The sequence below is a fragment of the Dermacentor andersoni genome, chromosome 4 (assembly GCF_023375885.2).
Source record: "Dermacentor andersoni chromosome 4, qqDerAnde1_hic_scaffold, whole genome shotgun sequence".
Lineage (NCBI taxonomy): Eukaryota > Metazoa > Arthropoda > Arachnida > Ixodida > Ixodidae > Dermacentor > Dermacentor andersoni.
The window spans coordinates 99,080,861-99,152,949 of NC_092817.1; the positions used below are offsets into that span (position 1 = coordinate 99,080,861).

The window sequence follows — 72,089 nt, forward strand, 5'->3', positions numbered from 1 at the left end:
CGAATTTTCTTCACAACTTCTCACGACAAACTATGTAGACACCTTATCGCGTTCTACCCCTGAGCGAGAACCAGGTGAATATCGAGTCAAAAACTCATGCACTGCTTCTTCACAAAATACACAAAGAGTGCGCTAGCGTTCCCGTAAACAAATCTGCAAAAAGTGCGTGCTTTTATTTTGGGTTGCTGACGGCGCCAGTCGATAGCCGCATAATCGATGGCTTCTCACCGTCTGGCATCTGTGTCATCTTCGCTGCCGCGGCCATTCTCTTGCGACGGAAGGCTGTGCAGGGCAACTTGCTGTTGCCCCGGAAACGGCGTCAAACACAGACTGGCCCTTCCTCTTCTCCTCGCCACTTGGATCGCCATCCTCTCGCTTTTATTTTCTCGACCAACAGACACACAGAAACGGATCGACGACGCCACTGACACAACGCGCTCTCTCGTGCTATGAGGGACACGGCGCTTCGGTAAGCATAGCACTTTCCAAACCTGTTGCCGGGACCGCAGTTTGTGCGCCCCCCGACATACTAATTAGTCGCTCCGCTGTATTACTTGAAATAAACAATGGCCTTAGGCAATATATAACTTTGTGTCGACTTAAAATATAGAACGCAATATGTTCACAATTTTCGTCCCAGCTAAAAAAATGTTTCCAGATACGTTCATATTTCTTTCTAGAACACCTGAACTGTGCGACGCGGAGCAAGACATACTATAATGTGATGGCATTTATGGGATCGAACATACCAAGTTTAGCTTGTGTAGACCTGTGTAGAAAAATGGGCAATTAAGGAAGTTGCCAGGCGGTTAACTTAAGCAGACCATCAGGCATTTAATTATTGCCCCGTCGTTTTCTTGCTTGTTTCCACGTCTTTTCCACCGCAAGGAGTAATTTAGGCAGATTTCTATAGTAAATGAAGCTAAACAAGTCGCTAGGCATTCATTGTCGCATGAATAACAGAAACATGCGTGGGCGCTGGTGCCTGTTTCTCTTGTTTATCTCGTACGTTCTTTATCTCGCCATCGTTTACAAACTAAAATTATAGAGCACGCAAGCGTACCTAGCATTCCCCTGCAAGGACGCTGTCTCTGGTACTACAGCGGCACAAAAATCGGCTCATTGTATCGACCACATAATCTGCGTGTCCGAAATAGACGTCTATATCCCAAATTCCAATCTTAAGGCGTACCTTTAGGCGAATGACAGCGTGGTTCCACAACAGAAGACGCAGCATTCGATGTCGGCTAAATGATATCTCGTACGTATTTCGTAAATACTCCATAAAAATGATTCCACTGAGGCCAGCGGGATTGCAGGTAAGACCGCAGAAGAGTGGTACACGGTCTGCTGCCTGAAACAAACCAAAGCGCACGGAGATTGTTAACCTAACTCGCCAGGCTTAATGTATGACAACCGTTGCGTACTATTCGGGACGTTGATCTCCTTCACCATGGACACTTGAGCAGCCCAACGGATCGTGCAGCTGCTTCAAGCGCCTGGACGACTGCGTCACCCTGAAGTCCTGGTGCCTGCGCAAGGTGGTCCTGCTCATCATGACAGCACGGAAGCCGCCGGACGACCGCGCATGCCCGCCGGAGGTGAATCCCTTTCGCAGCTTTCCCAGCGACCTGGTCGAGGACCTCATCGAGACGGTCATCCGGATGTCACCGAAGGCTCGAGACAAGATGACACCGGACGTGCGCGCAGACGACCTCAGCGTGAGCTAGAAATCATTCAGTGCCCCCAGTGGTAAACCGTACGTGACTTGCGCAATCGGTGGTCATTTGTTTGTTATTGAGCGCAGAAACGCATTTTATAATGATTAGTTGCCGATGGTTAACCTCTGCGTTTAATCGAGTAACGCAGAGCTCATTGAAAATGAGAAATGCATTACACAACACTGGCGGGATTTGTGCCAACAAAGCATTTTCAGATCTCATAATGAGCCCCGTGGTACTTACAGTTCAAAATTCCACTGAATCTATTAGCATGTGAAAAACATAGTTCTTAAGAAACAATAAATAAATGCATGTTGGTACACTTGTGTACGTGCAACATGTGCAATCATGTGTAAAGGATGTTATCGTACTTAGAGATCCAAAATTTTCGTAGTCGCGCTATCCGTGCATTGACGCTAGAACGAGTTTAACGCATTGTTGTATTCTACGGGGCCCAATATAATTATTTTGTTTCCACTTTTAAAAGCCCTTTAAGAAGGCGCCCTCGGTGGAGCCTTGCCATCAGACTGTGGGGAGGTTGTGTGCTCGCTACTGGTACTTGAGCTTTTAACCACAAGTCGCCATTCACGCATCTCCCTGAGTATGGTTCCTTATAACGTAAAGCCATGCAGAAAAAAAAAACAAGTGTCCAAACAATCGGGAAAGGTTTTCTTAGTGTAGTTTTAGTTAGTTAACTGTTGCGAGGAGCACTCCTTGCCAAAGCATACAAAAGCTGCGTATTCACACGCGCGGGACCTCCGATACAAAAAAAAAAAATGAATCAAGGGACTCTGTATAACGCGTACTTATTATCGTAGTCGCCTTCATTCTATAACCTCGTTCGTTTATCCGTTCAGTAAAGAGAGAAAATGATAGAAGAAAAGCAGGAGGGAAGCTAACAGGTGCCGTTGCACAGTAGGGTCCAGTGATTGTGGACGATGGTGAGTAAAATCAGGTGTGTGCCACTGCATAAAATCATGTGCTAGAGTGCTTAGGAGCTGGGCTGCGCCACTTCTGGATGAAGGTAAAGAAAGAAAATATGTTACTTCACGCGCTTCTCGTTCAATGATCTATAGGCAGCCTGCACGGAAAAGTTGTTAACAAGTCTTTTATTTCCAGCAGTGCAATTACTTGCAGAGTGGCAGCTTGCATAAGGGCCACAAGCAACAGTAGACAATAATTGCGTGGTCGTAAATGAATGGGCTGGCTGTAGACGGTATAAATAGTCACAAAGTTTGCGTAGAGGGCCTGAAGATCTTTTCGGTGAATGTCTGACCGTCGCCTGTGCAGCTGCTCGTTCGGAGCGGCCGGTTGCGCTGCTTTTCGCTGTGGGACGTCGAGATGCACAGCCGCGACTTCTCGGCGGCCCTCCGGCAGCTGAGCGACCCGGGTGCGGCGGCGCTGCTGCAGGAGGTGGAGATCGACGGAGTCTACGTGCGGGGCCGCCGACCGGAGTCCATCCTCCGCAGCCTCGAGAACGTCGGCCGGCTTCTGCGCTCGGTTCCCAAGCTGCGGGCGCTCAGGTACGCTCGTTACATATCTAGGAGCACTACGGAAGATGAAAGACGAACGAAAAGAGAATGGGCAAGGACGTTGAACAGAAGAGTAAATTCAGTTTTCTGTCCTATGCTTTGGGGATGGGAGCTAGAAAGACAAAGAAAATAGAGAGAAATTAGAGAAGGAGTCAGAACACATGCGCATGTTCGAAGCATAGGATCACAGTTGACACCCATTAAAGCTGAGGCGGTTTCTGATACTTATCGCAGTTTTTTGTCACCCATGCGCAATGTTAGATAACCACAGTAGTTTTCCTTTTTATGTGTGGCAGTCATGAGTGACACAGCACGCCTTAGGCGTAAGTTCTTGAACAAATGTTGTAAATGAGCAAATAAAGACCTACTGCTTTACCGAATTCGAGTGCGAGTTTCATCTTATGGCCAATTTCTTTCAAAAGGTAATTGATAAACCTTAGCTTTTAGGCATATGTAACCGACTGCTACTTGCGCCCACAAGGTCAGACCTCCATAAATCCGACATTCAGCTGTGTTTTATTACAGTTAAGGCCTTATTTACCAGTTGTGTCTCTTATAGATGCGCGTTGGTATTTGGTAACGTGGTTTTAATAAACAGAGGTGCAAAAATGTCCTTTCTGCACTGTGTAACCTTGCTTTCCGGCAAAGTTTTGTTCTCACTGACAAAAAGGGAAGGTCAGCATTGTGTGACGTTTGACGCCACTTTAATTTAGCGTCGCGACCAACGCTTTCAATAAGCTTTATTATGCACGTAGTCTGTCATTAACCATACATGTAGCACTTGGCTCTTTAATAGTTTGCTTTCCTGATTAATTTTGCTGTTTGCTGTGTACATATTGTTAAATCGTCTGCTCGATTTGTGTTCAGGTTGGGTCTTAGCGGCCGTTCCCTCCTGGACTTGTCAGCGCTTGAGAATCTGGAAGAGCTGAGCCTCACGTATGACTGCCACCGCGAATTGGACGAGATCGTCGCCCAGGCTGAAAAAAGTGGCGACCCCCTCTGGCCTCGTCTCAGGTGAGATTGAAGGTTGTTGTTCCTATGTGTTATGATCAAAAAGACAGAAAGCGATCGACTTCAGGAGGAAGAAAAGATTAGAAAAAGAACAGAGCATATGAAAATGGTACAGAAATTCAGAGAATTGGCTACTTTTGCGTAAGTACTCTTTCGCTCGGCTGTTACTTCGCTTTTGCTTATTTATGCTGCTAACTTATGCGTGCCTACCCATCGCTTTTTCCAATGTAACGGAATGCTTACGCATTATTATACAATTCTCAGAATTTCTCTAGCATTCTTTATTTCTTTTCTTGCTTACGATGTCTATCCTCCTTACACAATATCATAACGTTCCAACCATAATTCCATTCCATAAAATCACGGGTATAGTAACCTATTTTGCTGTGTTTTGTACAATGTATTATTTTGAATCAGGGAATTGCATTTCTTCTCTGGAGGCTGGGAACCTGCTTATCCTTCTATTTTAATCTCTCGTTGTTCCTGCGTCGCCATAGCTGCTTTACCTACTTCACCGTCATCTTGTTTCTTTTTCCTCTGCGCTGGTTCAAGCTTATTGGGTCATTACATAATTTTTTTATGGCATCGAATGACCAAGCTACACAGACCTGGTAGCGAAGCTTACATAAAAGCGCATACGTTCAAAACATGACGGTTCATCGGTAGTTCATGGGGCTTAGCGCCATATGTATGAGGAGGGAACACTTCCGGCGGAAGAAAAAAACAATGTGACGCCATATATGATAAAAACAGAATGACGTCATTTTGTTCTCTAAGGCACGAAATTTGTTTTGGTGGCCTGCCATTAGAGCTGTATATTCAAGTGCCTCGCCGTTCAGCTTGATGGGCGTTTCGAGGTTTGAGCGCGGAAAGCGATGCAAGAAAAGGTCAGCCGTACGGGTGTCGAAATCGCATTCCTAACAGAACGTACTTTCTTTGGAGGCCGACGAAAGCTTCAGGTGTAGAGTGCTTGTTCTATCGTCGAACGCCAGGCCCGTTGGCCCACGCAATCGCACGAAAACAACTAAAGTAAGCATTTATCTGGCGATCGCAACTCACTGCTATTGACTGAACAGGTTGAGAAACGATGTAGCTACCCGCGTCGGTCGGTCGGTCGGTCGGTCGGTCGGTCGGTCGGTCGGTCGGTCGGTCGGTCGGTGTCTCTAACCATTTTCCAGTCAACTTGGCTCATTGTGTTGTCTATGGTCTAATGGTTAGAGCATCGGGCTGCTATGATGAGGGAACTGGGTTCGAAACCAGTCGTTGGGCCAACTTGAGTCACGGGTATATGATATTGCATATGTACCACTCTTGAGTCAAAACAGTTTCACCTCCACTTGTGTTACTGGGTATGTACCACTTTTTGTGTGCTATTCTTCAGTGAGAGAGAAACATTTATTGTCTTCAACTATTTACGCGCAATGGTCGGAGCCACTGTAGTCCAATGCCCCGCTGGCCTGGGCCGCCCGCTTTACCTGTCCTATGAAGGACTGTTGTCGGGCCAGGTCTGAGCTGGAAACGGGTGTGATTCACAATCCCATGTAATGTGTTCATGTGTTGGTATGCCACCGCACCACGGGCAGTTGGGCCTGTAGCGAGGGGGGAACATGACATTTTGTAGTTTAGGGGGGGGGGGGGAATACCCTAGGCTGAATTTTGCGCCAGCTGGCGGCTTCCTCTCCACTGAGTTGTGGGTGAGAGGGTGGGTATTTTTTTCTGGCTGCACGCTAATGAGCGAGAATCTCCCGGGCATTCGTTGCATTGGGGTTATTACAGTGGCTGCCTGGGACCGTCCCAGTCGAGTCGGCCCGGTTAAAAATCCCTCGGGCTAGCGAATCGGCCAGTTCGTTCCCCTCAAGGCCTGTGTGACCTGGACACCGTACGATCCGGTGATGGGCGAATTTCGTCGGTATTGTTGAGTGACATGTTTTGCTCACGTGGCCCCTGAGAAACAGATGACATGCTTCTTGTGAGTCTGTTAATATGGCGACGCTCTTTTGCGTGCGTTCCGCGTGAGCGAGGGCCATTGCCACGGCGAAAGTTTCGGCAGCCGCCAGAGTACCTGCCGTGACGGATGCCGCAAATTATTGCTGTGCTTTCGTCGACGATTTCCACTGCGTACCTCCGGACGTTCTTTTGGGCATCACTGGCGTTCGAGTGCACGTTCGAATACGTGAGTGCGTCCGTGTATATTGTGTTGTACATGGGATTATTTTCATACATTGTTCTAATATGTTGTGGGTGTGCTTTTCGCCTTGCTTTATTGTATTCCGGATGCATGTTTTTCGGTATGGGGGCCACTGTGATTCGAGGCCCTGTTGATGTCGCTAGTGGTAATACGTGTTCGCTGATAAATTGCGGGTGTGGTGAAATACATTCCCTTGTCAGTAGGGCCCGTCCTGCGTGAGTGTAGCTCAATCGTTCCCTCTGAGAGATTAGTGCAGCTTGTTTTAGCTCTTCGAATGTGTTGTGTACTCCTAAGGCCCAGCAGGCGCTCTGTGGACGTCCCCTTGGGTAGCCCGAGGGCCGCTTTGTATGCAGATCTTATTACGATGTTGACCTGCCTCTCCTCCTCCCGACTAAGGAAGTGGTAAGGCCGTACGTTACTCGGCTTATCACTAGTGCTTGGACGAGCCTCAGCGTGTCGTGTTCTTGCATGCCCGCTTTACGATAAGTTACGCGACGGATCATTTGTGCAATGTTATTTGCAGTGATTTTCAGTGTTTTGATGGTTTGGGATGCGTTCCCGCTACTTTGGAGCCAGAAACCCATGATCGGCATCGCCTTAACTTCTTGGACCGTGTCTCCTTCCACAACAATGTTGACAAGTCCGTTGGATATGTAGCCCCTTGAGTGTACCGCAATGACCTGCGATTTTCCGGAGGCACATATGAGGCCACTGCTCCTCGAGACTTTGTCTGCTGCCGCGCCTGCTTGTTGTAGTACTTGTTCTTTGTGTCTCAGAGGGCCCCTTGCTACCCACAGCGTTATGTCGTCTGCGTACAGTGGGTAACACAAATCGAGGATTTGGTCCAGCTGTCGCGCCAGGTGACACATCGCTATATTGAACAGCAAAGGTGAGATTATTGCCCCTTGGGGTGTTCCTCTACTGGGCATGTGGAATTTTTGGGAAGCGATTTGACCAATTCCTATTGTGGCGGTGCGGTTGGCGAGGAAGGCCGACACGTAGTTGTACTTTCGTTCTCCGCATCCCGTCAATTCGAGTTCCTCCAATATTGTTTTGTGCGAAACGTTATCAAACGCTTCCTTGAGGTCTAGTGCGAGCACTAGTCTTTCCTCTCCGCGGGCGATGTTAGCTATAACTTCTTCTCTAATCAGTAAGAATGCGTCTTGACAGGATAGCCCCGTACGGTACCCTATCATGGTGTTTGGAAACCATCTTATTCCTTCAAGGTACCGCTGCAGTCTTATTTGCACTACTCGTTCGTACAGTTTACGCACGCAAGACGTTAGAGAAATGGGCCTCAGAGCGCCTATTGAGGGGGTCTTTTCAGGTTTGGGGATCATGATAAATTTAGCGTGTTTCCATTCCGGGGGCAATTGGCCTTTGAGCCAGCTCTCTCCATTGAACAGTTCTGTGATTTTAGACAGGACTCTAGCGTCCAGGTTCCCAAGCATCGCGTTCGTGATGGCATCAGGGCCAGGAGCCGAGTTTTTAGCGGCTGCTTAAGCTGCCTCAAAGACTTCTGCATATGTTAAAGGTTGATCTAATTTGGAATCGGCCTTTCCAAGGGATCGTCGCGTCTCGTTTGGGGCGTCTGTATTTAGTGGTGGTCCTATGTATCGTTCTTTCAGTTTCTCTAGTAGTTCCGCGTCTGTGTCTGGGAAACTGTCCGATGTGATTTGGAACTCTTCAATGAACTTCTTTGAACCTTAGTTGAATCACCGAGTAGGGGAAACCAACGATGTGCCAGACTTCAATGAGCCTCTTTGATGTCAGTTTAGGTAACTGAATATGTGCAACAAGGTATGTCACGTAATCCAACAAACCTGCTTCACACCAACTTTGGTCACTTGCTGTGTGCAACTTGGTATACGCCGCTTTTCAACGAACATCTCTTTAGCCAGCTTGGGTCACTAGCTAACAGTAAGTGAGTATGTGCCGCTCCTCAATGAACTTCTATAACGCCAACTTCCCTCACTGGGTACGTACCGCTGTGTACCACTCTTCAAAGACAAAAAAAAAATATTTCTACGGCGTTCGGCGGAGTGGAACGCTCGTCATATATATTCGGACAATCTTGTCTGAATATTTATATTTCCAAACGCGCCGTGGGGGGACTTTGCTGCGCGCGGCGCTAGATAGCGCGAAGTGTCCAGAAGGACGCGTTAGAATGCAGCCACACTGGCGCGGTTTGTGAATATGGTGAATACGGCGTGAATACGGTGCGTCGATACATTGCCTCCACGTTAATCGCATTAACATCGACATTCATCGTGAGATGGGGTCTGTCGGACTTTATACATCTGAAAAAAGTTGCCATTTTCGACTGCTGTTTTGCGATGTCACGCAAGACTTAATTCATTGAGCCCGTCACTTGACCCGCTATTCCACGTGCAGGTGCTTTTCGTACGGCGACTACTTCTCGAGCGCATCGCGACGCACCGTGTCTTACCTCCTGTGCCACTGCACGCAACTCGTCGAGCTCCGGGCAGACGTGTCTGGAGCACTACTGGACCTGCACGAGCAACCGTTCCTCCAAGAAGGGGGCCTCACCTGCAGGTATCGCCTGCAGAAGACCGCGCTCGGCTCCTTCGTCTACGGCTCGGACCAACAGAAGCGCCTGCCGCAGAGGGACTTCGACTTATGCGGCCCGTCTGCGCTTTGCGTGCAGATTACCACAGTCGCGTGCCCGAATCTCGTCGACTTGGACATGTACGTCGACTGCCACGAATCCGTGCTGGCGCTGGCGGAGTTTTCTCACCTGCGGTACCTGAAGCTGATGTGGGTGAGCGCTAAGCTGGCCGGATGCTTCGAGACCAGTACACTGAGTCTCCTGCACGAGGTTGGCTGCCAGCTCGTGGAACTGTGCCTGCACTCTTTCGTCAAGGTGGACCTAAATGCCGTGGCCTTCCTATGCCCGTCGCTGGAGGCATTCGGCCTCATCCAATGCCGCACCGTGGCCAACCACGTTCCTGTCTCGCAGCCTTTCGCAGGTTTGGCAAAGGTAACAGGAAATATAATTGTTCGAAGTGAAACATGGCGCATATTTTGTTATTTTTTTTAACCTACCATTCTTTTCTTTTTGTAATGTTCACTACTCCTATAGTACATATACGTAAAAAAGAAAGCGTGGTCCTACCCGCTATTCGATCGTTCTTCCAAACACTGTCTGAATCTATTTCGTAGAATTTAAACTGAAATTGTCTTCGAAGTTCCTTAGCCACTCATTCCGACCGGGCTCGGTAGACTAATTAATTCGTTATTCATTATGCAGTTGTCAGCACAGACCAGCTGTTGAATGAAGCTCACCATCTTCTATGCTGAGTTGCCCTTCGTGATCAGCGTGATTTTTTACGCACCTGTGTTGAATTCGCCCCTATGGTGTACTCTCTCTTCCTTTACCATTCATCCTCCCGGTTTACCATTTCCCCACTCCAGGGTAGCAAACCGGATATTCTCCTCTAGTTAACCTGCCTGCCTTTCCTTTTATTTCCCTCGATCTCTTTATCTATCCAGTGCACAAATATAGCGGGGTGAATAATTGCCCACGTTCACACTCAAATCGTCGTTTATCGAAGGTTCGGTTCATCCCACCGCCGGACTACCCAGCCATACAAGCGGAGGACGACCTATGCTGTGTGTTCGGTTCTTCCTCTGCGCTCAAGTCCTTCGTCGTAGACCTCGTGGCCGAAGACTTCGAGCTCCTAGTCGACCGGCTGTTGCAAGCGACCAACAGTGGGTTTCGCTCCGTCGAGTTGGCAGGCCTGTACTTCCAACAGCCCACCACGACGCCCGCTGTGCGGGACGGTGTGCTCAGGCTCCTCCTGGCCTGTGAAGCGCTCAGGTATGCAGACCTTGGCACGGTAATGAAAGACGCCGCACTATAATGGGGCTACCTACAGAGTGAACCGAAAATGAAAGGAGGCAGGAATCTGAGGAGTCGTCGTGAATGGTCCCCTCAGGTGACGGATAAACCATTTGGAGTACATTGACTTTTCTTTTCTTGGAAACTTGAAAACCAAATGGACGTAACAAGCGAGGGTGAATTTAGCCCTCTACCGCGAAAAAAAGGAGAAAGTTGTAAAAAATTCTTTTTCACGCAATTTGTGGAGCTTTATTTTGTGAATACCACGGCGCCATTATTTCAATTAAATGGAGCTCCTTTATTTCACAAATTGCGTAAAAAGATGGGTTTAAGAAGGCTTCACTGTATGGCCCTGGTGTCTTGCAAAAACGCGTTTTGCAGGGCTAGATTCACGATTAAAAAAGAGAATACGAAGAAGAAATAACCTAACCGTTGCAAAAAAAAGGCACATGAATAGCGGCTTCTTTTACGCAGCTCCTAAAGCAGTTAGTAGGCCGCGTTTGAATGGTAGACTTACGGGCAGCCGCAAGGTCCTCCGCGCCATTCAAAGAATAGTCGTCATCAGATTCATCAGATGGGAACACGTCACTTTCCACTTCCGTGCAAAATTCTAAAGCTGCGGTGTAAGGAGGAGTTCTCAAAATAATTTATTTTACATGCGCTTTCATTGCCTCAGTTCGAGGAGGCAGTCATGCTTTATGCGGGGGTGTAAGAGGCGGCGATATGATGAAAGCCTAACATGGACAAGTGTGCCCATATAGTGTCAGGGATAGCAACTAGATGCAATAGGGTGAGTGTAGTCGTCATAGGCTCACTGTGTGAATATTTTTTGTTCGTGAAGACTATAGTCGTCATTGGTTATATTGGTGCAAAATTTGATGACGACTATACTCGTCAACGGGAGGTAAAGGGTTTCAAAACCTCATTCGCGTTCTTTCTCGTCGCCATGCAACTTTACTAACCCAGCCAAGTTGCATCACTTGTCAGATTAAGGGCTATCCGTGTCTCGGCCGACATTTATCAATACCCTACCTACGCATTTGCACATGCTTTTGAGGAAAGGAGAGCGATAGTTTAATGATATTGGAGCGGTTAGCTTAGTGACAGGATTACCAACCTAACCTATAGCACACCCGCGCAAACTGCACTGACAGGACATTTATTTACACTGTTTCATTGAGTAATATATCCCGTAATAATACTACAAACATAGCCTTCATTGTGTCCCATCTGTTCTGCTGACGAGGACATAGACCACTTTATACGTATTTGCAGACGCTTTATAACTTCAAGGGCTGTCTTAAGGAAAACTTCAAACACACGACACACTACCCTACTTCAGCCGCGTCACGTTCTTGGGCAGTCTCAATGTCCGAGATATGAGCTGCAAAACTTTTTTGGCGATGCTGGCAGCCATATAGTAAATTTAACTCTTCATGTTATTGTATAGCAAATTACAGCTTAGCAAAATGCGCCTATAATTCTGAAATCACTTGGCATTTTAAGGTCATCATCATCAGCAGCAGCATCATCATCATCAGCCTGGTTACGCCCACTGCAGGGCAAAGGCCTCTCCCATACTTCTCCAACTACCCCGGTCATGTACTAATTGTGGCCATGTTGTCCCTGCAAACTTCTTAATCTCATCCGCCCACCTAACTTTCTGGCACCCCCTGCTACGCTTCCCTTCCCTTGGAATCCAGTCCGTAACCCTTAATGACCATCGGTTATCTTCCCTGTTTATTACATGTCCTACCCATGCCCATTTCTTTTTCTTGATTTCAACTAAGATGTCATTAACTCGCGTTTGTTCCCTCACCCAATCTGCTCCTTTCTTATCCCTTAACGTTACACCCATCGTTCTTCTTTCCATAGCTCGTTGCGTCGTCCTCAATTTAAGTAGAACCCTTCTCGTAAGCCTCCAGGTTTCTGCCCCTACATGAGTACTGGTAGGACACAGCTGTTATACACTTTTCTCTTGGGGGATAATGGCAACCTGCTGTTAATGATCTGAGAACACCTGCCAAACGCACCCCAGCCCATTCTGATTCTTGTGATTATTTCAGTCTCATGATCCGGATCCGCGGTCACTACCTACCCTAAGTAGATGTATTCCCTTACCACTTCCAGTGCCTCGCTACTTATCGTAAACTGCTGTTCTCTTCCTAGGCTGTTAAACATTACTTTAGTTTTCTGCAGATTAATATTTAGACCCACCCTTCTGCTTTGCCTCTCCAGGTAAGTGAGCATGCATTGCAATTGGTTCCCTGAGTTACTAAGCAAGGCAATATCATGAGCGAATCGCAAGTTACTAAGGTATTCTCCTTTAACTCTTATCCCCAATTCTTCTCAATCCAAGTCTCTGAATACCTCCTGCAAACACGCTGTGAATAGCATTGAAGAGATCGTACCTCCCTGCTTGATGCCTTTCTTTATTGGGATTTTGTTGCTTTCTTCATGGAGGACTACGGCGGCTGTGGAGCCACTATGGATATCTTTCAGTATTTTTACATGCGGCTCGTCTACACCCTGATTCCGTAATGCCTCCATGACTGCTGAGATTTCGACTGAATCAAACTCTTTCTCGTAATCAATGAAAGCTACATATAAGGGTTGGTTAGATTCCGCACATTTCTGTATCACCTGATTGATAGAAAAATGATTTTATGGCAGGGTGGATTAAACTACGTCTTGGGGTACACATGCTTAAGGAAAGGTGCATTTAATAGTCAAAGTACCCTGGTACCATATCTTAAGACGGCTTTTTTTGTCTCCTATTCTATTAAATTCTCCTGCCATGTCGAGTGGCTGATCGCGGAGATAGCTGGGACATGGTTTCGTAAGATTTAATGACGAAGTGGCAAACAAACTGGCGCCAAACTCTCAAAGCCTTTTTGTTTGAAAGTGGTGTTTGCCATTGGCTGGCCGACTTTGCTAATATGTCGAGCATCGGGATTTGCTCAAATATACTCTGATGAACAATTCTAGCGCAAAATGTTTTTGTAAATATGGACCATGAAAATAAATAGCGCCTGCATAAAATACAGCACCTGAGGATGCTATTTAACCCTATTGTCAAACGGAACTAAAAGAAGAAACTTTGGCTTCTGTTGAAACCGCCCAACCGAAGCGAGAACCGGCGTGACGTTTACCTTGAAATCATCCAGCAATGACCAATCGTAGCGCAGAGCATGGTCCGAATTCATAGATTTTTCGTTCGTAAATTTTCTTTGCCATAGACCGGAGATTTATCTTTAGCCTCAGGATTGGCTGGAATTTGCTCTCACTAACGGGCCAAAGCATAAGAGCTTTTCTTGAATGGGGACCCAGAATAACAGTCGGTGAATGAACAATCCCGGAACACGAACTAGCCCAAACTTGTGCGTTGCTGACGCGAAGTTCGTATGAACATCGTAGTCATCGGCGAAAGCTTATGGACCGTGCGATCTCAGAAAGTCTTGAATTTACGAGCAGTTTGGTTCCGTAGCCAGTAAAACAGCGGAACACTGTGCTGTTTACATATAGCATACGTTACAGTTGGGAATTGAAAATACCCTGCTGCGCTCCGAGGCTGCGGATATATTGAGTTCTTCGGAAATACTGCGGTTCGTAAATTTTGTTGTTGACTGTGCATATATTCTTAGAATTAACAGTTTATGCCCGAACGTAAGGGTAACAGTGGTAACAATGGATGACATCGACAGTAGGCAAACAAAGCGCTGACTGCATACGCTTACGCAATTGTTAGTATAGACTAACAACTGTGCCATATAGTGCCAGTTGTTCTTTAGTTCCGTGTGCCCCAACATATGCAATTCAATACCCCTTCCTAGAACGTACTAAATATCGATACTTCATCCACACTGCGCTTCGTGAATTTGGCCAGGAATGTTAGAATTTAGCCGGCCGAATGCCGTGACAATGCCAGCGGCTAAAAAATAAAAAAGAGACCAGGAAATAAAAACAAGAACACTAGAAATAAAACATGCGACACTTTTCAAAATCAGAGTAGCACCTCGCTGTACGCACATAAGTGGCGGGTCAGCATTTGGCGCGCTGTAGATAGCACCAAGAGGCAAACAGCCTAAACGGACTACTTCTTATTAGGTCGCTTGAAGGTTAATGATCATATGGCAGCAACTTTCACTCCATTTTGCATTATTCAGATGCAAAAAGAAAATAACACATTTTTCCTTTCTACCGCAACCACAAATATAAATTACCATTCGGTTTCTTGACCCATCTGGTTCTGCACGAAAACCATACTACCGGCTTCAATGTTGGGCAGGGCGAGGCCTTCTCGATGACCGTAATCTATCTTCTTTAATGAGAATGTCGGCTGCCTATTTAGTTGAACCGTGTCATAGGTCGAGTGGATTTACTTTCCCTTTTGATTACCGATAATGCCAACCCTCCACTTCTTCGTCTAGGTTATAGAGCCCATACATTTTTTAGCGTTCAAAGGTATAGCCCTATTTATGCAACTATGCATTGCGAGGGATAGATCCAATTTCGTCATATTTCAAACTAGACTTCGGAGGGTGTAACCTGTATTCTCTTCATCATAAAAGAAAACTGCCATTATGAATTGTATGTGAGCAAAATGTTTCTCTGATAAACTCAGAAAAGTAAAGACATTAAAATACTGCGCGCGTGGTGGTGGTGATAAACTTTATTGAAAGGGGGAAGGGTAAAGAGGGACGTGGCTGAGGGTTAGGGCTCAAGTAAGGCCCTGGGCCTGTTTGGCCTTTTTCGCCCACTCCACCAGTTCTGCGCGCGTAAAAAACAGGTCTTTAGCTTCTGGTAGCGGGTTGTGCGCCATACTTCCATTCATTACTGCTGTTACTACATCGAACAGGCCGATAATGGCATCCATGAACGTTGAAATCGTAGTACCAAATGCTCGAATGGTACTCAGGAAGGCTACTTATTGTTATCCTCATCATCATCAGCAGCAGCAGCCTGTTTAATGGCCACTGCAGGACGAAGGCCTCTCCCTGCGATCTCCAATTACCCTTGTCGTGCGCCAACCGATTCTAACTAGCGCCCGCGAATTTCCTAATTTTATCGCTCCACCTAGTCTTCTGTCGTCCTCGATTGCGTTTCCCATCTCTTGGTACACATTCTGTAACCCTAATGCTCCAACGGTTATCTAATCGGCGCATTACATATATTTGCCCAGCTCCAGTTTTTTTTCTTGTTGTCAATTAGAATATCGTCTATACGCATTTGCTCTCTGATCCAAACCGCTCTCTTTTTGTCTCTTAACGTTATGCCTAGCAATCTCGTTGCATCGCCGTTTCCGCGGTCCTTAACTTGTTCTAAGCTTCTTTGTCAGTCTCCAAGTCTCTGCCCCATATGTCAGAACTGTTAAAATGCACTGATTGGATACTTTTCTTTTCAATGATAATGGTAAGCTTCCAGTCAGGAGCTGGCAAGTGGACAACACGGGCTGTCCACTTCTCTTCTTTTGTGTCCTGTCGGCACGCCTCATCTTTTTGCATTATGAATCCTTACCAACTAGCTCAGCTTTCTGTCGTTCTAAAGTCTGCGGTAGGCGATCCAAACCATTTTTATTCTGTGAATTTCCTTCTTATGAGCAGGGTTCGCTGTGATTAACTGACCTAGGTAAATGTGCTCCTTCACAGACTCTAGAGGCCGACTGGCGATACTGAACTCTTGTTCCTTTGCCCGGCTATTTATCATTATCTTTGTCTTCTGCATATTAATCTTCAACCCCACTCTTACACTTTCTCTGTTAACGTCCTCAATCGTTTGTTGTAACTCGTCTGCATTGTTGGTGAACAGAACAACGTCATCGGAAAACCGAAAGTTGCTGAGATATTCGCCGTCGATCTTCTTCTTCCAAACACGCAGTGAATAGTATTGGAGAGATTGTGTCTCTCTGTCTGACCCCTTTCTTTGTAGGTATCTTCCTGCTTTTCTTGTGCAGAATTGAGCTAGCTGTAGAACCTCTGTAGATATTTTCCAAGGTATTTACATAAGCGTTCTGTACTCCTTGGTTATGTAATGCCGCTATGACTGGCGGTATCTCTACTGAATCAAATGGCTTTTCGTAATCTATGAAAGCCATAGAGAGGCTTATTATACTCTGCAGATTTCTCGATAACCTGATTAATGATATGGATGTGATCCATTGTAGATTATCCCTTCCTGAAAGCAGCCTGTTCCCTTGCTTGACTAAAGTCCAGTGTTGCCCTTATTCTATTGGAGATTATTTTGGTAAATATTTTATATAATACTGGGAGTGAGCTAATGGACCTATAATTTTTCATTCTTTATGTCTCCCTTTTTTTGGATTAGTATAGTGTTTGCATTCTTCGTTTTCTAGGACTCTTGCAGTCGATGGACACTTCGTATAAAGAGCCGCCAGTTTTCCAAGCATTATGTCTCCTCCATCTTTGATTAAACGGACTGTTATTCCATCTTCTCTTGCCGCTCTTCCTCGTTTCATGTCTTGCAGGGCCCTTCTGACCTCATCGCTAGTTATAGGAGGAGTTTATGTATCCTGTTCGTTACTGTTTGTAATTGAGGTATCGTGACTCCTCTAGGTACTGTACAGGTCAGTATAGAATTCTTCCGCTGCTTTTACTATATCTCCGAGATTGCTGATATTGCCCTGCTTATCTTTCCGTACATCTTGGTCTCTCCTATGCGAAGTTTCTTTCTCACTGATTTGAGGCTGCGACTAATTTTTACGGCTTCTTCAGCCTTTCTCACGTTATAGTTTCGAATGTCACTTATTTTCCCCTTGTTGATCAGTTTTGACAGTTCCGCGAATTCTATCTTATCTCCTGAGTTTGACACTCTCATTTTTTGTCGTTTATTTATTAGGTCCGTTGTTACTTGGGAAAGCTTGCCTACTGGTTGCCTTGGTGCCTTGCCTCCCACTTGAAGTGCTGCCTCTGAAACCAACCTAATTATGGTTTCATTCATGAACTCTATGTCGTCATCATCTGTTTGTTCTAAGGCTGCATATTTGTTTGCAAGTACCAGCCTGAATTTGTCTGCTTTTACCCTTGCTGCTTCTAGGTTGATGTGTTTATTCTTGACCTATTTTGATCTTTCTCTCTTCAAATTGAGGTGAATCCTAGCCCTCACTAACCTATGATCAATGCACTTTACCCTACCTATCACTTCTACATCCTGCACTATGCTGGGATCAGCAGAAAGTATGAAGTCAGTATCATTTGTTGTTACACCATTCGGGCTTTTCCAGATCCACTTTCTGTTGCTACGCTTCCTGAAAATGGTGTTTATTATTCGAAGCTTATTCATTTCTGCGAATTCTACCAGAATCTCTCCTCTAGCGTTCCTAGAATCGACGCAGTAGTTGCCAATTGCTTGTTCACCAGCCTGCTTTTTCCCCACTTTTGCATTGAAGTCGCCCATTGCTACACTATACTGAGTTTGCGTTTTTCTCATCGCTAATTCCACATCTTCATAAAACTGATCTACTTCCCCCTCATCGTGATTGGATGTTGGAGCGTAGGCTTGTATTACCTTTAATCTGTACCTCTTATCAAGTTTGATTACAACTACAGCTACCCTCTAATTATTGCTGTAGAATTCGCCAATGTTGCCCGCTATGTCCTTATGGATTAGGAATCCTACCCCGTATTGCTTCTTATCTAGGAGACCTCTATAGCAGAGGACATGTCCGTTATTCAGGAATGCATAAGCCTCACCAGTTCTTCTAATCTCACTGAGGCCGATGATATCCCAAACAATGTCTGATAGTTCCTCAAAGAGTCCTGCTAAGCTTGCCTCACTCGAGAAGATTCGGATGTTAAACGTTGCAATGGTCAGTTTCCATTGGCGGCCTGTCCGGACCCAGAGATTCTTAGCACCCTCTGCTGCATTACAGGTCTGACCGCCGCCTTGGTCAGGTGCTCCGAAGCTGCTGGGCAGTGAGGGCCATTTAGTAATTGAATGAGCCATTTGAGAGCGGGTGGCCGAATACTGCACCAGGGAGGCCAATTCTTGTTCTGGTGAGGGAGTGCCTTGTTGAAGCTTAGTGGGCCTTCCTAATTTGGTTGTACCTGGATTAGTATAGCCCCACTCGCCCTCGGAATCTTTTGCCGGTGACAGGCGTCATTCCAAGCCTGCAGATGTTGTCCACTGGAGGATGTGAATTTCAAGCTCACCATCGTAAAAAAAAAGAACACTCTTATAGCGGGATTCGAACTTCCGGCTATGGCAACCGAGCATTCGACATAGCTCAGTCAGATAATCCCACAGGCGGCGAGGCTACCTTATCGCCCACAAGTACAGCCCCGAGGGCCCTACATGCCTAAAAACTTCTTTGGTTTACCCGCGATAGAAAAGTACGATTTCTAAACGGTTCTGGGCCTTGTAGTTCCGGAACCTCAAGTGTGCAGGCGGCCGTGAACTAGGCTAGGTAAACCTTACAGGCGTACCGACGACCACACATACGCAGGTGTTCGTGAATTCGGCTAGGCAAAAACTATACAGCCGACTACGAATCCCGTTAAAAATAATAATATCGTGCACGATGCGCTCACTTCGAGTCAGTCAAAGTCAATTTCGTATATCTCAAATGCTTGAAAACATATTTGAAATTTTCCGCGCTATAGGGGCTTTGCTGATCGCAGCAGGTGACACGGCATAGTATTCCTCAATGGTTCTAATATCGTGGTTTCGGAATCATCCGTACGCATGCGGCCATGAACGTGGCTAGATATACGATACATTTTCTGCGAATTTGAACAATACTTAATTGTAGTGTGGGAAGAAACAGAAAATGTGAAAAATAAGAACATTCAGCGCTTACCGGGAATTTAGTAGTCGCGTGTTATTGGCGGTACGCCAAACAACTCAGGGTCTCGCCTGCCTGTCTCACGCATTGGAGAAGTCATTCCTAACGAGGTGGAACTGATATGCTCCTTTCCACCTGTCATTTGAATGCATTTGAGATGAGAAAATATCGGCAAAAGCTGCAGAGTTGGCGCTTATTGCCAATTAACTCGTATTGACGGCTTGTCTATTTATAAACGATTTCCCATAGCGCCAACCGGGCATTATTGCAGCGGGCACGTAACATATAGTGGAATATATTGGAAGCCTAAAGCAAAGGAAAGCAAACAAAGACAGAAATAATAAATAAGAAACATTGGAGTGCGGCAAAGTTGCACTTGGAAAGCAACGCACGTAGGCATGGTGCGCTATAGCGTAAAACTATTCCAAACCTTCCTATTTCAATTCTGCAATCAACCGAACGTGATTGGTTAAAAGCTTTTTTGGACCACCCCCACTTCGCTTGGCTGTCATGGGACGTCACGAAAACCGCGATAGCCCCCCATCTGATATGACGTGTGCCCAATGATTATGCATGATTTGGCCGAACAAAAGCAAAATAGTTATTTCTGATTGGACGCCTTTTCGCCATTAGCCCTCGGGTATTGGTCAAAGGCTTTTGGGCTGGAGCCACTTCACCTGCCTGTCACACGACGTCACAAATCCGCAAAAAACTCACCGCGTCAAAGACACGTGAACGCGTTAAAGGTGCAGTAATATGTCGAACAAAACTGAGTTTTCTTCTGAATAGCTGCAGGCCGCCCGGTTCCGAAAGGAATAAAATATGGCTGCCGCCGATCGCTCAGGCACTGGCTACTCGCATCTGCCGGATAGCACAGGTCTATTTGCGTATAACAAAGCGTATTGCTTGGCCGCGTAACCTTTTCGAGCACTTTCGGCACGTTTACGACCTCTTTCTGCCAACTCTTCGTTGCTGAGGATCCATTTTGGCGTCATTCTTAAGCTTCCGTTGCATGCCGCCGCAATTTTCGACCAGCCACCACGAGTTAAATAAGGGAAAGTGGACCAATCGCAGACGCCAGCACCACCCTCTTCGTCCGGTTATCGATTTTCAATGCAGTGGCTCGGCCCCATCAAATCCCTCTGCACTTGAGCGGGCTCCTCGCCTCTTGTGAGCCAATTAGATAAGTCAAGCCGCTCAGGGTAGGCAGTGTTATTCGTTTTTCAAGCAAAAAAAGTGACCTCGTATGAACGAGGAAAGCGTTTGATTGGTCTATTCAGACAACCCTGCGGGTGACCGCCCGATGCTTGCGTCGGCGGTTACGCAAATTTGCAGTCAGGAGATTGGAATAAAAACATTTTGGAATAGTTTTACGTTATAGAGCCCATGGTCTCGGAATCTCAAGCAGTAACCTTTTTAGGCAGATCGTTCCATCTAGCAATTCATGAGGGGGGGGGGGGGGGGGAACGACTATTTAAACACATTGGTCTGCTACTGTATTTTACGGACTTTCAAGGCATGTTTACAAAGAGACAAAATGCGGAGGAAGAAGGTAGTTCTTTGCCTTTCTGCGTCGTAATCTTTTCAGAGTACGTTTCGTACAAAAAGAATAATTTTGCCACGAGTCGCTGTTCACGCAATAGAAGCCAGCCTGAAAACCCGCCGTGGTTGCTCAGTGGCTATGGTGTTAGGCTGCTGAGCACGAGGTCGCGGGATCGAATCCCGGCCACGGCGGCCGCATTTCGATGGGGGCGAAATGCGAAAACACCCGTGTACTTAGATTTAGGTGCACGTTAAAGAACCCCAGGTGGTCGAAATTTCCGGAGTCCTCCACTACGGCGTGCCTCATAATCAGAAAGTGGTTTTGGCACGTAAAACCCCATAATTAAATTAGAAGCCAGCCTGAAGTAACTTTTAATCTTCTCTTTTCTAGGGTTCAAAGAAGCCTACTCATATTTAGTTCATTAAATGCACTCGCAAGCGCTGCAAACAAAAATTCCTAAATGCTATTCGGAACAGCTTGTTCACTGAAAATCTTTCTATGTTGTCCAGGTATCTGGTGGTTGCGGACACTGAGCTGGGCGACCTCGCCAAGCGAGTCAACCCACGGCTGAAAGTTCGTTTTGAGTACCTTTACGTCGGACTCTGAAGAAACAGTGTGCTCCGTACAAGCCAGGGAACGCCGTTAAGTGTGGTCTAGCCACAGCTTAACATCCCTTAAATTTATCTGTGTACAGTTATAAATCTTGGTAGCTATTTGTCGCCAGCTACAATCTCTTAATTGTTCAATGATTAAGTGAGAACATGTGAAAGGAGCGCATTAAAGCAATAAAGAAATTTTGCAAACGAACGTGCAAAGTCACTCGACTGAACAGACACGCACATGAACACGAAAACTACGCCTTATTTCACTTCGGAGATCAGACGCGTCGCTAAAAGCATTACCAATAAAAGCTGGAAAGTCAATAAGGTTAATTCACTGCAAGTCACTTAGCTGTCATAAACACCATTATACCGCTTTAAGGAAAGCATTAAAGCAACCTTTTGCACGTGCTTCGGTCTATTAGACGTATTTTCAACGCGACAGCAGCATGGCTCGAGACGATCTGATCCCGACATACCCTGCCGCTGAAACGCTGATATGGCACATATTCGTCACATATCACGGATGCAGTAGAACTATACTGCATGTCTGCCAGAACGACGACGGCAGGCATCATTCTCGACATTTATCACTTGGAGATGCACCCTGCCATTAGGTTTCACAGCCTTAGCAGGCTCATCATCAGCGTCATGGTGCTCACGGAATGAAATGTGCCATTACGTGTGTTACGAAAGAAGGTTGGCCTGCCTACTTTTGAATAGAAGCAAGCAACTCTCGATTGCTTGCACGTTTCCAGTTTTTGCCAAGTCCGCATATGCGCTGATGGTTATTACACTTAGACCCCGTTCACCAGTGCATTATAGTTATCACATCATGATTAACGAACTTGAAATAAAGAATTGATCCCGTCACGACATGGACGGCTGCGGAAGCTATTGTTCTACGAAGAAACGCTGATCACATTACTCAACAACCGGCTAATTGCCGGCCAACGTTCTCATTGTGAGCTATTTGCCGCGGCGTCTGTGAACTAGTCGTGTAACAGATACAAAATGACGGACCACCACATGATGGTGAAAGGATACAACATTTTGTTTCAGTGGCTGCTGGATCATTGAGGTATCTCTAGCAACGATGCCGCTGACGAAGGTGCTGGAAAAACACATGTAAAGGAACAAACTTTGTTTCCACAACTCCATCATTAAGTGACGCATCCCAGCACCTACGCAAATGAGCATATGATACGACATTGCATAAGTGGCACTCACCTGCTTTCACTCACCACCGTTTGCACTTAGTCGGCCCTTCTATGCGACTGCACCTGTTAATTGGTTCTTCCCGAAGCGAAGAGGCACTGCTCTGTCACTTGCGCCGGGGCATTGCTTTTGCCGAAGCATACATATTCTTTATATTGATCATTACCACCGACTGTAATCCTCGTGGTTGCGAGGAATCTGCGGAACACGTTCTGCGCTACCAGTCATCCTTTGCAGGGGAAAGACTTGCCCTTCGCAGAATTCTAAACCATTTTGGCAGAAGTCCTTCCTCGTTGAACAAGATTGTGTGACCGTGGTCTCGCATGTATCAGCCGCAAAAGGCCAAAAGAGAACTGCTGCTATTTCTGAAGGCAGTCGGATTCAGAGACAGTTTGTGACACAACGCGGAGAATTACATTACCTCGGCGACTACAGTGTGCATACACGCTTGACTTTCTCACCTTCCCTCAATATTTTCCTCCCGTTCGCCCGTTGCAGGCTAGCCAACCGGCCTCAGCCCTGGTTAAACTCTCAGCCTCTCATATATAGCTTTTTTTCTCTCTCTCTCTCTCTGGCTAAATGCTGAGACCGTTATAAGGTCTGGGCGTTATGCATCCAGCCAAAAAAAAACCGAGATGCATTTACTGAAGAGTGTGCAAAACGCAACGCAGGAGACGACTGGGTACTTAAACGTGTGCGATTTCAAACGTGGAGCATGTATTCCAAAGTTTCTTCCTCCATTTAGCGCACTGGGCAGAACACCGGCACCAAGCGCTTTGTTTCGGGAATCACGGCCACATTTGAAGCGTCCGAACCGCACCTTCATTTCTGTTGAAGGCATTCTGGCTCATCCGAATAGTCAGCGGTGACAAATCTCACAGCTGAGTGTAAAATGAAACTACGCATCCGCTGTCATGCAGCATTCGCAACGCTTCCCTTTTTTTGTGTGTTCTTCAGTTTCTAGCGGAATGCAGAATTAGCAAAAGAAGCGATTTCGTTCAGGCAGCTCAAAGAACTCTCTCTCTCTCTCTCTCTCTATATATATATATATATATATATATATATATATATATATATATATGTATAGATAGATAGGGATTGGACAGAAAAGGACTGGCGGGGACGAGGAGGGCCGCTAGAGAACTGGGGAACGCTGGGCTGAGACGTAGAACACACGGAGTTCAGCTCCATGTCTTCAAATTCTTGTCTGACGACGGCCTGAATCATTGCAATGGTGGTGGCTGGCGGATCGGGAGGCGTCGCGAAGAAAGCTGGCGAACAGGCGGCCTCGAGTTCGCGGCGAACAATACGGGTGACGTCGTCACAGGTGGTGGTCTGACGCGGTCGACCCTCACATGTAGATGTAGCAGCAGTGTTGGGTAGCCGCGTGATGTGGTGTGTGATACGGCGGATCTTAGGTTGTGCAAGGCGACGGCATTCTTTTATGATGGCGTTGATAGTTGAGACGTTGCCGAAAACAAGGAAAATGAAAGCGTCGTCGGCGATGCCTTTTAGCACATGTGCCACTTTATATGCTTCGGACATATGATCGTCAGCTTGGCGGCATAGAACCAAGACGTCGAGGATGCATGAAACGTACGGCTCTGTAGATGACTGAACACGAGACGCAAGAGCCTTTCTCGCAGCAAGCCTTTCTTGCGCCCAAAGGGGTCGCCGAACAATTGCCTAGCTTTTCTTTGCAACTGTCCCAACTGGTGATCTCGTCTTCATGCGTTTGGTGCCACACGTGTGGGGTGCCGCCGAGATAAAAGATGACATTGGCGAGCATAATCGTTGGCTCCCACCTGTTATTCGCACTGGCGTGTTCATACAGCTTGATCCATTCGTCAACGTCCTGTCCCTCCAGGCCAGAGAACACATCAGGGTGGCGATGTGGGGCAACACTGATGATTGGACCAGTCAGACAAGCCGAAACCGTTGCAGAGGCAGGCTCGTCACCGAGAAGCATGGTGACAAGCTCGATTTGCCGATCCCCGTCCGTCGCGAGGACGGGGATCGCTAACCTCCACCAGAATGTTACGTGTGAAAAGAAACAGACGAAAGAGGCTATTTACAGGCTATTTACACTAGAGCCAGACAGCCCGGCCGACCCTCGCTCGCGCTAAGGGCAGCGACCAACTTCATCGTCGTTCTCGCGGCCGATCGTCTCATGAGCATCGCTCGATGATATCGTAATAATACCAATTCTGGGCGTTAACAGACGTCTCCCTTTTGCATTCTCACAAGCGCACGTTCAAACATTGGTAGCGGTCTCCGTGCGACTCACAGGCGGCGTCCGCATTGGCCGTTATCAAAAACGCATAAATGGGAAGGGTGTGCTTACTGAATGCGACAGCCAACTGAAGCGGAGTTTCCGTGACCTTCTCTTCATTTGGCGCTGAGCTTCCTTCCACGTTGGCACCATTTTCCAGAAGCATCTGGAGCGTGGAAAATTTAGGATTCAAAGCGCAGGACATTAGCTGCGGGAGAAATCAAAATACGTAATGGACTAACAAAAAATCAGTAATTACGTTCTTCATCAATTCCTTTGCGGCACATATTGCAATTTATGAATTGTAGCCAGTGGGTTCGTAAGGTGTGTACACTGGGAAGGAATTTATAGATATTAGTTCCCAAAGTGTGCGACAATATTCATGGGCATTCTGGTTACATTTGCGCTTCAATGAGTAAAACGGGGGTTAGATGAATTAGATGAAACCCTTCTTTTTGTTCACTTCTTCTCCTCCCCGCCACTCTTTTTATTCGTTTTTCGAAGACTTACTTGACTTAACGCAAGCAAGCGGCAGGTTCCGTTATTTCTTTATTTACCCAAGCATAACGATAGCAAAGCTTCCCTGACCGGAAAGAAAGAAGACGACGAGGTTAGCGCGAGTAATGGGCCGAGAGTTCTTTTGAGGCAATAACAACAGCAAGAACAGCTGGACGCCATGGCCTGGCTCTCCGGCAAGAAAGGTGACAAGTCGGTTCGTGTCCCGCAACCTGCGCAGCAGGTGGACCGTCGCCGCACCGAGGACATCTGGCTGGAGCTGCGGAGAGCCTTCGACGAGATACAGGAGAAGCAGGAAACCGTACAGCGTTTCGACATGCTGTACAGGGACGTGTATGCCATGGTGATGCGGAACGAAGGGGCGCGCCTCTACCGCGGTCTGCGCGACGCCGTGACAGAGCACCTGACCAACAAAGTACGCGCCCTCGTGTTGGCTAAAGTTGGGGAGGACTTCTTGCAGACACTAAATCAGGCCTGGAAGGACCACCAGACGAGCATGACAATGATTAGAGACATCGTGACGTACCTCGAAGGCCCGTACGTTCGTCAGAGCAACGTTGACAACGTGCACACACTGGGCGTGTTGCTCTTCCGGGATGAGATAGCGCGCAGCGATCACGTACGGGACTGCCTTCGCGAAACCCTGCTTGGCTTGGTGAAGAGAGATCGCGAAGGCAAGCAAGTCGACAAGCTTTCCATGAAGGAGGCGTGCGAAATGCTCGCAATCCTAGGACTCGATTCAAGGTCCGTGTACGAGGAAGATTTCGAGCTGCCTTTCCTGGCAGAGTCGGCGCAGTTCTACGCGTTAAGGGGCCGTCATTATATCGAAACGATGGACACTCTAGAGTACATCGCCAAAGTCGAGCAGCATATCAAGGAAGAGTCAGAGCGGGCGAGGCAGTGCCTGTGCGAGTCAACCGTGGCTCCCGTGGTGCTAGTCGTGAAAGAGGAGCTCATCGGGAAGCATATGAAGGCCATCCTGGAGATGGATGACTCTGGCGTTGTGCATATGCTCAGGAACCGAATGACGGAGGACCTGGCCCATATATTTCGCCTCCTAAAGTACGTACCGAACGGTCTCAAGACATTGCTTGACTATGTCAGCAAGTACCTGCGCGACCTAGGAAGATCAATCGTGAACGAGGAAGTGAACTCCGTGGGCATGGTACAGAAAATAATGGAGCTGAAAGATCGCTTTGACCACTTTCTACAGCACTCCTTCAACGATGAGCTACTGGTCAAGCAAAAGATCACCACCGACTTTGAGTACATACTCAGCCTGACCCGCAAGACACCCGAGCACCTCTCTGCGTTTGTAGACGACACGTTACGAAGGGGAATTAAGGGCATGACAAAGCAGGAGATTGACCAGTCGCTGGACAAGTCTATCGCAATATTTCGGTTCTTGCAGGAGAAAGACCTTTTCGATCGCTACTACAAGCAGCATCTCGCCAAGCGGCTGCTGCTCAACAAAAGCATCTCAATGGACGCAGAGAGAAGTATGGTCGCTAAACTTGCGAACGAGTGTGGCTGCATGTTCACCTCCAAGATGGAAGCCATGTTCAAGGACATGAATATCTCCAACAACATGATGCTGGATTTCAAGGCAGCAATATCGTCTTGCAGAACGGACTTGAATGGAGTCGACCTGAACGTGCGTGTGCTCACGACGGGCTTCTGGCCACTGCCTGTCGCCACGCAGCAAAGCAACATTCCCCCCGGCCCGCGCAGCGCTTTCGAGACGTTCCGGCGGTTCTACCTGGCAAGGCATGACGGCCGGCGTCTGACCCTGCAGCCACAGCTGGGCTGGGCAGACATGAGCGCCGTGTTCTACGGGCCATGCAACAACGAGCCGTGTTCGTCGCAAGCGTCAGACAAGCTCCAGCCGCGCACCTACACAATCCAGGTGACGACGTACCAGATGTGCGTGCTGATGCTGTTCAACAGCCGCGACAAGATATCGTACGAGGACATCGCCTCCGAGACGGACATCCCCGAAACAAACCTCGTTCGCGCCCTGCATTCGCTGAGCGCGGCAGACGCCTCCATGCCAGTGCTTACCAAGACGCCCAACACGAAGGAAGTTGACAAGGACCACGTTTTCGCCGTCAATGAAGCCTTCACGTCCGGTTTGCGGAAGGTCAAAATTCAGCCGACGTCGAGTCAGAAAAATTCCGCGCCAAAGATCGATGGTAACGCGGGCAACGTGGGTAACGTGGATGAAGAGCGAAGGTACGAACTAGAAGCGGCCATCGTGAGGATAATGAAGGCACGCAGAACACTGTCGCACGACGACCTTCTCGTCGAAGTGACGAACGTGCTTAAATCCAGGTACACTCCCAGTCCCGCTGCGTTCAAGACGAGAGTCGATGCCCTTATAGAAAGAGAGTATCTTGAGAGGGCTACCGAGGACCCAGGTGTGTACATCTATATGCCATAAAGAAACGGCAATTGCATGCGCTTTGGTTTGCTGCAGCTCAACAGGAACTACTCATACCACGAATAGAGAGCAAGGTGCGGCTCCAGCCCTTCTATCATGTCTTGGCAAGGAAATCCTTCGCTTCCTGGAAAACAAAATTTTGATTGAAGAAAAGAAGTATTTTCGAAAACGAGACTCACTTCTCGATGATATTCTGTTTTCGTTAGCCGTATACCAATAACTAGAAGTCGTCCTACCTGCCCATCGACTTTTCTCGTACGGCTTAACGCAGTAGATAGCGTTGTCGTACCAAATTTTGCTCTACATTTAGGCGACCATGCTGCATATGGACATGATTCCGTAGCTGTTTATACTCTTCCGAATCGTGGCCTAAGTAACGGTGCGCTTGCTATCGTCATCGTTAACTCGGCCTAGTAGAGTCTTTCGTTTATGGTGAAATTAGATCTCGTCCTCGCACTCCCGGCATAAAGAATATTACACACGAAGAAATAACAGCGAGTACTCGCCAAAAGATCAATTTTACTGCGACATTTAAATTCAGTCGATCGAAAAATGAGGCAGGACGATGCAAATACTCAATTACCTAACAGATCAAAGCGAGAAGAGTCAGACTGCGCTTGCACTCGTCCCATCCGCGCTCCAGCACAATTTTCTGGCAGTGTTATTTTGCTGGTTTCATAGCCTTTCAATGAGCGAAGAGGAAGACGTTGAAAGGATATTTTTTATTACTATTGTTGAGACGTTTGTCCTGTGGCATAAAAACCTGTGAAGAATGCATGTTATACGTACATGTATTATTTGTTGTGTTTAATGAAGTCCAACAGGAACCTATGATGCGTACTATAGATCTACAGATAATGGTAGTCACGTGAGCGGCATGGGTGTAGCCCCACATTTGACAGCTAGTGATGAGCGCAGACCGGGGTGACTACAAAAGATGTGCGGTAGATCTGCGAGGGCAGACGAGCGAGGGACTCAGCTCAGGCCCAGCTCTGATGCCGTCTATTCAAGCACATGTAAAACGCGGAAATGCTTTCCTGAGATAAACCTCGGGTATGATTTTAGAGAAATGTGTTGCATTTGAGAGCAGGTCAAATTCTAGTAATTCTAGTGCCGGATTCTGCGTATATTAAGAGAGTCTGTGAGCGCGAAGCACGTAACTGCTATAAAATATTGTGAGCTTGGCATGAGAATACGACTCAACCACGAAGTACTCTAAAAGAAGTGGCGTTGTGCTCTCATAAATAATCCGCGCCGAATTCGTTGAAAATCGACGGACCACCCGTGTTTCTCATGGCGCCAGAACAAACTCCAATTTTTTCTAGCAATTTCGTTATGAAGTCCTACATAAGTTTATTCCATAATAAGTTGTATTCCGCTTTAGAAATAAATTTCTCCTCTATGGCCTTACGTTGTCGCCGTGATGGCACAATTGTGCACGAGGCAGTATTAATCTTGCTTTGAGGGGAAAGAAGTTGAATATACAGCCCACAAAAGGTTCATACCCCCCCCCCCCCTGGTAGGTGCATGCCAAAATTTGAAGGAAGAAGAAGAAGAAGGTTAAAAGACAAAAACCAAACTTAATAGACGTTGGAAGGATTTGCGTTCCACTCGAACCATCAGACGTGGCCTGGTGCCTGAGCTCCCGAACACTGGTTCTGGTCAAGTAGCTGGCGGTTTTCTTTTAATCTGTGTGTTTTACGTAATTGGTTTTGATCTTTTGTTTAATATCTGACAAGCTTCCAGAGTAATTTCCTATTTCTGCGCAATGTCACTCTCATCACCAGGCCAGGAGGTTTCCTCCTGATCGGCTTCTGTTCCTAACTCTGATTTGCCGGTAGAGCTTTTCTTACGCAGTGGGACGAGCAGCGTACCTGTGGCTTTGGTTCCGAGTGATGGCGGGGTGATTCGCATGAAGAATCCCAAAGCAATTCAAGCCGAACTCTGGATGGCCTCGGCCAATTTTCGACAAATCACCGAGGTTCGACAGTTTGGCCCAGGGGACACGCTTTGCTGCTCGTCAGACCAGGCTTATGTTCAAGATTTGCTGAAGTGCGGTGTTTTTGCGACAAATCCGGTGAGCAGTTTCATTCCTCATCGCCTTGCATGTACCAAAGGCCTAGTCCGCGGTGTCGACATAAGTCTATGTCCGGCAGCAATCTTGGAAATGTTTTCAGCGGCAAGCGTGATTTCTGTATATCGTTGCAGCCGTGTCGTTGATAATAAGCGCATGCCCACTGAAACAGTCATAGCTACTTTCGCTGGAATGAACCGCCCATCGGAAATCAAGGCATGGCCACTTATACACCGAGTTGAGCCTATATCACCTCGCGTCCTTCAGTGCCTAAAGTGCTGGCGGTTTGGGCACTCGATAAAAGGCTGCAGGTCAAACACACGATGCCGAATTTGTGGAGAAGGCCATCATTCAAATGACTGTACTTCCCGAAATGAGTCCTGCTGCCTTTGCTGTAGTCCCCACCCCGCAAATGAACCTAATTGCCCTGCAAGGGCAAAAGAAATGCAAATCCTCGAAATAATTGACAGACGTCGATGCTCTCGTCGTGAGGCCATTGGAGAAATTCAGAGCAGATCTTAAGGGTGTGCTGGTATAACGGCCCGTCAAACATTGTCTATGGAGAACTCAATCTCTGAGGCGGTGGCAGCTTCCGTAGAAAAGGCATTGGAGAAAGCAATGGAGCGCATCATGACAAATCTCACCGACTCCCTTGCTCAGGTGCTGTCCTCACAACTAACTCCGTGGCTTCATCTAACTAATAAACCCAATATTGAGGATCCAGTGTCGGGTCTACCACGGACTCCACCTATTGAAATATCGACCGCGCAGTCATTCACAAATAACAATTCACCAAAGCCATCAACTCCTGAGAAAGTCGACCAAATCTGTCTCTCCGACAGAGATGGGGTGAAAACTCAAGATGTAGATATGGATCCCCGATCTCTTAAACAAACAAGGTCACCGACAGAGAAAAAATCTAGCTCTCCCAACAACTCCAAAGCAAAAAAGTACGTTAGAGAGGCTCCGACTAAGAAGGACTTCTTAAAAGAGAACGTTTTAGACCAAGCAGTCTCTGCTGCTCGGGTTTATTCACTATAGGAACTTTTACAGTAATTCAGTGGAACTGTCGTTCCATACTTTCGGCCGCAACAGATTTATTATATCTTATTTCTACATACTCTCCAGATATTATTATTTTACAGGAAACTTGGCTTGCTGCTGGTCAATCTTTTCATCTAAAAAATTTCCGATGTTTTCGATTGGATCGCCCATCCCGAGGCGGTGGTTTAGTGTTGTTTGTCTCATCAAAAATCTGCCATAGAGCTACTATAGCATACCAGATAATGTCCCCAGACTGTGAAATCTTAGCACTGGATATAATACTACCTGGTTGCACACCTTTTTCTATAGTTAACACGTACTTCCCCGATGGAGTACAAGATACCCGTTATCTAGATACCTCTATTGCTCGCAGTCAGAGGAACATCATACTAGTGGGAGATTTTAATTCTCATCATGTATCGTGGGGTTTCCGAACGGACTCTTGTGGCAAAAGCTTGTGGGATTGGGTCTTAATGAATCATTTCTCCTGCTTAAATTCGAGAGCACATACTTTCGTGCGTGGTCAGTCGCGATCTGCTCTAGATCTTACGTTTGCTACCCCGAGAATGACTGTCACCTCTTGGAAGATTGTAGATTCCGGAACTAACAGTGATCACCTTCCTATAATTTTTGAACTGCTTACTCCGTTAACTAGTTTAAATAACAATATGCGTACTTTTGTTAACTACGAAAAATATTAAAATGCTTTAAAATAAGCTTTACAAGCCCAGCAGGGCACGGAGATGGATATTAAAGCAATGAGCTTATGTTCAATACTAAAACAGTAATCAAAAAAAGCTAAATTTGCTGTGAAATCTTATAAGGATGGATCATATTGTCCCTGGTGGAATTCTGAGTGCGAACGAGATTTTGGACGTAGAAAAGCTGCATGGAAAAAGCTTTTATACAACCAGTGTCCTGTTAATTGGGCTGATTATACATATGTAGCTACCACATTTAAACGAACAGTCTCAAAAGCGAAGGAGGATTACGATTCCAGGCACTACACATACCTTTCGAAGTCTAGCAATAAGAAAGCCCTGTTTCAATTTCTTCGATTTCGCAAAGCTATACCGGCCCCTGTGAACATCGAATCTGTCGTTCTATCAACAAAAGAATTATCAGAATCACTTGAGAAAATTGCTCAAGGACTTGCGCGACGTCTCACACATCAATTGCTGATAGGATTAAAGAAACCTCCCTTGGTAGACGACTTTGTAACAGTAACAGCGACAGAGCTTGACGGCATTATTAATTCTTTGCCGGCGTCAGCCCCCGGTCCAGATGAAATTACAACAGGAATGCTAAAAGTTTTATTTGATTATGCACCTCAGGACCTACTAAACATAATAAATTTCTCTCTCAAGAATTCAAGGGTTCCAAGAGAGTGGAGAGTAGCTAAAATGATCCCACTATTAAAGAAAAAATCATGCGGACTTCACTTAGAAAACATAAGACCAATTTCTCTTACCTCAAATGTGGTCAAATTAATAGAAAGGGTTCTTCACGGCCGTATAACAAATTTTATGCAGGATTATAGCCTTCTCAGTCCGTGTCAGATTGGATTTCGTCCGGGCCACTCTATATGATGCGCTCATGCAGATTTAGAGAGCCGCATTAAACTCGCTCGCCGCAAACGAGAGTACGCAGCTTTGGTGACGCTAGATTTAGCAAAAGCATACGACTCTGTAGAAAATTGCATTCTATTCGATAAGCTTCACTCTATGAATTTCCCAAAATATATAACCACTTGGATCTGTGAATTTATAAGGGATAGATAATTTTATTGTTACCAACAGGGTATTTCGACGTCTAAACACAAGTAGACAAGAGGTGTACCACAGGGTTCCGTTCTTTCCCCTATATTATTTAACATCTTGCTAAGCACCATTCCTTTGTCTCCGGAAGTACATGTATACGTTTATGCGGACGATATCGCATTTTTTTCCTCCGCAAGCAATATACATTCTCTACAACAGTCGTTGCAAAATTACTTAGAAATGCTGGAGACATGGCTAGGGAGATTAAGTATGTCATTAAATATTAGCAAAAGTGCGGTCTTAGTCTTCCCATTAACTGCACAAGTGCATATATCTTTGCAATACCGACAGGAAATTATTCCTCAAGTTGACGAAGTCAGGTACCTTGGTGTTATTTACGATGGCCAACTCACCAGGCGCAGTCACATTGAACATATTAAAACAAAGGCAGAACGAGCCGTAGCTATGCTTCTCCGGCTCAGCCACCACCGCTCTGGACTACGCAGGGATACCTTACTGATTATTTATAAAATGTATGTTCGGCCCATATTAGAATTTGGCTGCGTAATATTTTCCGGTGGCCCCGCCTACAAAATTAAACCTCTCATACTTTTAGAAAGAGAAACTCTACGGTCATGCCTCAGTCTTCCTAGATTTGTTGCCAACGCTGTTTTATATCAGGAAGGCCATATACCCACCCTAGATTGCAGATTCCGCATGCTTACGGGTCAGACATATTTAAAGATGTATGAGTTTTCAAAAAGGCGTACGCAAGATGCTTTTATCACTGAACCATCTGAGTTCTTTCAGGTATCGTGGTCAAGATTCCACAGTCCTCAGATATTATTTGTGCAAGCGCAGTTACAACAATTGGATGTGTCCATACGCCAAGTTTGTCATTCAAATAATGACTTAACAGACCTGAAAATTGAGTTCGAGGACAAATTTCCGAATCATACTAAACTGTTACCAAGGCGAGATTTAATGAATATCTTACACGACCACCTATACCAGCTAACCACTGAAAATGTAATAGCCACTGACGCTTTTGTGTGCAATGAGAAGGCGGGAGTGGGGATCTTCTCTGAATCTCTACAATGGTCTTACTCGCTTCGCCTTCCCGATTTCACACCTATATTTCAAGCAGAATTATTAGCGATTATATTAGCGTTACGAAAACTTCCCCAAAACGCCCCATTAGCTGTTACTGTGACCGACTCGCTATCTGTATGTGCAGCACTGACTGCATCTTTAGATACAAGAATTCAAAGAACCTTTCGTTCGATGGTACCTCCGTACTTACGGAAAGTATGTTTGCTTTGGGTACCGGGACATCATGGGTTACACTTGAATGAAATGCCCGATTCACTCGCACGAGCATCCCTCAACGGCCTAATCATATCTGTTTTGCCGACATCAGCTTATGTCACCGCGGCTAGGTACAGAAATTTCGCTATATCTCAAAACTCTGCAACATCCATACTAACACCGTCTTCTGATTTCCACCATCTTGGCTTCCCATGGAATAATAATTGGTGTCCTTCAAGACAATTGGAGGTTTCTTTTACAAAATTGAGATGCCGTATACCTCCTCTAAATTTTTACTTACACAGGTCTGGTCTCGCTATGTACCCTCTATGTTCTTTTTGCAGTGCACCTGAAACTATCGAACATTATTTTCTCTCCTGCCGCCGCTTTATAAGACAAAGAAAATTATTAGTACACTCATTCACTAAACTTGGGCTATCGCTAACCTCACCAACCGTTCTTTCGTTTGGTGCGACCTCACTGGGATCCAGCCACAGGGATGCTTTTCTTGCCATTTACAATTTTATTAGAGATACAAAAAGAGTACCTGGCTGACTTTTCAAAATTATCAATATTTTCTATTATTTCGTTTATTTACGTTAACTTACTTTATCAAAATTCTTCACAATGTTTTCATCACACGTCTAAATTACAGTTCTAGTCTCACGCTCCACAATTTAAATCCAGTTTGGCTTTACTTCTCAGCATACGAAAAACCGCCTGCTTCTTGGCCAATCCCCCATAGTGGGTATGCGCCACTGTCTGGGACACAAGACAAGACAAGACATACGCGTATGCCGTACTTAATTAATAAATTGAGTGACTAGTCCACCGCTTGTAAATTCTACTGTTAGCGACAGCTCGTGCACTACGATGCATGGAGTCCCCCCCCCCCTTACTCCTCGTAATAATACCTACACTATCTCTGTCACGGCTTAGTGATTCGGTCCAAGCTGCTATTCTTCCACATTCTTTTTTTTAAGATGTACTCGTACATAGCTATCTTATTGAACGCAAGCTTGCCGCAGCTTCCATTTTCTTCTTCTTTTTTTTTTGCGCAAGCATAAAATAAATCAACGTCATCGACAGCAACGGTTTCCTGGTCGAGGAGAAAGAAGACGACAAGGTTAGTGCGAGAAGTTAGCCCAGAAGACAGTTGGACGCCATGGCTTGGCTCTCCACCAGGAAAAATGCCAAAGTCATGCGTGCTCCCAAACCTGCGCAGCAGATGGAAGATTGCCGCACCCAGAACCTTTGGCTGGAGCTACGCAGAGCCTTCAGCGAGATACAGGAGAAGCGAAGCACCCGCCTGCGCTTCGAGAAACTGTACCAAAACGCATACGCCACGGTGATGCGAAACGAAGGGACGCTCCTTTACCACGTACTGCGCGAAGCCATGACGGAGCACCTGATCAACAAAGTACGCGCCCTAGTCTTGGCTAAATTTGAGGAGGACTTCCTGCAGACCCTGATTCGGGCCTGGAAGGACCACCAGACAAGCATGGCAATGATTGGCGACATCGTGATGTGCATGGATCGCATTTACGTGCCTCACAACAGCGTTGACAGCGTGCACAAAGTGGGTGTGTTGCTCTTCCGAGATGAGGTGGCGCGCAACGCTGACGTACGGGACCACGTCCGCAGGAGCCTGCTCGGCTTGGTGAAGTCAGAACGCGAAGGTAAGCCAGTCGACAGGCTTTCCATGAAGGACGCGTGCGAAATGCTCGCAAGCTTGGAACTCGATTTCACGCCCGTCTACAATAGAAGACTGCGTTCCCTATTCTCAGGTGTGCCAATGGAGTGCGAGAGGACGACCTCTCGCATTTAAAGTTGCCATTCTCAGTGAACCGCGACAATGGTGACGCAGCATGGGAAACTAGCTGCTTCACTCAAAGGACTATAAACTCATCCTCCGTAAGAGGCAGCCAGAACAGTCAAACGAAAGACTGCGCACTCCAACAATCGCACTTGCTGGTTTCTACATAATGTTTTTGTGCCGGCCTTGAGTACGGGAAGGCGTTACAACTTAAATTTGGTAACAGCGACAATTTTTTTATGACATCGCACTAGTCCTTAAGCTCTACTTAAATATTGCAAATACTTAAGCTGTCATTGCGGCTAGGTGTGGTGTACAAGCTTCACTGCAAAACTCTCGATGAAAATCGCGACGTTTTATCGATACATTTCTGGAGCGGGCGTTATCAAACACTTCCAAAGTTACCTTAACTTGCTTTGGAGCACTATTTGGAAATTAATAGTGCGTTTTATGACTATTCCGCCTATAAAGATCAAGCTAGGAAGAAACGAACTGTGTCTTGAGAGGAAAACTCTTGCGAAATACTAAATCGCAAGCGGCGCCAATAAAACCGCTATATGGCATGGCGCAAAAAACGTTATTTGATATAGAGGGTAAAGGGAATGGAAGGCCAGATTAGACTTTCCTTGTTCTTATTTTTTTTTTTTTAGTAATATAGACCCCGGGCCAATATTACTGCCGCCTTGTGTTCCACAGCCCAGGCCGCATCGCTTGCTTTCACAGCCTAGTGATCTAGTCGTCACTCATTCATTCATAGAATGCGTGTTCCTCGGCCATTGCTACGTAGGCATAATGTTATTTATGTACGGAAGAATGCTATATTGAACAACAATTAAATTATTAGTTCAATTAGCATTGTTACGGTACTTTATGTACTTTCCGGGGTCTGTCTGTCTGTCTGTCTGTCTGTCTGTCTGTCTGTCTGTCTGTCTGTCTGTCTGTCTGTCTGTCTGTCTGTCTGTCTGTCTGTCTGTCTGTCTGTCTGTCTGTCTGTCTGTGTTTGCTTTTTCTTTCTTTCCTTCTTCATTTCTTTCTTTGTTTTTGGAAAAGCGGAAATTTCAGAGGTGATACAAAGCGCATGCGTTGTTACTGGAATGCACTGACTAATGCTACTGCTCTAACTTGCGAAAGCACAAGCAGCATTGATGGCAGCAATTCTCCCGATGTATGCCCATTAACTGCGGCGAACGCTGCAGGTCAGCGAGCTTTAGCGGCAATATGGAGTCTTAAGGAGCCTTCTGTCATTGCTTTGAAAAGCCCGCGAAACCGATGAAATATTTATTTCTTTTCTTTGAATGAACTTCAGTGTGCTCGTGTTTGGCGAGGAAACGCGTTTTTCATGTGCTATGCACTTATTCCAGCACCTGCTGAATCCTGAATTAGGAAGCGGGCCGCCGAAAATCTACTCGCGGGCTGCACATATGCGGTCAACGGTCCGTATGTCGTGCAGCACCGCTTTAGAGAGACGCCAGGTGCAACAAGTGCGTTGGTGCATGGCTCTGCAATGGGTTGGTTCATGTGTTCTAAGCTATACCTCTCAGAGTCGGACGGAGTCTCGGAAGCTATAGCATAAACCAATGCCATCGGGACAGCGGGGCGACGTCCGTGAAGTCGGGACGTCTGGGACGCCGGGTCACCTTATTCGCGAAAGCAAGGTTCCTCTTGCGTGGCGAGAGTGTTTTACTCGCTAGATGTTCGGCATCTATGCATGTTTATACAGACAACTAAGACAAGTGACGTACCTTTGCATCTGACTCGGCATTGGTTGTGGCGACCAGGGCTGCACCAATACCGGTTGTTGATCTAGAAATGATCGAAAGCAGGCAGACAGAAAACGATAAGAAATGGTCGTCAACCACTTGTTCCCATTTTCTTGACGTCTACTGGACATTTGCTGACGCTTTCACCGGACGCAACTGGAGGGAAACAAACACCAGTACAGCATTGCTTGCACTGCGGCGGCGGCGGCAGCGGCGGCGGCGCCGCCGCCGCCGCTCCTAACATACAGGACAGTACTTACATAACTGAATCGAATAACACGTGGCCCCATCTGCGCTACCCCCACATAAGTGTAGGTTGTTTGCTTTGTTCTCTAAGGAATTACGCCTTGGAAGCATAAATTCTGCCTAAGTATCCTTTATGCAACAAATGGAAGCTTTTCAGCGCATAAATCTTTTATTATAGTGATGCTTCATATGCATTCCGTCCTTTTTTGTTTCAGCTCGGTTGGTTTCTTGCCGAGTGAGTAAAGTGGGCCGATCCTGGACATAGTAGGATATTAAAGCGGGCCGGCACTGGAGACAGTGTCGTAGCAAAGAGGGCCAATCTCTGAGGCGCTGTAATCCGCGACCGCGTGGGTCGCGTAGTGGCGGTGTCCGCGTCTTGCCGTCTCGCTGCCCAGGTGCGTAATCGCTATATGCTGCAAAACTCTTTGCAGAAGATGAGAACTTGTACAGCATGCATATAGCCGCTTAACGAAAGCTTTGCTTCACATCATCATCATCATCATTATCGCCATACTATATTTATGTCAACTGCTGGACGAGGACTACCCCTGTGATGCACTAGATGATTCCAACTTGCGCCTGTGAATTTCCTAATTTATTCACCCCATCTAATTTTCTGACGTCATCGACTGCGACTCCCTTCTCTTAGCATACATTCTGCAATTCTAATGGTCCACCGGTTATTTGCCCTACGTATTACATGGCCTGTCCAGCTCCACTTCTTTTTCTCTCTTAATGCAAACTAGAATATTGGCGATTTCCGTTTTCTCTCTGGTCCACCCCGCTCTCTTCCTATCTCTTAACGTGACGCCTAACGTTGTTCGCGTCGTCGCTCTTTGCGCTTTCCTTCCCATAGGTTCCAGTAGCTGCTTTTATGTTTTGGGAAGTAACAGCACTAAACGAATAAGGACTTAGACAAAGAGGAACACGACACTGGCGCTTACTCACACAGCTAAAACTCACGATGCAGCTTTCTGTTGCTCAATACCTGTTAAATAAGAGTGTTTTTCAGAACGTGAAAGAAGCCTGCAAATGCACGCAAAATTGTCGCGCGACTGGCCGCTCGAGGCACTTTGCGTAAATTCGCGGGATTCTTTCGCGCTCGGAAGAACACATATATGCAGCTCGTATTGAGGAACAGAAAGCTGTATCGGGAGTCTTTCATGTCGTTCTACAATTGTCTCATTGGCACTCTTCATCTAATTATAACATTTGAGAAGTTGATTCATTAATCAAGACTGATTATCTAATTAGGCGGAATGAAAAAAAATTGTTTGAGCATCTCCAAGCAACGCCAAACAAGTTAGCTTTGTTCTGTGCAGCTACGTGGAATTTGCGTGTATTTAAACTCTGGCTAAAGTTAGCTGGGACACCCTGTATACGAACACAATCAATTTCCATGTCTCACGCTTTATCAGGTCGCAGCCTCAGCCAGGTTGGAAAAGTTCGCTCTAAATCGCTCGTTCTCGGCCTACACCACTCCGCACACACGAGTAGAGGCCGAATTACGCGATAAATAAACGAATTGGCGAAGAATAATCGTAACGGATAAATCGAAAAAACACTAAGCCTATAGCCCAGGGAAATATCGCCACAGCCGGGTTCAAAAAGTTCGCTCTAAATCGTTCGTTCTCTGCCTACACCACTCCCCACGCACGCGTAGAGGCCGAATTACGCGATAAATAAACGAATAGGCGAAGAATAATTGTATCGGATCAATTGAAAAAACACTAAGCCTATAGCCCAAGGAAATATCGTCTAAGCCAAGTTCGAAAGTTCGCTCTAAATCGCTCGTTCTCGGCCTACACCACTCCCCATGCACGCGTAGAGGCCCAATTACGCGATAAATAAACGAATATGCGAAGAATAATTGCATCGGATAAACTGAAAAAACACTAAGCCTATACCCCAGGGAAATATCGTCTAAGCCAGGTTCGAAAGTTCGCTCTAGATCGCTCGTTCTCGGGCTACACCACTCCCCACGCACGCGTAGAGGCCGAATTACGCGATACATAAATGAATAGGCAAAGAATAATTGTATCGGATAATCTGAAAAAACACTAAGCCTATAGCCCAGCGAAATATCGTCTCAGCCAGGTTCGAAAAGTTCGCTTTAAATCGCTTGTTTTCTGCCTACAGTAGTCCCCACGCACACGTAGAGGCCGAATTACGCGATAAATAAACGAATTGGCGAAGAATAATTGTATCGGATAAATTGAAAAAACACTAAGCCTATAGCCCAGGGAAATATCGCCACAGCCGGGTTCGAAAAGTTCGCTCTAAATCGTTCGTTCTCTGCCTACACCACTCCCCACGCACGCGTAGAGGCCGAATTACGCGATAAATAAACGAATACGCGAAGAATAATTGTATCGGATCAATTGAAAAAACACTAAGCCTATAGCCCACGGAAATATCGTCTCAGCCAGGTTCGAAAGTTCGCTCGAGATCGCTCGTTCTCGGCCTACACCACTCTCCACGCACGCGTAGAGGCCGAATTACGCGATAAATAAACGAATCGGTGAAGAATAATTGTACCGGAACAATTGGAAAAGCACTAAGCCTATAGCCCAGGGAAATATCGTCTCAGCCAGGTTCAAAAAGTTCACTCTAAATCGCTCGTTCTCGGCCTACACCACTCTCCACGCACGCGTAGAGGCCGAATTACGCGATAAATAAACGAATCGGTGAAGAATAATTGTACCGGAACAATTGGAAAAACACTAAGCCTATAGCCCAGGGAAATATCGTCTCAGCCAGGTTCAAAAAGTTCACTCTAAATCGCTCGTTCTCGGCCTACACCACTCTCCACGCATGCGTAGAGGCCGAATTACGCGATAAATAAACGAATCGGCGAAGAATAATTGTATCGGAACAATTGGAAAACCACTAAGCCAAGAACCCAGGGCAATTTTGTCTCAGCCAGGTTCGAAAAGTTCGCTCTAAATCGCTCGTTCTCTGCCTACACCACTCCCCACGCACGCGTAGAGGCCGAATTACGCGATAAATAAACGAATAGGCAAAGAATAATTGTATCGGATAATCTGAAAAAACACTAAGACTATAGCCAAGCGAAATATCGTCTCTGCCAGGTTCAAAAAGTTCGCTCTAAATCGCTCGTTCTCGGCCTACACCACTCTCCACGCACGCGTAGAGGCCGAATTACGCGATAAATAAACGAATACGCGAAGAATAATTGTATCGGATCAATTGAAAAAACACTAAGCCTATAGCCCAGGGAAATATCGCCACAGCCGGGTTCGAAAAGTTCGCTCTAAATCGTTCGTTCTCTGCATACACCACTCCCCACGCACGCGTAGAGGCCGAATTACGCGATAAATAAACGAATACGCGAAGAATAATTGTATCGGATCAATTGAAAAAACACTAAGCCTATAGCCCACGGAAATATCGTCTCAGCCAGGTTCGAAAGTTCGCTCGAGATCGCTCGTTCTCGGCCTACACCACTCTCCACGCACGCGTAGAGGCCGAATTACGCGATAAATAAACGAATCAGTGAAGAATAATTGTACCGGAACAATTGGAAAAGCACTAAGCCTATAGCCCAGGGAAATATCGTCTCAGCCAGGTTCAAAAAGTTCGCTCTAAATCGCTCGTTCTAGGCCTACACCACTCTCCACGCACGCGTAGAGGCCGAATTACGCGATAAATAAACGAATCGGCGAAGAATAATTGTATCGGATCAATTGAAAAAACACTAAGCCTATAGCCCAGAGAAATATCGTCTAAGTCAGGTTCGAAAGTTCGCTCGAGATCGCTCGTTCTCGGCCTACACCACTCCCCACGCACGCGTAGAGGCCGAATTACGCGATAAATAAACGAATAGGCGAAGAATAATTGTATCGGATAATCTGAAAAAACACTAAGCCTATAGCCCAGCGAAATATCGTCTCAGCCAGGTTCGAAAAGGTCGCTTTAAATCGCTTGTTTTCTGCCTACAGTAGTCCCCACGCACACGTAGAGTCCGAATTACGCGATAAATAAACGAATTGGCGAAGAATAATTGTATCGGATAAATTGAAAAAACACTAAGCCTATAGCCCAGGGAAATATCGCCAGAGCCGGGTTCGAAAAGTTCGCTCTAAATCGTTCGTTCTCTGCATACACCACTCCTCATGCACGCGTAGAGGCCGAATTACGCGATAAATAAACGAATAGGCGAAGAATAATTGTATCGGAACAATTGGAAAACCACTAAGCCTATATAGCCCAGGGAAATATCGTCTCAGCCAGGTTCAAAAACTTCGCTCTAAATCGCTCGTTCTCGGCCTACACCACTCTCCACGCACGTGTAGAGGCCGAATTACGCGATAAATAAACGAATCGGCGAAGAATAATTGTATCGGATGAATTGAAAAAACACTAAGCCTATAGCCCAGAGAAATATCGTCTCAGCCAGGTTCAAAAAGTTCGCTCTAAATCGCTCGTTCTCGGCCTACACCACTCTCCACGCACGTGTAGAGGCCGAATTACGCGATAAATAAACGAATCGGCGAAGAATAATTGTATCGGATAATCTGAAAAAACACTAAGCCTATAGCCCAGCGAAATATCGTCTCAGCCAGGTTCGAAAAGGTCGCTTTAAATCGCTTGTTTTCTGCCTACAGTAGTCCCCACGCACGCGTAGAGGCCGAATTACGCGATAAATAAACGAATCGGCGAAGAATAATTGTATCGGATGAATTGAAAAAACACTAAGCCTATAGCCCAGAGAAATATCGTCTAAGTCAGGCTCGAAAGTTCACTCTAAATCGCTCGTTCTCTGCCTACACCACTCCCCACGCACGTGTAGAGGCCGAATTACGCGATAAATAAACGAATCGGCGAAGAATAATTGTATCGGAACAATTCGAAAACCACTAAGCCTATAGCCCAGGGAAATATCGTCTCAGCCAGGTTCAAAAAGTTCGCTCTAAATCGCTCGTTCTCGGCCTACACCACTCTCCACGCACGCGTAGAGGCCGAATTACGCGATAAATAAACGAATCGGCGAAGAATAATTGTATCGGATGAATTGAAAAAACACTAAGCCTATAGCCCAGAGAAATATCGCCTCAGCCAGGTTCAAAAAGATCGCTCTAAATCGCTCGTTCTCGGCCTACAACACTCTCCACGCACGCGTAGAGGCCGAATTACGCGATAAATAAACGAATCGGCAAAGAATGATTGTATCGGATGAATTGAAAAAACACTAAGCCTATAGCCCAGGGAAATATCGTCTCAGCCAGGTTCAAAAAGTTCGCTCTAAATCGCTCGTTCTCGGCCTACACCACTCTCCACGCACGCGTAGAGGCCGAATTACGCGATAAATAAACGAATCGGCGAAGAATAATTGTATCGGAACAATTGGAAAACCACTAAGCCTATAGCCCAGGGAAATATCGTCTCAGCCAGGTTCAAAAAGTTCGCTCTAAATCGCTCGTTCTCGGCCTACACCACTCTCTACGCACGCGTAGAGGCCGAATTACGCGATAAATAAACGAATCGGCGAAGAATAATTGTATCGGATCAATTGAAAAAACACTAAGCCTATAGCCCAGAGAAATATCGTCTAAGTCAGGTTCGAAAGTTCACTCTAAATCGCTCGTTCTCTGCCTACACAACTCCCCACGCACGTGTAGAGGCCGAATTACGCGATAAATAAACGAATCGGCGAAGAATAATTGTATCGGAACAATTGGAAAACCACTAAGCCTATAGCCCAGGGAAATATTGTCTCAGCCAGGTTCGAAAAGTTCGCTCTAAATCGCTCGTTCTCTGCCTACACCACTCCCCACGCACGCGTAGAAGCTGAATTACGCGATAAATAAGCGAGTCGGCGAAGAATAATTGTATCGGAACAATTGGAAAAACACTAAGCCTATAGCCCAGGGAAATATCGTCTCAGCCAGGTTCGAAAAGTTCGCTCTAAATCGTTCGTTCTCTGCCTACACTACTCCCCACGGACGCGTAGAGGCCAAATTACGCGATAAATAAACGAATAGGCGAAGAATAATTGTATCGGATAAGTTGAAAAAACACTAAGCCTATAGCCCAGGGAAATATCGCCACAGCCAGGTTCAAAAAGTTCGCTCTAAATCGCTCGTTCTCTGCCTACACCACTCCCCACGCACGAGTAGAGGCCGAACTACGCGATAAATAAACGAATTGGCGAAGAATAATTGCATCGGATAAACTGAAAAAACACTAAGCCTATACCCCACGGAAATATCGTCTAAGCCAGGTTCGAAAGTTCGCTCTAGATCGCTCGTTCTCGGCCTACACCACTCTCCACGCACGCGTAGAGGCCGAATTACGCGATAAATAAACGAATTGGCGAAGAATAATTGTATCGGATAAATTGAAAAAACACTAAGCCTATAGCCCACGGAAATATCGCCACAGCCGGGTTCGAAAGTTCGCTCGAGATCGCTCGTTCTCGGCCCACACCACTCCCCACGCACGCGTAGAGGCCGAATTACGCGATAAATAAACGAATAGGCAAAGAATAATTGTATCGGATAATCTGAAAAAACACTAAGCCTATAGCCCAGCGAAATATCGTCTCAGCCAGGTTCGAAAAGGTCGCTTTAAATCGCTTGTTTTCTGCCTACAGTAGTCCCCACGCACACGTAGATGCCGAATTACGCGATAAATAAACGAATTGGCGAAGAATAATTGTATCGGATAAATTGAAAAAACACTAAGCCTATAACCCAGGGAAATATCGTCTAAGTCAGGTTCGAAAGTTCACTCTAAATCGCTCATTCTCTGCCTACACCACTCCCCACGCAAGCGTAGAGGCCGAATTACGCGATAAAAAACGAATCGGCGAAGAATAATTGTATCGGAACAATTGGAAAAATGCTAAGCCTATAGCCCAGGGAAATATTGTCTCAGCCAGGTTCGAAAAGTTCGCTCTAAATCGCTCGTTCTCTGCCTACACCACTCCCCACGCACGCGTAGAGGCTGAATTACGCGATAAATAAGCGAATCGGCGAAGAATAATTGTATCGGAACAATTGGAAAAACACTAAGCCTATAGCCCAGGAAAATATCGTCTCAGCCAGGTTCGAAAAGTTCGCTCTAAATCGCTCGTTCTCTGCCTACAGCACTCCCCAAGGACGCGTAGAGGCCAAATTACGCGATAAATAAACGAATAGGCGAAGAATAATTGTATCGGATAAGTTGAAAAAACACTAAGCCTATAGCCCAGGGAAATATCGCCACAGCCAGGTTCAAAAAGTTCGCTCTAAATCGCTCGTTCTCTGCCTACACCACTCCCCACGCACGCGTAGAGGCCGAATTACGCGATAAATAAACGAATAGGCGAAGAATAATTGTATCGGATAATCTGAAAAAACACTAAGCCTATAGCCCAGCGAAATATCGTCTCAGCCAGGTTCGAAAAGGTCGCTTTAAATCGCTTGTTTTCTGCCTACAGTAGTCCCCACGCACACGTAGAGTCCGAATTACGCGATAAATAAACGAATTCGCGAAGAATAATTGTATCGGATAAATTGAAAAAACACTAAGCCTATAGCCCAGGGAAATATCGCCACAGCCAGGTTCAAAAAGTTCGCTCTAAATCGCTCGTTCTCTGCCTACACCACTCCCCACGCACGAGTAGAGGCCGAACTACGCGATAAATAAACGAATTGGCGAAGAATAATTGCATCGGATAAACTGAAAAAACACTAAGCCTATACCCCAGGGAAATATCGTCTAAGCCAGGTTCGAAAGTTCGCTCTAGATCGCTCGTTCTCGGCCTACACCACTCTCCACGCACGCGTAGAGGCCGAATTACGCGATAAATAAACGAATTGGCGAAGAATAATTGTATCGGATAAATTGAAAAAACACTAAGCCTATAGCCCACGGAAATATCGCCACAGCCGGGTTCGAAAGTTCGCTCGAGATCGCTCGTTCTCGGCCCACACCACTCCCCACGCACGCGTAGAGGCCGAATTACGCGATAAATAAACGAATAGGCAAAGAATAATTGTATCGGATAATCTGAAAAAACACTAAGCCTATAGCCCAGCGAAATATCGTCTCAGCCAGGTTCGAAAAGGTCGCTTTAAATCGCTTGTTTTCTGCCTACAGTAGTCCCCACGCACACGTAGATGCCGAATTACGCGATAAATAAACGAATTGGCGAAGAATAATTGTATCGGATAAATTGAAAAAACACTAAGCCTATAGCCCAGGGAAATATCGCCAGAGCCGGGTTCGAAAAGTTCGCTCTAAATCGTTCGTTCTCTGCATACACCACTCCTCATGCACGCGTAGAGGCCGAATTACGCGATAAATAAACGAATAGGCGAAGAATAATTGTATCGGAACAATTGAAAAAACACTAAGCCTATAACCCAGGGAAATATCGTCTAAGTCAGGTTCGAAAGTTCACTCTAAATCGCTCGTTCTCTGCCTACACCACTCCCCACGCAAGCGTAGAGGCCGAATTACGCGATAAAAAACGAATCGGCGAAGAATAATTGTATCGGAACAATTGGAAAAATGCTAAGCCTATAGCCCAGGGAAATATTGTCTCAGCCAGGTTCGAAAAGTTCGCTCTAAATCGCTCGTTCTCTGCCTACACCACTCCCCACGCACGCGTAGAGGCTGAATTACGCGATAAATAAGCGAATCGGCGAAGAATAATTGTATCGGAACAATTGGAAAAACACTAAGCCTATAGCCCAGGGAAATATCGTCTCAGCCAGGTTCGAAAAGTTCGCTCTAAATCGCTCGTTCTCTGCCTACAGCACTCCCCACGGACGCGTAGAGGCCAAATTACGCGATAAATAAACGAATAGGCGAAGAATAATTGTATCGGATAAGTTGAAAAAACACTAAGCCTATAGCCCAGGGAAATATCGCCACAGCCAGGTTCAAAAAGTTCGCTCTAAATCGCTCGTTCTCTGCCTACACCACTCCCCACGCACGCGTAGAGGCCGAATTACGCGATAAATAAACGAATAGGCGAAGAATAATTGTATCGGATAATCTGAAAAAACACTAAGCCTATAGCCCAGCGAAATATCGTCTCAGCCAGGTTCGAAAAGGTCGCTTTAAATCGCTTGTTTTCTGCCTACAGTAGTCCCCACGCACACGTAGAGTCCGAATTACGCGATAAATAAACGAATTCGCGAAGAATAATTGTATCGGATAAATTGAAAAAACACTAAGCCTATAGCCCAGGGAAATATCGCCAGAGCCGGGTTCGAAAAGTTCGCTCTAAATCGTTCGTTCTCTGCATACACCACTCCTCATGCACGCGTAGAGGCCGAATTACGCGATAAATAAACGAATAGGCGAAGAATAATTGTATCGGAACAATTGGAAAACCACTAAGCCTATATAGCCCAGGGAAATATCGTCTCAGCCAGGTACAAAAACTTCGCTCTAAATCGCTCGTTCTCGGCCTACACCACTCTCCACGCACGTGTAGAGGCCGAATTACGCGATAAATAAACGAATCGGCGAAGAATAATTGTATCGGATGAATTGAAAAAACACTAAGCCTATAGCCCAGAGAAATATCGTCTCAGCCAGGTTCAAAAAGTTCGCTCTAAATCGCTCGTTCTCGGCCTACACCACTCTCCACGCACGTGTAGAGGCCGAATTACGCGATAAATAAACGAATCGGCGAAGAATAATTGTATCGGATAATCTGAAAAAACACTAAGCCTATAGCCCAGCGAAATATCGTCTCAGCCAGGTTCGAAAAGGTCGCTTTAAATCGCTTGTTTTCTGCCTACAGTAGTCCCCACGCACGCGTAGAGGCCGAATTACGCGATAAATAAACGAATCGGCGAAGAATAATTGTATCGGATGAATTGAAAAAACACTAAGCCTATAGCCCAGAGAAATATCGTCTAAGTCAGGCTCGAAAGTTCACTCTAAATCGCTCGTTCTCTGCCTACACCACTCCCCACGCACGTGTAGAGGCCGAATTACGCGATAAATAAACGAATCGGCGAAGAATAATTGTATCGGAACAATTCGAAAACCACTAAGCCTATAGCCCAGGGAAATATCGTCTCAGCCAGGTTCAAAAAGTTCGCTCTAAATCGCTCGTTCTCGGCCTACACCACTCTCCACGCACGCGTAGAGGCCGAATTACGCGATAAATAAACGAATCGGCGAAGAATAATTGTATCGGATGAATTGAAAAAACACTAAGCCTATAGCCCAGAGAAATATCGCCTCAGCCAGGTTCAAAAAGTTCGCTCTAAATCGCTCGTTCTCGGCCTACAACACTCTCCACGCACGCGTAGAGGCCGAATTACGCGATAAATAAACGAATCGGCAAAGAATGATTGTATCGGATGAATTGAAAAAACACTAAGCCTATAGCCCAGGGAAATATCGTCTCAGCCAGGTTCAAAAAGTTCGCTCTAAATCGCTCGTTCTCGGCCTACACCACTCTCCACGCACGCGTAGAGGCCGAATTACGCGATAAATAAACGAATCGGCGAAGAATAATTGTATCGGAACAATTGGAAAACCACTAAGCCTATAGCCCAGGGAAATATCGTCTCAGCCAGGTTCAAAAAGTTCGCTCTAAATCGCTCGTTCTCGGCCTACACCACTCTCTACGCACGCGTAGAGGCCGAATTACGCGATAAATAAACGAATCGGCGAAGAATAATTGTATCGGATCAATTGAAAAAACACTAAGCCTATAGCCCAGAGAAATATCGTCTAAGTCAGGTTCGAAAGTTCACTCTAAATCGCTCGTTCTCTGCCTACACAACTCCCCACGCACGTGTAGAGGCCGAATTACGCGATAAATAAACGAATCGGCGAAGAATAATTGTATCGGAACAATTGGAAAACCACTAAGCCTATAGCCCAGGGAAATATTGTCTCAGCCAGGTTCGAAAAGTTCGCTCTAAATCGCTCGTTCTCTGCCTACACCACTCCCCACGCACGCGTAGAAGCTGAATTACGCGATAAATAAGCGAGTCGGCGAAGAATAATTGTATCGGAACAATTGGAAAAACACTAAGCCTATAGCCCAGGGAAATATCGTCTCAGCCAGGTTCGAAAAGTTCGCTCTAGATCGCTCGTTCTCGGCCTACACCACTCTCCACGCACGTGTAGAGGCCGAATTACGCGATAAATAAACGAATCGGCGAAGAATAATTGTATCGGATAATCTGAAAAAACACTAAGCCTATAGCCCAGCGAAATATCGTCTCAGCCAGGTTCGAAAAGGTCGCTTTAAATCGCTTGTTTTCTGCCTACAGTAGTCCCCACGCACGCGTAGAGGCCGAATTACGCGATAAATAAACGAATCGGCGAAGAATAATTGTATCGGATGAATTGAAAAAACACTAAGCCTATAGCCCAGAGAAATATCGTCTAAGTCAGGCTCGAAAGTTCACTCTAAATCGCTCGTTCTCTGCCTACACCACTCCCCACGCACGTGTAGAGGCCGAATTACGCGATAAATAAACGAATCGGCGAAGAATAATTGTATCGGAACAATTCGAAAACCACTAAGCCTATAGCCCAGGGAAATATCGTCTCAGCCAGGTTCAAAAAGTTCGCTCTAAATCGCTCGTTCTCGGCCTACACCACTCTCCACGCACGCGTAGAGGCCGAATTACGCGATAAATAAACGAATCGGCGAAGAATAATTGTATCGGATGAATTGAAAAAACACTAAGCCTATAGCCCAGAGAAATATCGCCTCAGCCAGGTTCAAAAAGTTCGCTCTAAATCGCTCGTTCTCGGCCTACAACACTCTCCACGCACGCGTAGAGGCCGAATTACGCGATAAATAAACGAATCGGCAAAGAATGATTGTATCGGATGAATTGAAAAAACACTAAGCCTATAGCCCAGGGAAATATCGTCTCAGCCAGGTTCAAAAAGTTCGCTCTAAATCGCTCGTTCTCGGCCTACACCACTCTCCACGCACGCGTAGAGGCCGAATTACGCGATAAATAAACGAATCGGCGAAGAATAATTGTATCGGAACAATTGGAAAACCACTAAGCCTATAGCCCAGGGAAATATCGTCTCAGCCAGGTTCAAAAAGTTCGCTCTAAATCGCTCGTTCTCGGCCTACACCACTCTCTACGCACGCGTAGAGGCCGAATTACGCGATAAATAAACGAATCGGCGAAGAATAATTGTATCGGATCAATTGAAAAAACACTAAGCCTATAGCCCAGAGAAATATCGTCTAAGTCAGGTTCGAAAGTTCACTCTAAATCGTTCGTTCTCTGCCTACACTACTCCCCACGGACGCGTAGAGGCCAAATTACGCGATAAATAAACGAATAGGCGAAGAATAATTGTATCGGATAAGTTGAAAAAACACTAAGCCTATAGCCCAGGGAAATATCGCCACAGCCAGGTTCAAAAAGTTCGCTCTAAATCGCTCGTTCTCTGCCTACACCACTCCCCACGCACGAGTAGAGGCCGAACTACGCGATAAATAAACGAATTGGCGAAGAATAATTGCATCGGATAAACTGAAAAAACACTAAGCCTATACCCCAGGGAAATATCGTCTAAGCCAGGTTCGAAAGTTCGCTCTAGATCGCTCGTTCTCGGCCTACACCACTCTCCACGCACGCGTAGAGGCCGAATTACGCGATAAATAAACGAATTGGCGAAGAATAATTGTATCGGATAAATTGAAAAAACACTAAGCCTATAGCCCACGGAAATATCGCCACAGCCGGGTTCGAAAGTTCGCTCGAGATCGCTCGTTCTCGGCCCACACCACTCCCCACGCACGCGTAGAGGCCGAATTACGCGATAAATAAACGAATAGGCAAAGAATAATTGTATCGGATAATCTGAAAAAACACTAAGCCTATAGCCCAGCGAAATATCGTCTCAGCCAGGTTCGAAAAGGTCGCTTTAAATCGCTTGTTTTCTGCCTACAGTAGTCCCCACGCACACGTAGATGCCGAATTACGCGATAAATAAACGAATTGGCGAAGAATAATTGTATCGGATAAATTGAAAAAACACTAAGCCTATAGCCCAGGGAAATATCGCCAGAGCCGGGTTCGAAAAGTTCGCTCTAAATCGTTCGTTCTCTGCATACACCACTCCTCATGCACGCGTAGAGGCCGAATTACGCGATAAATAAACGAATAGGCGAAGAATAATTGTATCGGAACAATTGAAAAAACACTAAGCCTATAACCCAGGGAAATATCGTCTAAGTCAGGTTCGAAAGTTCACTCTAAATCGCTCGTTCTCTGCCTACACCACTCCCCACGCAAGCGTAGAGGCCGAATTACGCGATAAAAAACGAATCGGCGAAGAATAATTGTATCGGAACAATTGGAAAAATGCTAAGCCTATAGCCCAGGGAAATATTGTCTCAGCCAGGTTCGAAAAGTTCGCTCTAAATCGCTCGTTCTCTGCCTACACCACTCCCCACGCACGCGTAGAGGCTGAATTACGCGATAAATAAGCGAATCGGCGAAGAATAATTGTATCGGAACAATTGGAAAAACACTAAGCCTATAGCCCAGGGAAATATCGTCTCAGCCAGGTTCGAAAAGTTCGCTCTAAATCGCTCGTTCTCTGCCTACAGCACTCCCCACGGACGCGTAGAGGCCAAATTACGCGATAAATAAACGAATAGGCGAAGAATAATTGTATCGGATAAGTTGAAAAAACACTAAGCCTATAGCCCAGGGAAATATCGCCACAGCCAGGTTCAAAAAGTTCGCTCTAAATCGCTCGTTCTCTGCCTACACCACTCCCCACGCACGAGTAGAGGCCGAACTACGCGATAAATAAACGAATTGGCGAAGAATAATTGCATCGGATAAACTGAAAAAACACTAAGCCTATACCCCAGGGAAATATCGTCTATGCCAGGTTCGAAAGTTCGCTCTAGATCGCTCGTTCTCTGCCTACACCACTCCCCACGCACGCGTAGAGGCCGAATTACGCGATAAATTAACGAATTGGCGAAGAATAATTGTATCGGATAAATTTAAAAAACACTAAGCCTATAGCCCAGGGAAATATCGCCACAGCCAGGTTCAAAAAGTTCGCTCTAAATCGCTCGTTCTCTGCCTACACCACTCCCCACGCACGAGTAGAGGCCGAACTACGCGATAAATAAACGAATTGGCGAAGAATAATTGCATCGGACAAACTGAAAAAACACTAAGCCTATACCCCAGGGAAATATCGTCTAAGCCAGGTTCGAAAGTTCGCTCTAGATCGCTCGTTCTCTGCCTACACCACTCCCCACGCACGCGTGGAGGCCGAATTACGCGATAAATAAACGAATTGGCGCAGAATAATTGTATCGGATAAATTGAAAAAACACTAAGCCTATAGCCCAGGGAAATATCGCCACAGCCGGGTTCGAAAGTTCGCTCGAGATCGCTCGTTCTCGGCCTACACCACTCCCCACGCACGTGTAGAGGCCGAATTACGCGATAAATAAACGAATCGGTGAAGAATAATTGTACCGGAACAATTGGAAAAACACTAAGCGTATAGCCCAGGGAAATATCGTCTCAGCCAGGTTCGAAAAGTTCGCTCTAAATCGTTCGTTCTCTGCCTACACCACTCCCCACGCACGTGTAGAGGCCGAATTACGCGATAAATAAACGAATTGGCGAAGAATAATTGTATCGGATAAATTGAAAAAACACTAAGCCTATAGCCCAGGGAAATATCGCCACAGCCGGGTTCGAAAGTTCGCTCTAAATCGCTCGTTCTCGGCCTACACCACTCTCCACGCACGCGTAGAGGCCGAATTACGTGATAAATAAACGAATAGGCGAAGAATAATTGCATCGGATAAATTGAGAAAACACTAAGCCTATAGCCCAGGGAAATATCGTCTCAGCCAGGTTCAAAAAGTTCACTCTAAATCGCTCGTGCTCGGCCTACACCACTCTCCACGCACGCGTAGAGGCCGAATTACGCGATAAATAAACGAATCGGCGAAGAATAATTGTATCGGATGAATTGAAAAAACACTAAGCCTATAGCCCAGGGAAATATCGTCTCATCCAGGTTCAAAAAGTTCACTCTAAATCGCTCGTGCTCGGCCTACACCACTCTCCACGCACGCGTAGAGGCCGAATTACGCGATAAATAAACGAATCGGCGAAGAATAATTGTATCGGATGAATTGAAAAAACACTAAGCCTATAGCCCAGGGAAATACCGTCTCATCCAGGTTCAAAAAGTTCGCTCTAAATCGCTCGTTCTCGGCCTACACCGCTCCCCACGCACGCGTAGAGGCCGAATTACGCGATAAATAAACGAATCCGCGAAGAATAATTGTATCGGAACAATTGGAAAACCACTAAGCCTATAGCCCAGGGAAATATCATCTCAGCCAGGTTCAAAAAGTTCGCTCTAAATCGCTCGTTCTCGGCCTACACCACTCCCCACGCACGCGTAGAGGCCGAATTACGCGATAAATAAACGAATCGGCGATGAATAATTGTATCGGAACAATTGGAAAACCACTAAGCCTATAGCCCAGGGAAATATCGTCTCATCCAGGTTCAAAAAGTTCGCTCTAAATCGCTCGTTCTCGGCCTACACCACTCTCCACGCACGTGTAGAGGCCGAATTACGCGATAAATAAACGAATCGGCGAAGAATAATTGTATCGGAACAATTGGAAAACCACTAAGCCTATAGCCCAGGGAAATATCATCTATGCCAGGTTCAAAAAGTTCGCTCTAAATCGCTCGTTCTCGGCCTACACCACTCTCCACGCACGCGTAGAGGCCGAATTACGCGATAAATAAACGAATCGGCGAAGAATAATTGTATCGGCAGAATTGAAAAAACACTAAGCCTATAGCCCAGGGAAATATCGTCTAAGTCAGGTTCGAAAGTTCGCTCGAGATCGCTCGTTCTCGGCCTACACCACTCCCCACGCACGCGTAGAGGCCGAATTACGCGATAAATAAACGAATAGGCAAAGAATAATTGTATCGGAACAATTGAAAAAACACTAAGCCTATAGACCAGGGAAATATCGTCTCAGCCAGGTTCAAAAAGTTCGCTCTAAATCGCTCGTTCTCGGCCTACACCACTCTCCACGCACGCGTAAAGGCCGAATTACGCGATAAATAAACGAATCGGCGAAGAATAATTGTATCGGAACAATTGGAAAACCACTAAGCCTATAGCCCAGGGAAATATCGTCTCAGCCAGGTTCAAAAAGTTCGCTCTAAATCGCTCGTTCTCGGCCTACAGCACTCTCCACGCACGCGTAGAGGCCGAATTACGCGATAAATAAACGAATCGGCGAAGAATAATTGTATCGGAACAATTGGAAAACCACTAAGCCTATAGCCCAGGGAAATATCGTCTCAGCCAGGTTCAAAAAGTTCGCTCTAAATCGCTCGTTCTCGGCCTACGCCACTCTCCACGCACGCGTAGAGGCCGAATTACGCGATAAATAAACGAATAGGCGAAGAATAATTGTATCGCAACAATTGGAAAACCACTAAGCCTATAGCCCAGGGAAATATTGTCTCAGCCAGGTTCGAAAAGTTCGCTCTAAATCGCTCGTTCTCTGCCTACACCACTCCCCACGCACGCGTAGAGGCCGAATTACGCGATAAATAAACGAATAGGCGAAGAATAATTGTATCGGAACAATTGAAAAACCACTAAGCCTATAACCCAGGGAAATATTGTCTCAGCCAGGTTCGAAAAGTTCGCTCTAAATCGCTCGTTCTCTGCCTACACCACTCCCCACGCAAGCGTAGAGGCCGAATTACGCGATAAATAAACGAATCGGCGAAGAATAATTGTATCGGAACAATTGCAAAACCACTAAGCCTATAACCCAGGGAAATATTGTCTCAGCCAGGTTCGAAAAGTTCGCTCTAAATCGCTCGTTCTCTGCCTACACCACTCCCCACGCACGCGTAGAGGCCGAATTAAGCGATAAATAAACGAATAGGCGAAGAATAATTGTATCGGAACAATTGAAAAAACACTAAGCCTATAGCCCAGAGAAATATCGTCTAAGTCAGGTTCGAAAAGTTCGCTCTAAATCGCTCGTTCTCGGCCTACACCACTCCCCACGCACGCGTAGAGGCCGAATTACTGGATAAATAAACGAATCGGCAAAGAATAATTGTATCGGATAATCTGAAAAAACACTAAGCCTATAGCCCAGAGAAATATCGTCTAAGTCAGGTTCGAAAAGTTCGCTCTAAATCGCTCGTTCTCGGCCTACACCACTCCCCACGCAAGCGTAGAGGCCGAATTACGGGATAAATAAACGAATCGGCAAAGAATAATTGTATTGGATAATCTGAAAAAACACTAAGCCTATAGCCCAGCGAAATATCGTCTCAGCCAGGTTCGAAAGTTCACTCTAAATCGCTCGTTCTCGGCCTACACCACTCCCCACGCACGCGTAGAGGCCGAATTACGCGATAAATAAACGAATAGGCAAAGAATAATTGTATCGCATCAATTGAAAAAACACTAAGCCTATAGCCCAGAGAAATATCGTCTCAGCCATGTTCGAAAAGTTCGCTCTAAATCGCTCGTTCTCGGCCTACACCACTCCCCACGCAAGCGTAGAGGCCGAATTACGGGATAAATAAACGAATCGGCAAAGAATAATTGTATCGGATAATCTGAAAAAACACTAAGCCTATAGCCCAGCGAAATATCGTCCCAGCCAGGTTCGAAAGTTCACTCTAAATCGCTCGTTCTCTGCCTACACCACTCCCCACGCAAGCGTAGAGGCCGAATTACGCGATAAAAAAACGAATCGGCGAAGAATAATTGTATCGGAACAATGGGAAAAATACTAAGCCTATAGCCCAGGGAAATATCGTCTCAGCCATGTTCGAAAAGTTCACTCTAAATCGCTCGTTCTCGGCCTACACCACTCCCCACGCACGCGTAGAGGCCGAATCACGCGATAATTAACGAATCGGCGAAGAATAATTGTATCGGAACAATTGCAAAACCACTAAGCCTATGACCCAGGGAAATATTGTCTCAGCCAGGTTCGAAAAGTTCGCTCTAAATCGCTCGTTCTCTGCCTACACCACTCCCCACGCAAGCGTAGAGGCCGAATTACGCGATAAAAAAACGAATCGGCGAAGAATAATTGTATCGGAACAATGGGAAAAATACTAAGCCTATAGCCCAGGGAAATATCGTCTCAGCCATGTTCGAAAAGTTCGCTCTAAATCGCTCGTTCTCTGCCTACACCACTCCCCACGCACGCGTAGAGGCTGAATTACGCGATAAATAAGCGAGTCGGCGAAGAATAATTGTATCGGAACAATTGGAAAAACACTAAGCCTATAGCCCAGGGAAATATCGTCTCAGCCAGGTTCGAAAAGTTCGCTCTAAATCGTTCGTTCTCTGCCTACACCACTCCCCACGGACGCGTAGAGGCCAAATTACGCGATAAATAAACGAATAGGCGAAGAATAATTGTATCGGCTAAGTTGAAAAAACACTAAGCCTATAGCCCAGGGAAATATCGCCACAGCCAGGTTCAAAAAGTTCGCTCTAAATCGCTCGTTCTCTGCCTACACCACTCCCCACGCACGAGTAGAGGCCGAACTACGCGATAAATAAACGAATTGGCGAAGAATAATTGCATCGGATAAACTGAAAAAACACTAAGCCTATACCCCAGGGAAATATCGTCTAAGCCAGGTTCGAAAGTTCGCTCTAGATCGCTCGTTCTCTGCCTACACCACTCCCCACGCACGCGTAGAGGCCGAATTACGCGATAAATAAACGAATTGGCGAAGAATAATTGTATCGGATAAATTGAAAAAACACTAAGCCTATAGCCCAAGGAAATATCGCCACAGCCGGGTTCGAAAGTTCGCTCGAGATCGCTCGTTCTCGGCCTACACCACTCCCCACGCACATGTAGAGGCCGAATTACGCGATAAATAAACGAATCGGTGAAGAATAATTGTACCGGAACAATTGGAAAAACACTAAGCCTATAGCCCAGGGAAATATCGTCTCAGCCAGGTTCGAAAAGTTCGCTCTAAACCGTTCGTTCTCTGCCTACACCACTCCCCACGCACGTGTAGAGGCCGAATTACGCGATAAATAAACGAATTGGCGAAGAATAATTGTATTGGATAAATTGAAAAAACACTAAGCCTATTGCCCAGGGAAATATCGCCACAGCCGGGTTCGAAAGTACGCTCTAAATCGCTCGTTCTCGGCCTACACCACTCTCCACGCACGCGTAGAGGCCGAATTACGTGATAAATAAACGAATAGGCGAAGAATAATTGCATCGGATAAATTGAGAAAACACTAAGCCTATAGCCCAGGGAAATATCGTCTCAGCCAGGTTCGAAAGTTCGCTCGAGATCGCTCGTTCTCGGCCTACACCACTCCCCACGCACGTGTAGAGGCCGAATTACGCGATAAATAAACGAATCGGTGAAGAATAATTGTACCGGAACAATTGGAAAAACACTAAGCCTATAGCCCAGGGAAATATCGTCTCAGCCAGGTTCAAAAAGTTCACTCTAAATCGCTCGTTCTCGGCCTACACCACTCTCCACGCACGCGTAGAGGCCGAATTACGCGATAAATAAATGAATCGGCGAAGAATAATTGTATCGGAACAATTGGAAAACCACGAAGCCTATAACCCAGGGAAATATTGTCTCAGCCAGGTTCGAAAAGTTCGCTCTAAATCGCTCGTTCTCTGCCTACACCACTCCCCACGCACGCGTAGAGGCCGAATTACGCGATAAATAAACGAATCGGCGAAGAATAATTGTATCGGATGATTTGAAAAAACACTAAGCCTATAGCCTAGGGAAATATCGTCTCAGCCAGGTTCAAAAAGTTCACTCTAAATCGCTCGTTCTCGGCCTACACCACTCTCCACGCACGCGTAGAGGCCGAATTACGCGATAAATAAATGAATCGGCGAAGAATAATTGTATCGGAACAATTGGAAAACCACGAAGCCTATAACCCAGGGAAATATTGTCTCAGCCAGGTTCGAAAAGTTCGCTCTAAATCGCTCGTTCTCCGCCTACACCACTCCCCACGCACGCGTAGAGGCCGAATTACGCGATAAATAAACGAATCGGCGAAGAATAATTGTATCGGATGAATTGAAAAAACACTAAGCCTATAGCCTAGGGAAATATCGTCTCAGCCAGGTTCAAAAAGTTCACTCTAAATCGCTCGTGCTCGGCCTACACCACTCTCCACGCACGCGTAGAGGCCGAATTACGCGATAAATAAACGAATCGGCGAAGAATAATTGTATCGGATGAATTGAAAAAACACTAAGCCTATAGCCCAGGGAAATATCGTCTCATCCAGGTTCAAAAAGTTCGCTCTAAATCGCTCGTTCTCGGCATACACCACTCTCCACGCACGTGTAGAGGCCGAATTACGCGATAAATAAATGAATCGGCGAAGAATAATTGTATCGGAACAATGGGAAAACCACTAAGCCTATACCCCAGGGAAATATCGTCTAAGTCAGGTTCAAAAAGTTCGCTCTAAATCGCTCGTTCTCGGCCTACACCACTCCCCACGCACGCGTAGAGGCCGAATTACGCGATAAATAAACGAATCGGCGAAGAATAATTGTATCGGAACAATTGGAAAACCACTAAGCCTATAGCATAGGGAAATATCATCTCAGACAGGTTCAAAAAGTTCGCTCTAAATCGCTCGTTCTCGGCCTACACCACTCCCCACGCACGCGTAGAGGCCGAATTACGCGATAAATAAACGAATCGGCGAAGAATAATTGTATCGGAACAATTGGAAAACCACTAAGCCTATAGCCCAGGGAAATATCGTCTCATCCAGGTTCAAAAAGTTCGCTCTAAATCGCTCGTTCTCGGCCTACACCACTCTCCACGCACGTGTAGAGGCCGAATTACGCGATAAATAAACGAATCGGCGAAGAATAATTGTATCGGAACAATTGGAAAACCACTAAGCCTATAGCCCAGGGAAATATCATCTCAGCCAGGTTCAAAAAGTTCGCTCTAAATCGCTCGTTCTCGGCCTACACCGCTCTCCACGCACGCGTAGAGGCCGAATTACGCGATAAATAAACGAATCGGCGAAGAATAATTGTATCGGCAGAATTGAAAAAACACTAAGCCTATAGCCCAGGGAAATATCGTCTAAGTCAGGTTCGAAAGTTCGCTCGAGATCGCTCGTTCTCGGCCTACACCACTCCCCACGCACGCGTAGAGGCCGAATTACGCGATAAATAAACGAATCGGCGAAGAATAATTGTATCGGAACAATTGAAAAAACACTAAGCCTATAACCCAGGGAAATATCGTCTCAGGTTCGAAAGTTCACTCTAAATCGCTCGTTCTCTGCCTACACCACTCCCCACGCAAGCGTAGAGGCCGAATTACGCGATAAAAAACGAATCGGCGAAGAATAATTGTATCGGAACAATTGGAAAAATACTAAGCCTATAGCCCAGGGAAATATCGTCTCAGCCAGGTTCGAAAAGTTCGCTCTAAATCGCTCGTTCTCTGCCTACACCACTCCCCACGCACGCGTAGAGGCTGAATTACGCGATAAATAAGCGAGTCGGCGAAGAATAATTGTATCGGAACAATTGGAAAAACACTAAGCCTATAGCCCAGGGAGATATCGTCTCAGCCAGGTTCGAAAAGTTCGCTCTAAATCGTTCGTTCTCTGCCTACACCACTCCCCACGGACGCGTAGAGGCCAAATTACGCGATAAATAAACGAATAGGCGAAGAATAATTGTATCGGCTAAGTTGAAAAAACACTAAGCCTATAGCCCAGGGAAATATCGCCACAGCCAGGTTCAAAAAGTTCGCTCTAAATCGCTCGTTCTCTGCCTACACCACTCCCCACGCACGAGTAGAGGCCGAACTACGCGATAAATAAACGAATTGGCGAAGAATAATTGCATCGGATAAACTGAAAAAACACTAAGCCTATACCCCAGGGAAATATCGTCTAAGCCAGGTTCGAAAGTTCGCTCTAGATCGCTCGTTCTCTGCCTACACCACTCCCCACGCACGCGTAGAGGCCGAATTACGCGATAAATAAACGAATTGGCGAAGAATAATTGTATCGGATAAATTGAAAAAACACTAAGCCTATAGCCCAGGGAAATATCGCCACAGCCAGGTTCAAAAAGTTCGCTCTAAATCGCTCGTTCTCTGCCTACACCACTCCCCACGCACGAGTAGAGGCCGAACTACGCGATAAATAAACGAATTGGCGAAGAATAATTGCATCGGATAAACTGAAAAAACACTAAGCCTATACCCCAGGGAAATATCGTCTAAGCCAGGTTCGAAAGTTCGCTCTAGATCGCTCGTTCTCTGCCTACACCACTCCCCACGCACGCGTAGAGGCCGAATTACGCGATAAATAAACGAATTGGCGAAGAATAATTGTATCGGATAAATTGAAAAAACACTAAGCCTATAGCCCAGGGAAATATCGCCACAGCCGGGTTCGAAAGTTCGCTCGAGATCGCTCGTTCTCGGCCTACACCACTCCCCACGCACATGTAGAGGCCGAATTACGCGATAAATAAACGAATCGGTGAAGAATAATTGTACCGGAACAATTGGAAAAACACTAAGCCTATAGCCCAGGGAAATATCGTCTCAGCCAGGTTCGAAAAGTTCGCTCTAAATCGTTCGTTCTCTGCCTACACCACTCCCCACGCACGTGTAGAGGCCGAATTACGCGATAAATAAACGAATTGGCGAAGAATAATTGTATCGGATAAATTGAAAAAACACTAAGCCTATAGCCCAGGGAAATATCGTCTCAGCCAGGTTCAAAAAGTTCACTCTAAATCGCTCGTTCTCGGCCTACACCACTCTCCACGCACGCGTAGAGGCCGAATTACGCGATAAATAAATGAATCGGCGAAGAATAATTGTATCGGAACAATTGGAAAACCACGAAGCCTATAACCCAGGGAAATATTGTCTCAGCCAGGTTCGAAAAGTTCGCTCTAAATCGCTCGTTCTCTGCCTACACCACTCCCCACGCACGCGTAGAGGCCGAATTACGCGATAAATAAACGAATCGGCGAAAAATAATTGTATCGGATGAATTGAAAAAACACTAAGCCTATAGCCTAGGGAAATATCGTCTCAGCCAGGTTCAAAAAGTTCACTCTAAATCGCTCGTGCTCGGCCTACACCAGTCTCCACGCACGTGTAGAGGCCGAATTACGCGATAAATAAATGAATCCGCGAAGAATAATTGTATCGGAACAATGGGAAAACCACTAAGCCTATACCCCAGGGAAATATCGTCTAAGTCAGGTTCAAAAAGTTCGCTCTAAATCGCTCGTTCTCGGCCTACACCACTCCCCACGCACGCGTAGAGGCCGAATTACGCGATAAATAAACGAATCGGCGAAGAATAATTGTATCGGAACAATTGGAAAACCACTAAGCCTATAGCCCAGGGAAATATCATCTCAGACAGGTTCAAAAAGTTCGCTCTAAATCGCTCGTTCTCGGCCTACACCACTCCCCACGCACGCGTAGAGGCCGAATTACGCGATAAATAAACGAATCGGCGAAGAATAATTGTATCGGAACAATTGGAAAACCACTAAGCCTATAGCCCAGGGAAATATCGTCTCATCCAGGTTCAAAAAGTTCGCTCTAAATCGCTCGTTCTCGGCCTACACCACTCTCCACGCACGTGTAGAGGCCGAATTACGCGATAAATAAACGAATCGGCGAAGAATAATTGTATCGGAACAATTGGAAAACCACTAAGCCTATAGCCCAGGGAAATATCATCTCAGCCAGGTTGAAAAAGTTCGCTCTAAATCGCTCGTTCTCGGCCTACACCACTCTCCACGCACGCGTAGAGGCCGAATTACGCGATAAATAAACGAATCGGCGAAGAATAATTGTATCGGCAGAATTGAAAAAACACTAAGCCTATAGCCCAGGGAAATATCGTCTAAGTCAGGTTCGAAAGTTCGCTCAAGATCGCTCGTTCTCGGCCTACACCACTCCCCACGCACGCGTAGAGGCCGAATTACGCGATAAATAAACGAATCGGCGAAGAATAATTGTATCGGAACAATTGGAAAACCACTAAGCCTATAGCCCAGGGAAATATCGTCTCAGCCAGGTTCAAAAAGTTCGCTCTAAATCGCTCGTTCTCGGCCTACAGCACTCTCCACGCACGCGTAGAGGCCGAATTACGCGATAAATAAACGAATCGGCGAAGAATAATTGTATCGGAACAATTGGAAAACCACTAAGCCTATAGCCCAGGGAAATATCGTCTCAGCCAGGTTCAAAAAGTTCGCTCTAAATCGCTCGTTCTCGGCCTACACCACTCTCCACGCACGCGTAGAGGCCGAATTACGCGATAAATAAACGAATAGGCGAAGAATAATTGTATCGGAACAATTGGAAAACCACTAAGCCTATAGCCCAGGGAAATATTGTCTCAGCCAGGTTCGAAAAGTTCGCTCTAAATCGCTCGTTCTCTGCCTACACCACTCCCCACGCACGCGTAGAGGCCGAATTAAGCGATAAATAAACGAATAGGCGAAGAATAATTGTATCGGAACAATTGAAAAAACACTAAGCCTATAACCCAGGGAAATATTGTCTCAGCCAGGTTCGAAAAGTTCGCTCTAAATCGCTCGTTCTCAGCCTACACCACTCGCCACGCACGCGTAGAGGCCGAATTACGCGATAAATAAACGAATAGGCGAAGAATAATTGTATCGGAACAATTGAAAAACCACTAAGCCTATAACCCAGGGAAATATTGTCTCAGCCAGGTTCGAAAAGTTCACTCTAAATCGCTCGTTCTCTGCCTACACCACTCCCCACGCAAGCGTAGAGGCCGAATTACGCGATAAATAAACGAATCGGCGAAGAATAATTGTATCGGAACAATTGCAAAACCACTAAGCCTATAACCCAGGGAAATATTGTCTCAGCCAGGTTCGAAAAGTTCGCTCTAAATCGCTCGTTCTCGGCCTACACCACTCCCCACGCACGCGTAGAGGCCGAATTACGGGATAAATAAACGAATCGGCAAAGAATAATTGTATCGGATAATCTGAAAAAACACTAAGCCTATAGCCCAGAGAAATATCGTCTAAGTCAGGTTCGAAAAGTTCGCTCTAAATCGCTCGTTCTCGGCCTACACCACTCCCCACGCAAGCGTAGAGGCCGAATTACGGGATAAATAAACGAATCGGCAAAGAATAATTGTATCGGATAATCTGAAAAAACACTAAGCCTATAGCCCAGCGAAATATCGTCTCAGCCAGGTTCGAAAGTTCACTCTAAATCGCTCGTTCTCGGCCTACACCACTCCCCACGCACGCGTAGAGGCCGAATTACGCGATAAATAAACGAATAGGCAAAGAATAATTGTATCGCATCAATTGAAAAAACACTAAGCCTATAGCCCAGAGAAATATCGTCTCAGCCATGTTCGAAAAGTTCGCTCTAAATCGCTCGTTCTCGGCCTACACCACTCCCCACGCAAGCGTAGAGGCCGAATTACGGGATAAATAAACGAATCGGCAAAGAATAATTGTATCGGATAATCTGAAAAAACACTAAGCCTATAGCCCAGCGAAATATCGTCTCAGCCAGGTTCGAAAGTTCACTCTAAATCGCTCGTTCTCTGCCTACACCACTCCCCACGCAAGCGTAGAGGCCGAATTACGCGATAAAAAAACGAATCGGCGAAGAATAATTGTATCGGAACAATGGGAAAAATACTAAGCCTATAGCCCAGGGAAATATCGTCTCAGCCATGTTCGAAAAGTTCACTCTAAATCGCTCGTTCTCGGCCTACACCACTCCCCACGCACGCGTAGAGGCCGAATCACGCGATAATTAACGAATAGGCGAAGAATAATTGTATCGGAACAATTGCAAAACCACTAAGCCTATGACCCAGGGAAATATTGTCTCAGCCAGGTTCGAAAAGTTCGCTCTAAATCGCTCGTTCTCTGCCTACACCACTCCCCACGCACGCGTAGAGGCCGAATTACGCGATAAATAAACGAATAGGCGAAGAATAATTGTATCGGATCAATTGAAAAAACACTAAGCCTATAGCCCAGAGAAATATCGTCTAAGCCAGGTTCGATAGTTCACTCTAAATCGCTCGTTCTCGGCCTACACCACTCTCCACGCACGCGTAGAGGCCGAATTACGCGATAAAAAAACGAATCGGTGAAGAATAATTGTACCGGAACAATTGGAAAAACACTAAGCCTATAGCCCAGGGCAATATCGTCTCAGCCAGGTTCGAAAGTTCGCTCGAGATCGCTCGTTCTCGGCCTACACCACTCCCCACGCACGCGTAGAGGCCGAATTACGCGATAAATAAACGAATAGGCGAAGAATAATTGTATCGAATCAATTTAAAAAATACTAAGCCTCTAGCTCAGAGAAATATCGTCTAAGCCAGGTTCGAAAGTTCGCGCTAAATCGCTCGTTCTCGGCCTACACCACTCTCCACACACGCGTAGAGGCCGAATTACACGATAAATAAACGAATCGGTGAAGAATAATTGTATCGGATGAATTGAAAAAACACTAAGCCTATAGCCCAGGGAAATATCGTCTAAGCCAGGTTCGAAAGTTCGCTCTAAATCGCTCGTTCTCGGCCTACACCACTCCCCACGCACGCGTAGAGGCCGAATTACGCGATAAATAAATGAATAGGCAAAGAATAATTGTATCGGATAATCTGAAAAAACACTAAGCCTATAGCCCAGCGAAATATCGTCTCAACCAGGTTCGAAAAGTTCGCTCTAAATCGCTCGTTCTCTGCCTACACCACTCCCCACGCACGCGTAGAGGCCGAATTACGCGATAAATAAACGAATAGGCGAAGAATAATTGCATCGGATAAACTGAAAAAATACTAAGCCTCTAGCCCAGAGAAATATCGTCTAAGCCAGGTTCGAAAGTTCGCGCTAAATCGCTCGTTCTCGGCCTACATCACTCTCCACACACGCGTAGAGGCCGAATTACGCGATAAATAAACGAATCGGCGAAGAATAATTGTATCGGATGAATTGAAAAAACACTAAGCCTATAGCCCAGGGAAATATCGTCTCAGCCAGGTTCGAAAGTTCACTCTAAGTCGCTCGTTCTCGGCCTACACCACTCCGCACGCACGCGTAGAGGCCGAATTACGCGATAAATAAACGAATAGGCGAAGAATAATTGTATCGGAAAAATCGAAAAAACACTAAGCCTATAGCCCAGGGATATATTGTCTCAGCCAGGTTCGAAAAGTTCGCTTTAAATCGCTTGTTTTCTGCCTACACCACTCCCCGCGCACGCGTAGAGGCCGAATTACGCTATAAATAAACGAATAGGCGAAGAATAATTGTATCGGGTAAATTGAAAAAACACTAAGCCTATAGCCCAGGGAAATATCGTCTCAGCCAGGTTCGAAAAGTTCGCTCTATATCGCTCGTTCTCGGCCTACACCACTCCCCACGCACGCGTAGAGGCCGAATTACGCGATAAATAAACGAACAGGCGAAGAATAATTGTATGGGAAAAATCGAAAAAACACTAAGCTCATAGCCCAGGGATATATTGTCTCAGCCAGGTTCGAAAAGTTCGCTCTAAATCGCTTGTTTTCTGCCTACATCACTCTCCGCGCACGCGTAGAGGCCGAATTACGTTATAAATAAACGACTACGCGAAGAATGTTTGTATCGGGTAAATTGAAAAAACACTAAGCCTATAGCCCAGGGAAATATCGTCTCAGCCAGGTTCGAAAAGTTCGCTCTAAATCGCTCGTTCTCTGCCTACACCACTCCCCACGCACGCGTAGAGGCCAAATTACGCGATAAATAAACGAATAGGCGAAGAATAATTGTATCGGCTAAGTTGAAAAAACACTAAGCCTATAGCCCAGGGAAATATCGCCACAGCCAGGTTCAAAAAGTTCGCTCTAAATCGCTCGTTCTCTGCCTACACCACTCCCCACGCACGAGTAGAGGCCGAACTACGCGATAAATAAACGAATTGGCGAAGAATAATTGCATCGGATAAACTGAAAAAACACTAAGCCTATACCCCAGGGAAATATCGTCTAAGCCAGGCTCGAAAGTTCGCTCTAGATCGCTCGTTCTCTGCCTACACCACTCCCCACGCACGCGTAGAGGCCGAATTACGCGATAAATAAACGAATTGGCGAAGAATAATTGTATCGGATAAATTGAAAAAACACTAAGCCTATAGCCCAGGGAAATATCGCCACAGCCAGGTTCAAAAAGTTCGCTCTAAATCGCTCGTTCTCTGCCTACACCACTCCCCACGCACGAGTAGAGGCCGAACTACGCGATAAATAAACGAATTGGCGAAGAATAATTGCATCGGATAAACTGAAAAAACACTAAGCCTATAGCCCAGGGAAATATCGCCACAGCCGGGTTCGAAAGTTCGCTCGAGATCGCTCGTTCTCGGCCTACACCACTCCCCACGCACATGTAGAGGCCGAATTACGCGATAAATAAACGAATCGGTGAAGAATAATTGTACCGGAACAATTGGAAAAACACTAAGCCTATAGCCCAGGGAAATATCGTCTCAGCCAGGTTCGAAAAGTTCGCTCTAAATCGTTCGTTCTCTGCCTACACCACTCCCCACGCACGTGTAGAGGCCGAATTACGCGATAAATAAACGAATTGGCGAAGAATAATTGTATCGGATAAATTGAAAAAACACTAAGCCTATAGCCCAGGGAAATATCGTCTCATCCAGGTTCAAAAAGTTCGCTCTAAATCGCTCGTTGTCGGCCTACACCACTCTCCACGCACGTGTAGAGGCCGAATTACGCGATAAATAAATGAATCGGCGAAGAATAATTGTATCGGAACAATGGGAAAACCACTAAGCCTATACCCCAGGGAAATATCGTCTAAGTCAGGTTCAAAAAGTTCGCTCTAAATCGCTCGTTCTCGGCCTACACCACTCCCCACGCACGCGTAGAGGCCGAATTACGCGATAAATAAACGAATCGGCGAAGAATAATTGTATCGGAACAATTGGAAAACCACTAAGCCTATAGCCCAGGGAAATATCGTCTCATCCAGGTTCAAAAAGTTCGCTCTAAATCGCTCGTTCTCGGCCTACACCACTCTCCACGCACGTGTAGAGGCCGAATTACGCGATAAATAAACGAATCGGCGAAGAATAATTGTATCGGAACAATTGGAAAACCACTAAGCCTATAGCCCAGGGAAATATCATCTCAGCCAGGTTCAAAAAGTTCGCTCTAAATCGCTCGTTCTCGGCCTACACCACTCTCCACGCACGCGTAGAGGCCGAATTACGCGATAAATAAACGAATCGGCGAAGAATAATTGTATCGGCAGAATTGAAAAAACACTAAGCCTATAGCCCAGGGAAATATCGTCTAAGTCAGGTTCGAAAGTTCGCTCGAGATCGCTCGTTCTCGGCCTACACCACTCCCCACGCACGCGTAGAGGCCGAATTACGCGATAAATAAACGAATCGGTGAAGAATAATTGTATCGGAACAATTGGAAAACCACTAAGCCTATAGCCCAGGGAAATATCGTCTCAGCCAGGTTCAAAAAGTTCGCTCTAAATCGCTCGTTCTCGGCCTACAGCACTCTCCACGCACGCGTAGAGGCCGAATTACGCGATAAATAAACGAATCGGCGAAGAATAATTGTATCGGAACAATTGGAAAACCACTAAGCCTATAGCCCAGGGAAATATCGTCTCAGCCAGGTTCAAAAAGTTAGCTCTAAATCGCTCGTTCTCGGCCTACACCACTCTCCACGCACGCGTAGAGGCCGAATTACGCGATAAATAAACGAATAGGCGAAGAATAATTGTATCGGAACAATTGGAAAACCACTAAGCCTATAGCCCAGGGAAATATTGTCTCAGCCAGGTTCGAAAAGTTCGCTCTAAATCGCTCGTTCTCTGCCTACACCACTCCCCACGCACGCGTAGAGGCCGAATTAAGCGATAAATAAACGAATAGGCGAAGAATAATTGTATCGGAACAATTGAAAAAACACTAAGCCTATAACCCAGGGAAATATTGTCTCAGCCAGGTTCGAAAAGTTCGCTCTAAATCGCTCGTTCTCTGCCTACACCACTCCCCACGCACGCGTAGAGGCCGAATTACGCGATAAATAAACGAATAGGCGAAGAATAATTGTATCGGAACAATTGAAAAACCACTAAGCCTATAACCCAGGGAAATATTGTCTCAGCCAGGTTCGAAAAGTTCGCTCTAAATCGCTCGTTCTCTGCCTACACCACTCCCCACGCAAGCGTAGAGGCCGAATTACGCGATAAATAAACGAATCGGCGAAGAATAATTGTATCGGAACAATTGCAAAACCACTAAGCCTATAACCCAGGGAAATATTGTCTCAGCCAGGTTCGAAAAGTTCGCTCTAAATCGCTCGTTCTCGGCCTACACCACTCCCCACGCACGCGTAGAGGCCGAATTACGGGATAAATAAACGAATCGGCAAAGAATAATTGTATCGGATAATCTGAAAAAACACTAAGCCTATAGCCCAGAGAAATATCGTCTAAGTCAGGTTCGAAAAGTTCGCTCTAAATCGCTCGTTCTCGGCCTACACCACTCCCCACGCAAGCGTAGAGGCCGAATTACGGGATAAATAAACGAATCGGCAAAGAATAATTGTATCGGATAATCTGAAAAAACACTAAGCCTATAGCCCAGCGAAATATCGTCTCAGCCAGGTTCGAAAGTTCACTCTAAATCGTTCGTTCTCGGCCTACACCACTCCCCACGCACGCGTAGAGGCCGAATTACGCGATAAATAAACGAATAGGCAAAGAATAATTGTATCGCATCAATTGAAAAAACACTAAGCCTATAGCCCAGAGAAATATCGTCTCAGCCATGTTCGAAAAGTTCGCTCTAAATCGCTCGTTCTCGGCCTACACCACTCCCCACGCAAGCGTAGAGGCCGAATTACGGGATAAATAAACGAATCGGCAAAGAATAATTGTATCGGATAATCTGAAAAAACACTAAGCCTATAGCCCAGCGAAATATCGTCTCAGCCAGGTTCGAAAGTTCACTCTAAATCGCTCGTTCTCTGCCTACACCACTCCCCACGCAAGCGTAGAGGCCGAATTACGCGATAAAAAAACGAATCGGCGAAGAATAATTGTATCGGAACAATGGGAAAAATACTAAGCCTATAGCCCAGGGAAATATCGTCTCAGCCATGTTCGAAAAGTTCACTCTAAATCGCTCGTTCTCGGCCTACACCACTCCCCACGCACGCGTAGAGGCCGAATCACGCGATAATTAACGAATCGGCGAAGAATAATTGTATCGGAACAATTGCAAAACCACTAAGCCTATGACCCAGGGAAATATTGTCTCAGCCAGGTTCGAAAAGTTCGCTCTAAATCGCTCGTTCTCTGCCTACACCACTCCCCACGCACGCGTAGAGGCCGAATTACGCGATAAATAAACGAATAGGCGAAGAATAATTGTATCGGATCAATTGAAAAAACACTAAGCCTATAGCCCAGAGAAATATCGTCTAAGCCAGGTTCGATAGTTCACTCTAAATCGCTCGTTCTCGGCCTACACCACTCTCCACGCACGCGTAGAGGCCGAATTACGCGATAAAAAAACGAATCGGCGAAGAATAATTGTATCGGAACAATGGGAAAAATACTAAGCCTATAGCCCAGGGAAATATCGTCTCAGCCATGTTCGAAAAGTTCACTCTAAATCGCTCGTTCTCTGCCTACACCACTCCCCACGCACGCGTAGAGGCTGAATTACGCGATAAATAAGCGAGTCGGCGAAGAATAATTGTATCGGAACAATTGGAAAAACACTAAGCCTATAGCCCAGGGAAATATCGTCTCAGCCAGGTTCGAAAAGTTCGCTCTAAATCGTTCGTTCTCTGCCTACACCACTCCCCACGCACGCGTAGAGGCCGAATTACGCGATAAATAAACGAATAGGCGAAGAATAATTGCATCGGATAAACTGAGAAAACACTAAGCCTATAGCCCAGGGAAATATCGTCTCAGCCAGGTTCGAAAGTTCGCTCGAGATCGCTCGTTCTCGGCCTACACCACTCCCCACGCACGTGTAGAGGCCGAATTACGCGATAAATAAACGAATCGGTGAAGAATAATTGTACCGGAACAATTGGAAAAACACTAAGCCTATAGCCCAGGGCAATATCGTCTCAGCCAGGTTCGAAAGTTCGCTCGAGATCGCTCGTTCTCGGCCTACACCACTCCCCACGCACGCGTAGAGGCCGAATTACGGGATAAATAAACGAATCGGCAAAGAATAATTGTATCGGATAATCTGAAAAAACACTAAGCCTCTAGCTCAGAGAAATATCGTCTAAGCCAGGTTCGAAAGTTCGCGCTAAATCGCTCGTTCTCGGCCTACACCACTCTCCACACACGCGTAGAGGCCGAATTACGCGATAAATAAACGAATCGGTGAAGAATAATTGTATCGGATGAATTGAAAAAACACTAAGCCTATAGCCCAGGGAAATATCGTCTAAGCCAGGTTCGAAAGTTCGCTCTAAATCGCTCGTTCTCGGCCTACACCACTCCCCACGCACGCGTAGAGGCCGAATTACGCGATAAATAAATGAATAGGCAAAGAATAATTGTATCGGATAATCTGAAAAAACACTAAGCCTATAGCCCAGCGAAATATCGTCTCAACCAGGTTCGAAAAGTTCGCTCTAAATCGCTCGTTCTCTGCCTACACCACTCCCCACGCACGCGTAGAGGCCGAATTACGCGATAAATAAACGAATAGGCGAAGAATAATTGCATCGGATAAACTGAAAAAATACTAAGCCTCTAGCCCAGAGAAATATCGTCTAAGCCAGGTTCGAAAGTTCGCGCTAAATCGCTCGTTCTCGGCCTACATCACTCTCCACACACGCGTAGAGGCCGAATTACGCGATAAATAAACGAATCGGCGAAGAATAATTGTATCGGATGAATTGAAAAAACACTAAGCCTATAGCCCAGGGAAATATCGTCTCAGCCAGGTTCGAAAGTTCACTCTAAATCGCTCGTTCTCGGCCTACACCACTCCGCACGCGCGCGTAGAGGCCGAATTACGCGATAAATAAACGAATAGGCGAAGAATAATTGTATTGGAAAAATCGAAAAAACACTAAGCCTATAGCCCAGGGATATATTGTCTCAGCCAGGTTCGAAAAGTTCGCTTTAAATCGCTTGTTTTCTGCCTACACCACTCCCCGCGCACGCGTAGAGGCCGAATTACGCTATAAATAAACGAATAGGCGAAGAATAATTGTATCGGGTAAATTGAAAAAACACTAAGCCTATAGCCCAGGGAAATATCGTCTCAGCCAGGTTCGAAAAGTTCGCTCTATATCGCTCGTTCTCGGCCTACACCACTCCCCACGCACGCGTAGAGGCCGAATTACGCGATAAATAAACGAACAGGCGAAGAATAATTGTATGGGAAAAATCGAAAAAACACTAAGCTCATAGCCCAGGGATATATTGTCTCAGCCAGGTTCGAAAAGTTCGCTCTAAATCGCTTGTTTTCTGCCTACATCACTCTCCGCGCACGCGTAGAGGCCGAATTACGTTATAAATAAACGAATACGCGAAGAATGTTTGTATCGGGTAAATTGAAAAAACACTAAGCCTATAGCCCAGGGAAATATCGTCTCAGCCAGGTTCGAAAAGTTCGCTCTAAATCGCTCGTTCTCTGCCTACACCACTCCCCACGCACGCGTAGAGGCCGAATTACGCGATAAATAAACGAATAGGCGAAGAATAATTGTATCGCAAAAATCGAAAAAACACTAAGCCTATAGCCCAGGGATATATTGTCTCAGCCAGGTTCGAAAAGTTCGCTTTAAATCGCTCGTTCTCTGCCTACACCTCTCCGCGCGCACGCGTAGAGGCCGAATTACGCTATAAATAAACGAATACGCGAAGAATGATTGTATCGGGTAAATTGAAAAAACACTAAGCCTATAGCCCAGGGAAATATCGTCTCAGCCAGGTTCGAAAAGTTCGCTCTAAATCGCTCATTCTCTGCCTACACCACTGGCCACGCACGCGTAGAGGCCGAATTACGCGATAAATAAACGAATAGGCGAAGAATAATTGTATCGGAAGAATTGGAAAAACACTAAGCTCATAGCCCAGGGATATATTGTCTCAGCCAGGTTCGAAAAGTTCGCTTTAAATTGCTCATTCTCTGCCTACACCACTCCCCGCGCACACGTAGAGGCCGAATTACGCGATAAATAAATGAATAGGCAAAGAATAATTGTATCGGATAATCTGAAAAAACACTAAGCCTATA

General features: G+C 46.1%; 2 protein-coding genes across 2 annotated transcripts; both read left to right on the forward strand.

Moving 5' to 3' along the window:
* The first annotated feature begins 401 nt into the window (after nt 1–401).
* On the forward strand, nt 402–21,464 carry LOC126536532 (uncharacterized). The gene is made up of 7 exons (XM_050183539.2): nt 402–469; nt 1,487–1,721; nt 3,012–3,244; nt 4,121–4,267; nt 8,847–9,453; nt 10,028–10,293; nt 21,167–21,464. Exons 1-7 carry the CDS (start codon nt 450–452, stop codon nt 21,261–21,263), a joined length of 1,605 nt encoding a protein of 534 aa, XP_050039496.1. The 5' UTR covers nt 402–449; the 3' UTR covers nt 21,264–21,464.
* Nucleotides 21,465–25,422: 3,958 nt separating this feature from the next.
* On the forward strand, nt 25,423–27,702 carry LOC126536820 (cullin-3-like). Its single transcript, XM_050183822.1, has one exon. The coding sequence runs from the start codon at nt 25,423–25,425 to the stop codon at nt 27,700–27,702; it is 2,280 nt and encodes a 759-aa protein (XP_050039779.1).
* The last annotated feature ends 44,387 nt before the right edge of the window (nt 27,703–72,089 follow it).

What these genes read in the sequence shown, in the direction of transcription:
- LOC126536532 (XM_050183539.2), top strand. Translation starts at nt 450, where the DNA reads ATGAGGGACACGGCGCTTCG. An exon ending in TGCGCGCAGACGACCTCAGC is followed by an intron (nt 1,722 to 3,011) that starts GTGAGCTAGAAA and finishes TCGCCTGTGCAG; the next exon opens with CTGCTCGTTCGGAGCGGCCG. An exon ending in CCCAAGCTGCGGGCGCTCAG is followed by an intron (nt 3,245 to 4,120) that starts GTACGCTCGTTA and finishes ATTTGTGTTCAG; the next exon opens with GTTGGGTCTTAGCGGCCGTT.
- LOC126536820 (XM_050183822.1), top strand. Translation starts at nt 25,423, where the DNA reads ATGGCCTGGCTCTCCGGCAAGAAAGGTGACAAGTCGGTTCGTGTCCCG.